Here is a 72,089-nt window from a genome sequence, read left to right on the forward strand (position 1 = left end):
TTTGCTCAGGCATTTGTTGACAAAGTGGTGACCCTCGCCCCGTCCTTCTTTGTGAATGACTGAGCATTTCATGGAAGCTGCTTTTATACCCAATCATGGCACCCACCTGTTCCCAATTAGCCTGTTCACCTGTGGGATGTTCCAAATAAGTGTTTGATGAGCATTCCTCAACTTTCTCAGTCTTTTTTGCCACTTGTGCCAGCTTTTTTGAAACATGTTGCAGGCATCAAATTCCAAATGAGCTAATATTTGCAAAAAATAACAAAGTTTTCCATTTCAAACATGAAATATCTTGTCTTTGCAGTCTATTCAGTTGAATATAAGTTGAAAAGGATTTGCAAATCATTGTATTCTCTTTTTATTTACCATTTACACAACGTGACAACTTCACTGCTTTTGGCTTTTGTGTACAGATGTCTTTAAATAACGACAACAAAGTCATTCTGACATTTTATTAAAATGATTTGAACACATTTTAATGCCATTAACTTGTTTGTTAATATTAACAATACTTTATTACATTATATTGAAGTGATTGGGATGATGTAATCTGTGTAGGTGAAAGTTAGATAGGAGATGGATTATAGGCTGACTACAAAGAACACATTTGATTTTGGTGTGGATAAAAGGTGCTCCACTGAATTTCTTACTTTATGATTTTAATAATTACATTTTTCTGTCTTCTAATACAGTGGGAGAAATACTTATCTGATCCCCGGCTGATTGTGTAAGTTTATCCCCTAACAAAGATGTAAACACTCCAGAATGTTGTCTATAATACTTCATCAGAGAGATTGGATATCAACAAAACATCCAAAAGAAGAAAAATAAAAGTACAGTAAGATTTATTGTCATTAAAATTGTATTGTGCATATATTTGTAATTAAATCAATTTACAAAATCAGGACAGAATCTAGTCTTAGACTTAGATTGGTCACATCTAGTCTTAGACTTAGATTGGTCACATCTAGTCTTAGACTTAGATTGGTCACATCTAGTCTTAGACTTAGATTGGTCACATCTAGTCTTAGACTTATATTGGTCACATCTGGTTTAGACTTATATTGGTCACATCTAGTCTTAGACTTAGATTGGTCACATCTGGTTTAGACTTATATTGGTCACATCTAGTCTTAGACTTAGATTGGTTCACGCTGGTTTAGACTTACGTTGGTCGGATCTAGTCTTAGACTTAGATTGGTCACATCTTGTTTAGACTTATATTGGTCATATCTAGTCTTAGAATTATATTGGTCACATCTAGTCTTAGACTTATATTGGTCACATCTAGTCTTAGACTTAGATTGGTCACATCTAGTCTTAGACTTAGATTGGTCACATCGAGTCTTTGACTTAGATTGGTCACAACTAGTCTTAGACTTAGATTTGTCACATCTGGTTTAGACTTATATTGGTCACATATAGTCTTAGACTTAGATTGGTCACATCTAGACTTAGACTTAGATTGGTCACATCGAGTCTTAGGCTTAGATTGGTCACATCCAGTCTTAGACTGAGATTGGTCACATCTAATCTTAGACTTAGATTGGTCACATCTAGTATTGGACTTAGATTGGTCACATACAGTCCTATACTTAGATTGGTCAGGTCTAGTCTTAGACTGAGATTGGTCACATTTAGTATTGGACTTAGATTGGACACATCTAGTCTTAGACTTAGATTGGTCACATCTAGTCTTGGACTTAGATTGGTCACATCTAGTGTTAGACTTAGATTGGTCACATCTAGTCTTAGACTTAGATTGGTCACATCTAGTCTTAGACTTAGATTGGTCACATCTAGTCTTAGACTTAGATTGGTCACATCTAGTCTTAGACTTAGATTGGTCACATCTAGTCTTAGACTTAGATTGGTCACATCTAGTCTTAGACTTAGATTGGTCACATCTAGTCTTAGACTTATATTGGTCACATCTGGTTTAGACTTATATTGGTCACATCTAGTCTTAGACTTAGATTGGTCACATCTGGTTTAGACTTATATTGGTCACATCTAGTCTTAGACTTAGATTGGTTCACGCTGGTTTAGACTTACGTTGGTCGGATCTAGTCTTAGACTTAGATTGGTCACATCTTGTTTAGACTTATATTGGTCATATCTAGTCTTAGACTTATATTGGTCACATCTAGTCTTAGACTTATATTGGTCACATCTAGTCTTAGACTTAGATTGGTTCACGCTGGTTTAGACTTACGTTGGTCGGATCTAGTCTTAGACTTAGATTGGTCACATCTTGTTTAGACTTATATTGGTCATATCTAGTCTTAGAATTATATTGGTCACATCTAGTCTTAGACTTATATTGGTCACATCTAGTCTTAGACTTAGATTGGTCACATCTAGTCTTAGACTTAGATTGGTCACATCGAGTCTTTGACTTAGATTGGTCACAACTAGTCTTAGACTTAGATTTGTCACATCTGGTTTAGACTTATATTGGTCACATATAGTCTTAGACTTAGATTGGTCACATCTAGACTTAGACTTAGATTGGTCACATCGAGTCTTAGGCTTAGATTGGTCACATCCAGTCTTAGACTGAGATTGGTCACATCTAATCTTAGACTTAGATTGGTCACATCTAGTATTGGACTTAGATTGGTCACATACAGTCCTATACTTAGATTGGTCAGGTCTAGTCTTAGACTGAGATTGGTCACATTTAGTATTGGACTTAGATTGGACACATCTAGTCTTAGACTTAGATTGGTCACATCTAGTCTTGGACTTAGATTGGTCACATCTAGTGTTAGACTTAGATTGGTCACATCTAGTCTTAGACTTAGATTGGTCACATCTAGTCTTAGACTTAGATTGGTCACATCTAGTCTTAGACTTAGATTGGTCACATCTTGTCTGAGACTTAGATTGGTCACATCTAGTGTTCGACTTAGATTGGACTCATCCAGTCTTAGATTTAGATTGGTCACATCTAGTATTAGACTTAGATTGGTCTCATCCAGTTTTAGACTTAGATTGGTCACATCTAGTGTTAGACTTAGATTGGTCTCATCCAGTCTTAGACTAAGATTGGTCACATCTAGTCTTAGACTAAGATTTGTCAGATGTAGTCTTAAAATTAGATTGGTGACATCTAGTCTTAGACTTAAATTGGTCAGGTCTAGTCTTAGACTGAGATTGGTCACATCTAGTCTTAGACTTAAGTTGGTCACATCTAGTCTTGGACTTACATTGGTCAGGTGTAGTCTTAGACTGCGATAGGTCACATTTAGTATTGGACTTAGTTTGGTCACATCCAGTCTTAGACTTAAGTTGGTCACATCTAGTCTTAAACTTAGATTGGTCACATCTAGTCTTGGACTTGAATTGGCCACATCCAGTTTTAGACTTAGATTGGTCACATCTAGTGTAAGACTTAGATTGATCACATCTAGTCTTAGACTTAGATTGGTCACATCTAGTCTTCGACTTAGATTGGTCACATCTAGTCTTAGACTTAGATTGGTCACATCTAGTCTTAGACTTAGATTGGTCACATCTTGTTTAGACTTATATTGGTCATATCTAGTCTTAGACTTATATTGGTCACATCTAGTCTTAGACTTATATTGGTCACATCTATTCTTAGACTTATATTGGTCACATCTAGTCTTAGACTTAGATTGGTCACATTTAGACTTAGACTTAGATTGGTCACATCTAGTCTTAGACTTAGATTGGTCACATCGAGTCTTTGACTTAGATTGGTCACAACTAGTCTTAGACTTAGATTGGTCACATCTGGTTTAGACTTATATTGGTCACATATAGTCTTAGACTTAGATTGGTCACATCTAGACTTAGACTTATATTGGTCACATCTAGTCTTAGACTTATATTGGTCACATCTAGTCTTAGACTTAGATTGGTCACATCTAGACTTAGACTTAGATAGGTCACATCGAGTCTTTGACTTAGATTGGTCACAACTAGTCTTAGACTTAGATTGGTCACATCTGGTTTAGACTTATATTGGTCACATATAGTCCTAGACTAAGATTGGTGACATCTAGTCTTAGGCTTAAATTGGTCACATCAAGTCTTAAACATTCATATTCTTACCGTATTATGGATTTCAGATGATCATACATGATAGCTAACATGTTGTATTACTAACAAGTTAACTCAGTATGGAAACTACTAACATTGCAGCAAACAAATAAAAGAAGAAGAAATAAGGTAGATTTCAACCAAAATAATTCATAGGATTAATTGTTAACAATCACCAAGACACTGCATGCAGATCTACAACCAGATCTTACCTTCTCTTCTAAGTAGCTCTCTTTCAAGTTCTGCAAGAGCAAAGGTCACATCTAGTATTAGACTTATATTGGTCACATCCAGTCTTGGACTTAGATTGGTCAACTCTAATTTTAGACTTAGATTGGTCACATCTGGTTTAGACTAAGATTGGTCAGATCTATCATTAGTCTTAGATTGGTCAGATTTAGTCTTAGACTAAGATTGGTCACATCAAGTGTTAGACTTAGCTTGGTCAGATCTAGTCTTAGACTAATATTGGTCACATCTAGTCTTAGACTTAGATTGGTCACATCTAGTCTTATACTTAGATTGGTCACATCTAGTCTTAGACTTAGATTGGTCACATCGAGTCTTAGACTTAGATTGGTCACATCCAGTCTTAGACTGAGATTGGTCACATCTAGTCTTAGACTTAGATTGGTTGCATCTAGTATTGGACTTAGATTGGTCACATACAGTCCTATACTTAGATTGGTCACATCTAGTCTTATGCTTAGATTGGTCAGGTCTAGTCTTAGACTGAGATTGGTCACATTTAGTTTTGGACTTAGATTGGACACATCTAGTCTTAGACTGAGATTGGTCACATTTAGTCTTGGACTTAGATTGGTCACATCTAGTCTTAGACTTAGATTGGTCACATCTTGTCTTTGACTTAGATTGGTCACATCTAGTGTTAGACTTAGATTGGTCAAATATAGTCTTAGACTTAGATTGGTCACATCGAGTCTTAGGCTTAGATTGGTCACATCCAGTCTTAGACTGAGATTGGTCACATCTAGTCTTAGACTTAGATTGGTTGCATCTAGTATTGGACTTAGATTGGTCACATACAGTCCTATACTTAGATTGGTCACATCTAGTCTTATGCTTAGATTGGTCAGGTCTAGTCTTAGACTGAGATTGGTCACATTTAGTTTTGGACTTAGATTGGACACATCTAGTCTTAGACTGAGATTGGTCACATTTAGTCTTGGACTTAGATTGGTCACATCTAGTCTTAGACTTAGATTGGTCACATCTTGTCTTTGACTTAGATTGGTCACATCTAGTGTTAGACTTAGATTGGTCAAATATAGTCTTAGACTTAGATTGGTCACATCTAGTCTTAGACTTAGATTGGTCACATCTAGTCTTAGACTTAGATTGGTCATATCTTGTCTGAGACTTAGATTGGTCACATCTAGTCTTAGACTTAGATTGGACTCATCCAGTCTTAGACTTAGATTGGTCACATCTAGTATTAGACTTAGATTGGTCTCATCCAGTTTTAGACTTAGATTGGTCACATCTAGTCTTAGACTTAGATTGGTCACATCCAGTCTTAAATATTAATTTTCTTACTGTATTATGGATTTCAGATGATCATACATGATAGCTAACATGTTGTATTACTAACAAGTTAACTCAGTATGGAAACTACTAACATTGCAGCAAACAAATAAAAGAAGAAGAAATAAGGTAGATTTCAACCAAAATAATTCATAGGATTAATTGTTAACAATCACCAAGACACTGCATGCAGATCTACAACCAGATCTTACCTTCTCTTCTAAGTAGCTCTCTTTCAAGTTCTGCAAGAGCAAAGGTCACATCTGGTTTAGACTTATATTGGTCACATCCAGTCTTGGACTTAGATTGGTCAACTCTAATTTTAGACTTAGATTGGTCACATCTGGTTTAGACTAAGATTGGTCAGATCTATCATTAGTCTTAGATTGGTCAGATTTAGTCTTAGACTAAGATTGGTCACATCAAGTGTTAGACTTAGCTTGGTCAGATCTAGTCTTAGACTAATATTGGTCACATCTAGTCTTAGACTTAGATTGGTCACATCTAGTCTTATACTTAGATTGGTCACATCTAGTCTTAGACTTAGATTGGTCACATCGAGTCTTAGGCTTAGATTGGTCACATCCAGTCTTAGACTGAGATTGGTCACATCTAGTCTTAGACTTAGATTGGTTGCATCTAGTATTGGACTTAGATTGGTCACATACAGTCCTATACTTAGATTGGTCACATCTAGTCTTATGCTTAGATTGGTCAGGTCTAGTCTTAGACTGAGATTGGTCACATTTAGTTTTGGACTTAGATTGGACACATCTAGTCTTAGACTGAGATTGGTCACATTTAGTCTTGGACTTAGATTGGTCACATCTAGTCTTAGACTTAGATTGGTCACATCTTGTCTTTGACTTAGATTGGTCACATCTAGTGTTAGACTTAGATTGGTCAAATATAGTCTTAGACTTAGATTGGTCACATCTAGTCTTAGACTTAGATTGGTCACATCTAGTCTTAGACTTAGATTGGTCATATCTTGTCTGAGACTTAGATTGGTCACATCTAGTGTTCGACTTAGATTGGACTCATCCAGTCTTAGACTTAGATTGGTCACATCTAGTATTAGACTTAGATTGGTCTCATCCAGTTTTAGACTTAGATTGGTCACATCTAGTGTTAGACTTAGATTGGTCTCATGCAGTCTTAGACTAAGATTGGTCACATCTAGTCTTAGACTAAGATTTGTCAGATGTAGTCTTAAAATTAGATTGGTGACATCTAGTCTTAGACTTAAATTGGTCAGGTCTAGTCTTAGACTGAGATTTGTCACATCTAGTCTTAGACTTAAGTTGGTCACATCTAGTCTTGGACTTACATTGGTCAGGTGTAGTCTTAGACTGAGATAGGTCACATTTAGTATTGGACTTAGTTTGGTCACATCCAGTCTTAGACTTAAGTTGGTCACATCTAGTCTTAAACTTAGATTGGTCACATCTAGTCTTGGACTTGAATTGGTCACATCCAGTTTTAGACTTAGATTGGTCACATCTAGTGTAAGACTTAGATTGGTCAGATCTAGTCTTAGACTTAGATTGGTCACATCAAGTCTTAAATATTTATTTTCTTACCGTATTATGGATTTCAGATTATCATACATGATAGCTAACATGTTGTATTACTAACAAGTTAACTCAGTATGGAAACTACTAACATTGCAGCAAACAAATAAAAGAAGAAAAAATAAGGTAGATTTCAACCAAAATAATTCATAGGATTAATTGTTAACAATCACCAAGACACTGCATGCAGATCTACAACCAGATCTTACCTTCTCTTCTAAGTTGGTCTCTTTTACAGCGTTCTGCAAGAGCAAAGACAGAATATTGTTTTTTTGTACAATTTTCATGAAAATGTTTGCACACAAACGAGGAGAGAAAAGTTTGATGTTGCAGTTGATGAATTAGCTTTGATTGCACCAAGAGATCAGTAGATCTTCATCACTTTAATCTTCCTCATGGGGACAAGAGTGTTGCACTTCACTAATCATTTTTGTGAATTTGTGTTTTTAGAGTGTGACTTTTTTTTTCTTCACTTACTTTGACGTTTTTTGTAGAATCCCAAAAAGATGCAGAGCCCAATAAACACAACGATGGAAATGATGATGACAACCATTTCAGCAACAGTTAATTTGCCTGCAAAGGAACACAAAAGTCATAGAAACATTTCTGTGTGCATTCATATCAAAATAACGTTCACATTGCAATACCTCACTTTCATTATTATTGATTATGTTTACCAGATAAGCAGTCCTTAGCAGTGAATTCAGCCATTTCAATGGTCAGAGGGTTGCTGACCTCACAAAGAAAAACTTGATGATTAAGAAACTTCCTGAGAGTTATTGTTAAATTTGGTCCAGTTTGCTCATTTCCACCTGATCTCCACTTAAACTTTAATAAAGGAGAATGTTTGGACTCTGTTGAGCACACAAGCGTCGCCTGGTATGTGTCAATCATCTCACAACTTATGTTGGGTTTGGATACTTTGTCTGAAAACACAAAGAAGAAAATGGATCAGAGTACAAAAAACAGATTTCTATCAAATATGCTGCCCCCTATTGATTTGGAGTGTAATAGACTTAGACTTAGACAAACTTTATTGATCCACCAGGGACATTTTTATACACAGTAGCTCAGTTGCAAAGGGTAAGGATGGAAAGGATAATACAGGTATAAAGTAGACTAAAAATGAACCATAGTAGCAATATAAAATATAACATATATGTAATATTTACATATTATATATACAGTATATGATGTATACTATCCATCCATCCATCCATCTTCTTCCGCTTATCCGAGGTCAGGTCGCGGGGGCAGCAGCCTAAGCAGAGAAACCCAGTCTTCCCTCTCCCCAGCCACTTTGTCCAGCTCCTTCCGGGGTATCCCGAGGCAATCCCAGGACAGCCGGGAGACATAGTCTTTCTTATATTATATATCCAATATATGACAATTCCCAATTACCATGTACAATATTATAGTGTATGTAACAGCTGCAGCAAAAAAAGGCCAACATAAAATAGAGAGTAGATCCAGCAGAAAATAGACATTATCAACAAAGATAGGTAGCTAACAAGTCAGGTGTCAGGTAATAGACAGATATCATCTATTGCTGTATGGCGAGTGATTATACAGCTGGATGGAGTGCGGAATGAAGGAGTTATTGAATGGAAGACTGTGGGAACGTAGATGAAGGAGCCTGTTGGAGTATGAACTCCGCTGTCCCTCAATTGTCTGGTGGAGTGGGTGGGCAGGATTGTCCGTGATGGCGAGCAGTTTGTTCTCCTGTCCCTCATTCACACAAACGCTTCCAACTGCGTGCTAATAGTTTGGCCGGTTTTCCGGATCAGGTTGTCCATCCGGTTTTAGTCCCTTTTGCTGGTGCTGCTCCCCCAACAAACCACTGCAAAGTACAGGGCACTGGCCACAACAGACTGAAAAAAGATCTCCAACAGCTTGTTGCACACATTAAAGGACCTAAGTTTCTTCAGAAAAAAAGAGTCTGCTAATGCCCTTCTTGTGTACAGCTTTCCTGTTGTCCTTCCAGTCCAGTCTGCTTTTCAAGTGGACTCCCAGGTACTTGTACTGCCCCACTGCTGCCACCTCCTGGCCTTGGATGTTGATGCGCTCCACTGGGGTAATTGTCTTCTTGAAGTCGATGACCAGCTCCTTAGTCTTGTCCACATTCAGGAGCATTTGGTTCGCCTGAGACCACTTCACAAAGTCAGCGATCCCTGTCCTGTACTCCAAATTATGTCCCACTCCGATACACCCGACCACAGCAATCATCAGAGTATTTCTGCAGGTGGCAGGACCTGGAACTGTACTAAAAGTCTGAGGTTTACAGGGTGAACAGGAAAGGAGACAGGACGGTCCCCTGCGGAGCACCTACACCACTGACCACAGTATCCGACAGGGAGCTCCCCAGTCGCACAAATTGGGGCCTATTAGACAAGTAATCAGTGATCCAGGAGACAATGGATGAACTGACACCCATCCTGAGCAACTTGTCACTCATCAGAATTGGTGTTAAAGGCACTGGAGAAATCAAAGAACATGATCCTCACAGTGCCCCTCCCACCATCCAGGTGAGAGTGAGCACGATGCAGCAGGTAGATGACAACATCATCCACTCCTACATGGAGCTGATACGCAAACTGTAGAGGGTCCAGAGAAGGAGCCACCAAGGGTCTCAGCTGAGCCAGCACAAGTCTCTCGAGGACCTTCATGACATGAGACGTCAGGGAAACCGGTCTGAAGTCATTCAAGCCCGATGGGATGGGCTTCATTGGCACCGGAACTATAGAGGATGTTTTCCATAGCACCCGCAGCCTTTGTAACTTCAGACTCAGGTTGAAGATTAAGTGCAGAATCTCAGTCAACTGAGCAGCACAAGCATACTTGCCAACCCTCCCGTTTTTAGCGGGAGACTCCCGGTATTCAGCGCCTCTCCCGATAATCTCCCGGCAGAAATTTTCTCCCGACAAACTCCCGGTATTCAGCCGGAGCTGGAGGCCACGCCCCCCCCCCCCCCCCCCCCCCAGCTCAATGCGGACCTGAGTGGGGACAGCGGCGACAGTCTGTTTTCACGTCCGCTTTCCCACAATTTTTACAGCGTGCCTGCCCAATCACGTTATAACTGTAGAATGATCGAGGGAGAGTTCTTGGTTGCTTATGTGGGTTTATTGTTAGGCAGTTTCATTAACGTCCTCCCTGCGCGGTAACAACACACAACAACAGCAGTCACGTTTAGTCTCGCATAAAGCAGTTTGTCTGCCGTAAACAGCAATGTTGTGACACTCTTAAACAGGACAATACTGCCATCTACTGGATAGCCTGCAGAACACTGAAATTCAAGTATTTATTTTATTTATATGTATAATAAAATAAAATAAAAATTAAAAATTAAAAAAAAAAAAAATATATATATATATAGCTAGAATTCACTGAAAGTCAAGTATTTCATACATATATATATATATATATATATATATATATATATATATATATATATATATATATATATATATATATATATATATATATATATATATATATATATGAAATACTTGAGTTGGTGAATTCTAGCTGTAAATATACTCTCCTCTTAACCAGGTCCTTAACCACGCCCCCAACCACGCCCCCACTCCCGACCACGCCCCCGCCCCCATCCCCCACCCCCCGCCTCCCGATATCGGAGGTCTCAAGGTTGGCAAGTATAAACACAAGTCTTCAGGACCCAGGGGTTGACTCGGTCAGGACCTGCTGACTTGGCTTGGTTGACTCTCTCCAGCTGTCGTCTCTCATGGCCAGGTGTCAGACACACCGTGCTGGCTTTCTCAGTAGGGGTAGAAGTGGGAATGAGAAACAGCAGCGGCAGGCAACAGTGAAGGAGTTTGTGGATTGATGGTCAGGGGAGGTGTGATGACCGGAGTAGTGGGGGGAGGGGGAGGGCCAGTAAGGGGTGCATTGCTAAATCTATTGAAAAACAAATTCCGCTCGTTGGCTTTTAACCTGCTGGTCCAGAGTTGTATTGTCCTGTGTTGCACAGTGTGCATATTGGTAGAAAGTGGGTAAAATTGAGTCCAAAGAAGCATGATTAAAGTCACCCAAAACGAGAGCAAGGGCATTGGGGTGTTTGGGCTGTTGCCTGAATGGTGTCGCATTCGCATTATTACAGAAGTAAATATGATCAAAAACACTCCTTTACAGTCATATGTCCAGGATTACACCACCTCTCGTTCACCAAGAGGGCAATCCCACCGGCTTTCTTCTTACCGCTCAGGAGTGTGTCTCTATCCGCCCGTGAGGTTGTGAAGCTGGGTAGAGATGCGTTTAGCCAAGTCTCCGTAAAGCACATGATACTGCACACGGCGTACTCCTTTTGAGTTCGGACAAGCCCGAACAACTCGTCCATTTTATTCGCCAAAGACCGCTTCTCCGCTCCTTCATCTTTGTGCCGGCGCGGCATCCCCTGCGCTTTTTTTCGTAGTTTCACTGGCAGCTGGCAAGGAAAGCGCTAACAACTCTTTGCATGTGTAAACAAAGGGCCGGCTGCTCAACTGATCAAAGCCAAACGCAAAACGGCCCGAAAAGAAAAAGAAAAGTAACAAAAACACACAAAAGCGCCTAGGAACCATTACTGGTTTATGGAAAAGATAAGTAATAAAACAAAGCAAGGAACGTTGAGAATAATGCCCCGGCGTCTCCTCCCAGTGGGACATGCAACGAGGACCTAGGGAGACATTCGTGAGGCATCCGCACGAGATGCCCGAACCACCAAAGCTGGCTCCTTTCCAAGCGCAGGAGCAGCGGCTCTACTCCGAGTATTTCTCGGGTGACTGAACGTCTCACCCAATCTCTAAGGGACATGCCAGCCACCCTCCTGAGGAAACTCATTTTGGTTGCTTGTATCCGCGATCTTATTCTTTCAGTCATGACCCACACTTCATGACCATAGGTGAGAGTAGGAGTGCTGATAGCTCGGTAGACCGAGAGCTTTGCCTTCTGGCTCAGCTCTCGTTTTGTCACAACAGTGCGGCAGAGAGACTGCAATACTGCCCCAGCTGCTCCGATTCTCCGGCTGATTTCCTTCTCCATCTTTCCCTCACTCTTGAACAAGACCCCGAGATACTTAAACTCCTCCACCTGGGACATAGTCTCGTTCTCCACCTGGACTGTACAAACCATCGGTTTCCTGCTGAGAACCATTGCCTCAGATTTGGAGATGCTGATCCTCATTCCAGCCGCTGAACACTTGGCTGCCAACCGATCCAGCATTATCTTGTTGTTTTTATTTAGTATTACATATTGATTTGTGCAAGCACAATATTTCTAGTTCATGGATGAAAAGATAAACTTACCTACAACCTCAATTTTATACGCATTGTGATAGCGCTTCTTGTTGATTGTGACTTCCTGGTCATAGTTCCCACTGTCTTCATAAGTGGCCTGTTTGATGGTCAGTACTGCAGAGTTCCTGTCCAGAAGGATTCTGTTCTCGTATGCAGGGGCCACAGTCTCCATGGTGCCATCAAAAACTACAATGTCGTAGACATGACGTGTCCAGTATATTTCAGTTGGCTGTCGATAACTTGAAGGTCCCAAGGTTATCTCCTGACCCTTCAGTACATATTTCACATCCCGTGCAGAAACTGGGAAAGATGCATAAATAAATGGATGAACATTTTTTCACACATTGAAACATGGACATTTGATCTCCATTTAAACAACATTTTTGGATCAAGGTATTATAAAACAATCATTTTGGAAAGTAATTTGTAAAATGCTTACAGTCATGGGGAAAATTACATTATTACTACTGTAGAATATTATCATTACTGTGGAATATTCTCAGGACATTTCATCGATAGCAACTGGACTGTTTGGTTTGTACACTTAGATTGGTCAGATTTAGTCTCTGACTTAGATTGGTCAAGTGTAGTATTAGACTTAGATTGGTCAGATTTAGTCTTAGATTTAGATTGGTCACATCTAGTCAGACTTAGATTCGTCACATGTAGTTTTAGACTTAGATTGGTTAGATCTAGTCTTAGACTTAGATTGGTCAGGTGTAGTCTTATACTCAGATTGGTGACATCTAGTCTTGGACTTAGATTGGTCACATCTAGTATTAGACTCAGATTGGTCACATAGTCTTAGATTTAATTTGGTCACATCTAGTTTTAGGCTTAGATTGGTCGCAAACATGATTTAGGTTTAGATTCAACATATTTAACATATAGATTTATAATTAAGATTTAAGTTTAGATTTAACATATATATTTATATTTAACATATAGGTTTATAATTAGGATTTAGGTTTAGATTCAACATATAAATGTATATTTAATATATAGATTCATAATTAAGAATTAGATATATATTTAACATATAGATTTATAATTAAGATTTAGGTTTAGATTCAACATATATATTTATATTTAACATATAGATTTATAATTAGGATTTAGGTTTAGATTCAACATTTATATTTATATTTAACATATATATTTATAATTAGGATTTAGGTTTAGATTCAACATTTATATTTATATTTAACATATAGATTTATAATTAAGATTTAAGTTTAGATTCAACATATAGATTTATAGTTAAGATTTAAGTTTAGATTCAACATATACATTTTATAGTTAACATGAAGATGTATCATTAAGATTTAAGTTTAGATTCAACATATAGATTTATATTTAAAATTAAAAGATTTAGATTTAACATTTAGATGTAATATTTAGAGTCAACATTTAATTTAAACTCTAATGTAATGAAAATGAGCTAAATTTGAGAAAAGTGATTTAAATCTGAGAAATATATCAGAAAGAGTGAAAAAGTTCAGGCAAAACAAGAGACAGCAGGTACAGGTCAGACCAGCCTAGCAAGTTCAGGCAAGAGAAGAATTTCACTGTCCCGCCTAACTTTTAGTAACAAGCTCTGGTTCCACCTGACTTCATGCCTCATCATAAATATCAAATATACTTTAGTGAAACGAGTGGATAAATACTGCACTGTATTTACAAATGTATACAAATGTATTGGGGACGGTGTGGACACGTTGGGAGAGTGGCCGTGCCAGCAACCCGAGGGTTCCTGGTTCGATCCCCAGCTTCTACCAACTTCGTCCCGTCCGTTGTGTCCTTGAGCAACAAACGTCACCCTTGCTCCTGATGGGTATTGGTTAGCGCCTTGCATGGCAGCTCCCGCCATCAATGTGTGAATGTGTGTGTGAATGGGTGAATGTGGAAATAGTGTCAAAGCGCTTTGAGTACCTTGAAGGTAGAAAAGCGCCTTACAAGTATAACTCATTTACCATTTAAGAGACAGCAGGTACAGGTCAGACCAGCCTAGCAAGTTCAGGCAAGAGAAGAATTTCACTGTCTCGCCTAACTTTTAGTAACTAGCTCTGGTTCCACCTGACTTTATGCCTCATCATAAATATCAAATATACTTTAGTGAAATGAGTGAATAAATACTGCACTGTATTTACAAATGTATACTGTAGTGTAAATGATGCAATAGTCTACCCAACAATTATGTACACATGCAACAAAACATGTTAACATGGCATCCTATTTAGTTCTAACCTGCAGTTTTCGACACCACATAAACAACAATATATATTTTTAAGTAAGAACAAAACTTACCTAAACTGCAAGTAAAAATGAAACAGATGTGTTGGTAGTCCATTGTAGTCCTTAAATATTCACTTTCAGCAATATTAATACACTATTTGATGATAACATGACATCACTGAAGACAAATGTAATGCCCTAACACCTGCTCACCTCTTCAAGCAAGACAATGAAAGTGAAAGCAAGGACATGTCCATTATAGTAGAGCAGAAGATTTTCACATTAAGAGCGCAAGCTGAGCATTCCCACTTCAACAAAAATAATAAAGTATACAAAAAGGGTGATCTAGTTATGTAGGGACTAGAGTTGTACGGTATACCGGTATTAGTATACTACTGCGATACTAATGAATCATATTCGATTCTGTCATGATCTGTGGTTTGGATTATGTTTTTGTTATTTTTTGTTAGATTTGGACTCTTTTAGTTCCTGTTTGCGCTCCCTTGTTTGTTTAGTTACCATGGCGATATATTAGTTTCACCTGCCTCTGGTGTTCGGGACACGCACCTGCTCTAATCAAGACGACCATTATTTAAGCCTGTCTTTGCCAGTCAGTCGTCCTGGCGTCATTGCTTAATTCATGCTGCTCGTTCCATGTCTGATTCCACAGTTATGCTAGTTGCTCCATGCCATAGTTTGGTTAGTTGTTTCATGTCTATAGTTTCATGTCCTCAGTTTTTGCCTTAGCTTCCGCGTGCGATAGACATGCTTGCCTTCGGGTTGTTTTCTGTTTGTTGTACATTTTTGAGTTTTGGGAAATAAATATGTTCCTACCTTCACATCTTGTCCGGAATAGTCCGATTGCTTCCCAAGACAATAGCTGACAAAAGCTGCGACATCCCCGTCATGACAGATACTATACCGCCTCTGAAAAGTCATGTCATTAAGCATCTGTCACGTTTTTTTTTTTTTTCTTTTTATATTTAAGATTTAGGTTTAGATTCAACATATAGATTTATAATTAAGATTTAGGTTTATATTTAACATATAGATCTACATTTAACATAAAGATTTATAATTAAAATTTTAATTTAGATTCAACATATAGATTTATATTTAACATATATATGTATAATTAAGATTTAGGTTTAGATTCAACATACAAATTTACATTCAACATATAGATTTATAATTAACATATAGATTTATAATTAACATTTAAGGTTATAGTTAACATATAGATTTATATTTAACATAGATTTATAATTATGATTTAGGTTTAGATTCAACATATATATGTATATTTAACATATAGATTTATAATTAGGATTTAGTTTTAGATTCAACATATATATGTATATTTAACATATATATTCATAATTAAGATTTAGGTTTAGATTCAACATATAGGTATATATTCAACATATAAATGTATAATCAAGATTAAGATTTACATTCAACATTTAGATTTATAATGAAGATTTAGGTTTAGATTCAACATATAGATTTATATTTAACATATAGATTTATAATTAAGATTTAAGTTTAGATTTAACATATAGATTTATATTTAACATATAGATTTATAATTAAGATTTAAGTTTAGATTTAACATATACATTTATACAAAGAAAGATCAAACAACTTCGGAAGAAGATTAAAACCCTGAAAAAGCATCTCAAATTGGCAAGCACGGAAGAAAAGGAAGGTATAAAAGAACTGACAGCTAGCCTCCTGAGCAGCTCATCAGGCTGAGAAGAGCGGAAGGGCAAAGACAAAGGTGGAAAAGGCAGGAAGCTGCACGAGCCCAGTTCATAAAAGACCCCTATCGCTTCACCAGGTCACTTTTGGGAGAGGCGAGGTCAGGGGCTCTAACATGTTCTAAGGAGGAGGTGGAGAAGTTTGTTGAAGAGATATTCAGTGACCTTTCAAGAAACGATGCCCGACCACAAAATCACGGGCTTAGTACCATCAGTCCACCAACATCCTCCCTCAGCACAGAATATCCATCATGGGGAGAGGTACAAGAGGTTGTCAAGCACGCAAGATCAGTTTCTGCCCCAGGTCCCAGCAGTATACCCTACAAAGTATACAATACATGTCCTAAGCTCCTACACAGGCTGTGGAAGTTTATGCGGGTAATATGGGCCAAAGGAACCGTACCAACAAGCTTGAGAAGGGCAGAAGGGTGCTTTGTGCCGAAAGAACGGGGATCCACACAGATCAGCCAGTTCCGAACCATTTCCTTGCTTAGTGTGGACGGGAAAATCTTCTTTCCAAAAGAATGAGCTCCTTCATGACCGGAATGGATATATTGACACCTCTATCCAGAAGGGCGGTATCAAAGGGTTCTCCGGGTGCCTGGAACATACAGGGGTCCTCAGCCAACTTATCCAAGAAGCAAAGGAGAAGAAAGGCAACCTAACAGTAGTCTGGCTTGATTTTGCTAATGCATATGAGTCAATTCCCCATAACCTGATCCAAGTGGCTATGGACCATTACCACATCCCACATCACATCCAGGGGATGATCACTGGGAGACATCAAGCTACGATTCCAAGCAGCCATGTTCACAACAAAATGGCAGCCAGTGGAGAAGGGAATAGTGACAGGGTGCACCATCTCCCCCATCTTGTTTGTCATGGGAATGAACCTGATCACCTCTGCAGCCATCATGAAGTCAAGAGGACCAAAGACTGCAGCAGGATGTCAACAACCAGCAAAAGGGCATTCATGGATGATCTTACCGTGATAACACCAACTCACGTGCAGGCAAGATGGGTCCTGGCGGAACTGGATCGTATGGCTACTTGGGCGAAGATGATCTTCAAGTCCAAGAAATCAAGGTGTCTGGTGATCTAAAAGGGGAAAACAACGGGAAAGTTCAAGCTGCTTGTTCAGGGGGAAGCAATCCCGAGCATCCACTTGGAAAGTGGTATGATGATTCCATGACGGATAAAAACAGCATCTCCAGCACCGAAAATCAAGTTGAAGAATGGTTGAAAAGGATGGACAAGTCTGGTCTGCCTGGGAAATACAAGTGCTGGATCTACCAGCATGGCCTACTCCAAAGACTTTTGTGGCTTCTCACCGTGTACGAAGTGGTTATAACAACAGTTGAAGGGTTGGAGAGGAAGTTCAACAAGCACCTTCGGAAATGGTTGGGAATACCCCCGAGCTTTACATCTACGGGGCTCTACCTTATGTAGAGCCCCGTTTCAAGTCACAAAATGCACTTTCCCTGATGTATAGGGACTCCCAAGATCAAGTTATCAGGGAAGCTGGATTAAGAACAAGATCCGGCAGGAAGTGGGCCGCCAGCACTGCTGTTATCCAGGCAGAATCATCTCTCAGGACCAAAGATACCATCGGAAGCCCCTGCACTGGAAGACAGGGTCTAGGAACATCACATTTCCAGCAGTGGTTTAAGTCTACTCCCAGGGAAAAGAGGACCATGATCCAGGATGAAGTTCGAAAACCTTGAGAAAGAAGTAAGAAAAGAGCTAAAGCCGTCGACCTCGCAACCCTAGGTGCCTGGACAAGGTGGAACCTTCCCAAGAGGAACGTGACGTGGAGTGAACTGTGGTGGCTGGAGCCGTTTCGTATCTTGTTTCTGCTCCGGGCAGTATACGACACCCTGCCGACCCCAGTCAACTTGCATAGGTGGGGAATGAGGGAGGGCCCACTGTGCAGGGTGTGTGGCGGTAAAATAACTATGGCGCACATTTTTCCTGGGTGCAAAACAGCATTGACCCAGGGAAGATACAGGTGGCGCCATGACAAGGTGTTGGCAATGCTCGCAGACATCTTGGAGCAAGAGAGGAGAAAGAAACACCCAGCCAAAACTAAGCCACTGCTGAGCACCATCACCTTCGTGAAAGATGGTTAAAGACCAGTTGTCCAAGGCCAAGCCAAGCAAAACCTCCTGCAGTTGGCTCAGGGTTGGGAGATGGAGGTCGACCTGGGGAGGAAGCTCCTCTTCCCAGAGGCGGTACTGTCCACCACTCTGAGACCAGACATAGTTATGTGGTCCCCAGAGGGAAAAAAAATCATCCTGGTGGAACTTACTGACCCGTGGGAGGAGGGATGTGAGGAAGCGGCAGAGAGGAAGAAAACAAAGTACCAACAACTTGTCCAGGACTGCCGGGACAAGGGGTGGACAGCATGGCTGATGACAGTGGAAGTTGAATGTCGAGGATTCCCTGCTCAATCTGTGTGGAATCTGATGACAAATGTCGGATTGAGAGGTCACTTGAGGAAAACAGCCGTTCGTAGGCTGGGAGAAGCGGCAGAGAGAGCCTCCTGTTGGCTCTGGCATAAAAGAGAGGACAATAGCTGGAAGCCTGGATGAGAGGGGCAGTGATCTGGCCAATCACTGCTGACCCACTAACCGGAGAGTGTTGTGGTTAAGGGTCGAAACACTCGGTGAATGTTGGGGACCACCTGATGACCTCTTGTCCAGGCCAACGCTATATCCATTAGAAATGGATTATAATAGCATCTTGATGTACTTGCAAACTATAATTAAGATTTAGGTTTCGATTCAACATATATAGTTATATTTAACATATAGATTTATAATTACGATTTAGTTTAAGATTCAACATATAGATTTCAATTTAACATATAGATTTATAATTAAGATTTAAGTTTAGATTCAACATCTAGATTTATATTTAAAATTAAGATTTAGATTGAACATTTAGATATAATATTTAGAGTCAACATTTAATTTAAACTCTAATGTAATAAAAATGAGCTAAATTTGAGAAAAGTGAGTTAAATCTGAGAAATAAATCATAAAGAGTGGATGTTCACAAAAGTTGCAGAAAATTAGGAGATGAGGCAAAACAAGAGGGACAGGGACGGCGTGGCGTGGTTGGGAGATTGGCTTCCTGTTCCACTCAGGCTTGAATTCAAGGTCTCTCTGCTAACCCACCAGTGCCTCCATGGAAATGCCCCCCTCTACCTCAAATAATTACTCACCCCCAAATCCTCCACACGACACCTCCGCTCCGGACAGGCTAACCTCCTCCAACCTCCGAGGACAAAGCTACGAACAATGGGAGACCGGGCTTTCTGCTCCACAGCTCCCAGTCTGTGGAACACTCTCCCTGACCACCTGAGGGCACCACAGACTGTGGATGCTTTTAAAAAAGGCTTAAAAGCCCTTCTTTTAAAAAAAAGCCTTTTTTTAGATTTGTGCATACTAGCTATAACTATTTGGCTGTTCTAGTTTTTATTTTTTATTTATTTCTTTATTATCTTTTTTTATTCATTTTAATTTTTTTGTTAATACACTGTAGCACTTTGAGATTGTTTACTCAATATAAAGTGCTTTTTACAAATAAAATATATTATTATTATTATTATTATTATTGGCTCTGCCAGCAAACTCAGGATTCCTGGTTCAATCCCCACCTTCTACCAACCTTGTCACATCAGTTGTGTCAAGACACTTCACCCTTGCTCCTGATGGGTCGTGGTTAGTGTCTTGCATGGCAGCTCCTGCCGTGAATGTGTGTGTGAATGTGTGTATGAATGTGTGTATGAATGAGTGAATGTGGAAATAGTGTCAAAGCGCTTTGAGTACCATGAAGGTAGAAAAGTGCTATACAAGTATAACCCATTTACCATTTAAGAGACAGCAGCTACAGGTCAGACCAGCCTAGCAAGTTCAATTAAGAGAAGAATTTCACTGTCCCGCCTAACTTTTAGTCAAAGGTAAAAACAGGTTTGGTTCCACCTGACTTCATGCCTCATCATGAATGTCAAATGTACTTTAGTGAAATGAGTGAATAAATACTGAATTGTATTTACAAATGTATATTGTACTGTAAATGATGCAATAGTCTACCCAACAATTAGGGACGGCGTGGCGCAGTTGGGAGAGTGGCCGTGCCAACCACCTGAGGGTTCCTGGTTCGATCCCCAGCTTCTACCAACCTAGTCACGTCCGTTGATATGATGGTATATATGATAGTATATCATAGTATATATGATAGTATATATCTGTATCATGAATCAATTTAAGTGGACCCCGACTTAAACAAGTTCAAAAACGTATTCGGGTGTTACCATTTAGTGGTCAATTGAACGGAATATGTACTTCACTGTGCAACCTACTAATAAAAGTCTCAATCAATCAATCAATCAATCCTTGAGCAAGACACGTCACCCTTGCTCCTGATTGGTGGTGGTTAGGGCCTTGCATGGCAGCTCCCGCCATCAGTGTGTGAATGTGTGTGTGAATGTGTGAATGTGGAAATGGTGTCAAAGCGCTTTGAGTACCTTGAAGGTAGAAAAGCGCTATACAAGTATAACCCCCTGTCGTCGTCACGTCATGACATTGCTGGTTTTACGAGCAGAGGAGCATGTTCGGCAGTGCACACACACAGAGTACTTACAAGCAGACACAGTGTGTGGACAGAAAAGGGAGAACAGACACATTTTGGTATAAAAAGTCAAGATAAAGGTGAAGTTATAACACTGAAACACCCTCAGGAAGAGCTGCTTTAACACATGGCTAGCTAGCTAGCGGCTAACATCCATCCGCAGTCTGCAGTGTTGTAGCTACTTCTAAATCACTAATCCTGACCTTCATGGCGACAAATAAAGTAAGTTTCTTACAAGTAGCATTATCACTGGAGGACGAGGATTAGCTAACCATGCTTCACTACACACCGTAGGAGGATACAATAGCTCACTGGTGTCACCGCTAATGACGCCGTTCCTGAATGTTAACAAATGCCATGGCTGGATCTACACCTAACATCCACTGTAATGATACCAAGTACAGGAGAGTATCTAGTCGATACAACTATGATTACATCAATGTTTTTTAGCATCGTTTTTTCAAAATTCATATTATGTTTATAAAGTCATGAAATATGTCCCTGGACACATGAGGACTTTGAATATGACCAATGTATGATCCTGTAACTACTTGGTATCGGATCGATACCTAAATGTGTGGTGTCATCCAAAACTAATGCAAAGTATCAAAGAAGAGAAGAATAAGTGATTATCACATTTTAACAGAAGTGTAGATAGAACATGTTAAAACAGAAGATAAGCAGATATTAACAGTAAAGGAACAAGTAGATAAATAATCAATTTTTACAGTTTGTCCTTTATAATGTTGACAAAGTAATAGGTGTATAAATGACACAATATGTCACTGCATAAGTCAGCAGACTAATTAGGAGTCTTTGTTTGTTTACTTACTACTAAAAGACAAGTTCACTATTTTATTTAAGGACTAAATTACAATAATAAACATATGTTTCATGTACACTAAGATTTTGTGTTCAAATGAAGCCAATAATGACATTTTTGTGGTCCTCTTTATTTAGAAAAGTACCGAAAAGTATTGAAATACATTTTGGTACCGGTACCAAAATATTGGTATCGGGACAATACTAGTAGGGACTCAAGTTGTGTACATGTGCCTTACTACCATTTTACATATTCTGTTTGTGGCCCCATGTTGGTCTTTAATATTACCTATATCAATAATAATAATTATTTTGAAAATACTTCGGGTTTGCGTTCGAGTGGCCATCCTGACCAGATACCCGAACCACCGCATCTGGCTCCTCTTGATGTGGAGGAGCAGTGGCTTTACTTTGGGCTCCTCCCGACTCCTAGGGTCCTCGAGAGTGGTGACCCGGTTTGGAAGGTGAAGGAGATTCTCAGGGTTCGTCGGCAGGTTAGGGGGTTTGTCTAGTTGGTCGACTGGGAGGGTTATGGACCTGAGGACCGATCTTGGGTACTGGCCTTGTACCTTGCTGACCCCTCCATGTTGGAAGATTTTTACCGGGCGAACCCTGACATGTAAGTACAGTATTTAAACATGTAAGTAAAGTATTTATTTTTGGTGCACTTAGTAAAAGGTGTGATCATCTGTCAAGTTACCAGACGCTACATAGTCATGTGGTCCACATCAATCACTATGAGCCAACACACCGAGTGAAGACCTTGGGCTGGAAGCATAACTGCCAAGACTATAAAAGGATGATTTTGAAGGTTAGATAAAAATGGTTTACAAATGAAGGAAGGTGTAAAGTACTTTTCTGTGTACTAAAGTGTCCAAAAGTAGAATTCAAGTTCCATGCGGTGTATAAAAGTACCTTATTGTGCTGGTGGGACAAAGCTTTGGAGGTCTACACACCTCTAGGACTAACGACTAAACGTGCATCATGGACATGTTGCATTTAGGAAGACTCCTGAGTTACAAAGAGACGTGTGATGTGCTGCAGAAGAAAGTAGACCTGAAGAAGATCTCCAAGAGCAGTAGGATTAGAAGGTCAAGTGCAGACTTTGTGTTGCATACAAGTATCCACCTGGGAGAAGAGCTCCATGCTCAGTGGCTGCTGTTGGAGCTCCAGTCGTACGGCAGGAAGCTGACCTTGGTCTTGCCGGCAGAGATGACCCCCTGCAAGCTGCTCTTCTTGGGGGAGTCGCTCATGTGGGCCAACACCCACTTCAGCAGCTGGAGATGATCTCGCTTGTGTCAATTTTGCAGGACCCGACAATTTATTGCTAATGTCATAATAATAATGCAAGTATTACTTTGAAATGCAATAAACCTATACTTCTTGTATTTGGAATTAAATATCCAAGTAAAACAACAAATATAGCAAAGTGTTTAAAATAGGTTGTGCCTCTGTTAGGGAGGGGGTGGGCACACTCAAATATACACAAGCAAAACAATAAATCAATACAGTTATTGTCACCAAAAATATAACCACTATCATTATTATTGTGGTATTTTTTTTTACCAAAAGTACTTCTACACAAAAAATGAAATATTTGAACCAAGTTGTATTTTTCTTCTTTAAATAAATAGACACACAATATGCTTTCTTGGCAGAGGAGTTCTGGCTTCATAGGAGACATATTATTTGTATTTGTGTGTTTAAATATGTTTATCTGCTTTCATTTGGAAACATTTGACTTCCCCCCCCCCCACACTTTTGATTAAATGATTGATTGAAACTTTTATTAGTAGGTTGCACAGTGAAGTACATATTCCGTACAATTGACCACTAAATGGTAACACCCAAATAAGTTTTTCAACTTGTTTAAGTCGGGGTCCATAAACTTCCTGTTTAAGTGACTTAACTCAAGTTCACTTCCTGTTGAAGACACGTCCGTCTGTTTCAACTTGACACTGTGGAGTTTACATCATCACTTTGTGGAAAGACAGCATATTCTTAATGTTTAATGTGAATACTGTATCTTAGTTGTTTATGTTTAATGTGAATACTGTATCTTAGTTGTTTATGTTTAATGTGAATACTGTATCTTAGTTGTTTATGTTTAATGTGAATACTGTATCTTAGTTGTTTATGTTTAATGTGAATACTGTATCTTAGTTGTTTATGTTTAATGTGAATACTGTATCTTAGTTGTTTATGTTTAATATGAATAGTGTATCTTAGTTGTTTATGTTTAATATGAATACTGTATCTTAGTTGTTTATGTTTAATTTGAATACTGTATCTTAGTTGTTTATGTTCAATGTGAATACTGTATCTTAATTGTTTATGTTTAATGTGAATACTGTATCTTAGTTGTTTATGTTTAATGTGAATACTGTATCTTAGTTGTTTATGTTTAATATGAATAGTGTATCTTAGTTGTTTATGTTTAATGTGAATACTGTATCTTAGTTGTTTATGTTTAATATGAATAGTGTATCTTAGTTGTTTATGTTTAATGTGAATACTGTATCGCAGTTGTTTATGTTTAATGTGAATACTGTATCTTAATAGTTTATGGTCAATGTGAATACTGTATCTTAGTTGTTTATGTTCAATGTGAATTATTTATCTTTTGTTTATTATCAGTATGAATATTGTATCTTAGTTGTTTGTTTAATGTGAATAATGTATCTTAGTTGTTTATGTTTAATATAAATACTGTATCTTAGTTGTTTATGTTTAATATAAATACTGTAGTACTGTATCTTAGTTGTTTATGTTCAATGCGAGGACTGTATCTTAGTTTATGTTCAATGTGAATACTGTATCTTAGTTGTTTGTTTAATGTGAATACTGTATCTTAGTTGTTTATGTTTAATATGCATAGTGTATCTTAGTTGTTTATGTTTAATGTGAATACTGTATCGCAGTTGTTTATGTTTAATATGAATAGTGTATCTTAGTTGTTTATGTTTAATGTGAATACTGTATCGCAGTTGTTTATGTTTAATGTGAATACTGTATCTTAATAGTTTATGGTCAATGTGAATACTGTATCTTAGTTGTTTATGTTCAATGTGAATTATTTATCTTTTGTTTATTGTCAATATGAATATTTTATCTTAGTTGTTTGTTTAATGTGAATACTGTATCTTAGTTGTTTATGTTTAATATAAATACTGTATCTTAGTTGTTTATGTTTAATATAAATACTGTAGTACTGTATCTTAGTTGTTTATGTTCAATGCGAGGACTGTATCTTAGTTTATGTTCAATGTGAATACTGTATCTTAGTTGTTTGTTTAATGTGAATACTGTATCTTAGTTGTTTATGTTGAATGTGAATACTTTGTCTTAGTTTGTTTTATACGAATACTGTATCGTAGTTTATATAATATCAAGAGTGTATCTTAGTTGTTTATGTTCAATATGAATTCTGCATGTTAATTTTTCTTGTTCAATGTGAATACTGTATCTTAGTTGTTTATGTTGAATACAAATACTTTGTCTTAGTTTGTTTAATATGAATACTGTATCGTAGTTGTCCAGACAGTAATGTGTTTATACAAGTTTAGATTGGTGTGTGACGTTTCTTAATGGGAAAATGTATGATTCCATGCTAGCATTTAAGCTAGCTGGCAAGCTAACCCTAGTCGGTCCATAATTTTATCAACGTGTGGTTATCAATCACGGTATTTCGATCAATTTAATTTCATACGAAAATGTTAACGGTTGGGAGTTTTATGGCAATTATCATTATTATTATTAATAATAATAAGGTGCATGTCGTACAAACACTTGCAGTTGCTGAATGCGATGCAATGACTGACAGAGTGACCGCTCTTGTAGGCGTAACATTGCACGCACATGGTGATTATCAAAGTTACCCACATCATTTTCATTTCTCCTTTAATGAATCCACTTATAGGATATCGGCCCAGGTCTAATATCTCAACTCAAGGTCCTCACCTTCTCGTCGGTGACTCCAAAGTCGGCCTTGTACCACTTGAAGATCTGACTCAGGTGGACTTCTTTCTTCCCAGAATCCACCATACAGGCGTCGTCATTCTCCAAGAAAGCTTCGGCTGCCGTGCGGAGCTCGCTGTCGATGTCCTGGCGACGACAACGACGGAAAGCTGTGAGGTTTTTGCAAGTGAGGAAACTAAACTCGTCTTGTTTGCTGAAAGACTTTCTTCTTTTGTTCAAAATAACCTAGAACCGCTTCTCTTCAAGGACCTGACATGGTGTGCATGCAAATGAGCGCCTGATACAAACACCTGAGACAACATCGGAGGTCTTGAGACACAAAACGGTTTACAAACAACAAAAGATTCCTTTGAGGAGAACAATGTCCGAGTTGTGGATTAACACGCGAAGTCCCAGAGAAGGGTCAATTGACATTTTTACCTAGAAAACACACAAGAGGGTCATTTGACCCCTAGTCCCCCCTGTGGACACTCCTTTTGTTATGAAAATGTGGCTGTTAGTGGCACACGGCAGGGGGCCACTTGAGCCTGTGTGGGGGAGGGGACCTTACAGCTCAAGCTTTAGTTCTGAGGTAGGTTGTGTGTGTTTTTGCAAGGATCAACAGAATGAAGGGATCAACACTCTGACATTTATTGTTAAAAAAAATACAAAACAAAACATATTTACAAAGAATGAAAAAGCAACTGTTTTCCCAGTTTTGGTGTGGAGGGTTGTTGCAGAAGCAATTGTTATTTTTGTGTGCCAAAAATAGTTTAAAAAAAAAAATTTACAAAGAAAAAAGCATATTTACAAAGAATGAAAAACCATGTCCATGTAAATGTGACTGACATACATTTGAGCAGTCACTCACAATCCTGGCACTGCCATTGCTCCTTTCGGCATTTCCCACATGTATAATTTTTCTGTCTACCTAGACAAACTGCCCCTAACAGCCTCATTACCATAACAAAATGAGTGATTAGTGTATTCGGGAAAAGCGTCGGGCCAAATGACCCCTCTCTGGGTCTTCTAGGTAGACAGAAAAATGCTGGGACTTCTAGTGTTTAAAGAAGACATCGTGGACGTCATCAGCTAGGACTCTGCATACCTGCCAACATTTGCTTTTCAAAACATGCCAAATCTTCCGGGAAAATGTGTAAAAAAGAAGTGATTTTCATCACAAATGGCCATTAAAGAAATACTAAAATAAACTAGATGAGGCAATTCCTGAAATAATTGTGTGTGAACGCTCCAATGCTGAAGTTGAACTGAAATGCTGACAGAATGTAGTATGAATGTTGGAATGTTGAAGTATTTGAATTTCCAGGAAAACTGGAATTTGGTTTGGAACTTGGGAAAGTGTTAGTGTGAATGATCAGGATGAGTGGAATGTGTTAATGTTGGAATGGTTTGAATTGGTAGAAAAATGTGGGAATGGTAGAAGTGTGAAAAATGGATAATTCATTTGGAAAAGGGAAAATATTTCTAAAAACTGAGACTTGTAGGAAATCCAGGAATTGTTTTTACAATTGTTGAAATGGAGCACACAATTCCTGAACAGGCTGAATATTTTGAAGCTGGAACGGTTTGAATTGGATACAAAATGTGGGAGTTGTGGAACTTTGAGAAATGTCTTATTCTTTTCAATGGGAATTTCATTGAAATTTGGGAATTTTGGGAAAAGACAAATTTTTTTTGAAAATGGAAAAAAATGTGAATGTTCGGAATGGTTGGTGTTGTGATTTTCCAAATCAGTCGAGAAATGTTGAAGTAGTAACATTTTTCATTGAGAAATGGTATTACGGAATTCCTGGAATTTCGGGAAAAAACGGGAATTTTTCCAGTTCAAAAGCAGACTTTGTTTTTTGTCCTGATTAAGAGGTATGATTAGATAGTGGAACGGTTGAAGTGGGTTGGAAAACGTGGTAGTCAACCGAAAAAAAGGTTTAAAAAACGGGAATTCTGGGAATTCTGGGAATTCCTGGAATGTTTTTGAACATGGAAAAAATATAGTTTGAATTTCCATGATGAGTGGAATATGTTGAAGGTGGAATGTTTTGAATTGGTAGAAAAATGTGGCAATGGTAGAAGTTTGAAAAATGGATCATTCATTTGGAAAGGGGAAAATGTCCCTAAAAACTGAGAATTGTAGGAAATCTGGGAATTTTTTTTACAATTGTTGAAAGGGAGCACACAATTCCTAAACAGGCTGAATATTTTGAAGCTGGAACGGTTTGAATTGAATACAAAATGTGGGAGTTGTGGAACTTTGAAAAATGTCTTATTAAGTTAAGTTAAGTTAAAGTACCAATGATTGTCACTATTTTCAATGGGAATTTCATGGAAATTTGGGAATTTATTTTGGAAAATGTAAAAATAAATTTGAATGTTCGAAATGGTTGGTGTTGGAATTTTCCAAATCGGTGGAGAAATGTTGAAGTAGTACCATTTTTAATTGAGAAATGGTAATACGGAATTCCTGGAATTTCGGGAAAACCGGGAATTTTTTCAGTTCAAAAAACAACTTTTGTTTTTTGTCCTGGTTAAGAGGAATGATTAGATAGTGGAACGGTTGAAGTGGGTTGGAAAATGTGGAAGGAGTAGTCGACAGAAAAAAGGGTGAAAAAAGGGTTTGAAATACCAGGAATTCTGGGAATTTTTTAACTTGAAAAAAATAATAGTTTGAATTTCCAGCATGAGTGGAATATGTTGAAGGTGGAATGGTTTGAATTGGTAGAAAAATGTGGAAATGGTAGAAGTTTGAAAAATGGATAATTCATTTGGAAAGGGGAAAATGTCCCTAAAAACTGAGAATTGTAAGAAATCCGGGAATTTTTTTTTTATAATTGTTGAAATGGAGCACACAATTCATGAACAGGCTGAATATTTTGAAGCTGGAACGGTTTGAATTGGATAAAAAAAATTGGGGGTTGTGGAACTTGAAACATTTCTTATTCTTTTCAATGGGAATTTCATGGAAATTTGGGAATTTAATTTTGAAAATGCAAAAACATTTGACTGTTTGGAATGGTTGGTGTTGGAATTTTCCAAATCGGTCGAGAAATGTTGAAGTAGTACCATTTTTCATTGAGAAATGGTATTACGGAATTCCTGGAATTTCGGGAAAAAAACGGGAATTTTTCAATTTCAAAAACCAACTTAGTTTTTTTCCTAATTAAGAGGAATGATTAGATAGTGGAACGGTTGAAATGGGTTGGAAAATGTGGAAGGAGTAGTCGACAGAAAAAAGGGTTAAAAAAGGGTTTGAAAAAACGGGAATTCTGGGAATTCCTGGAATTTTTTTGAACTTGGAAAAATTATAGTTTGAATTTCCAGGATGAGTGGAATATTTTGAAGGTGGAATGTTTTGAATTGGTAGAAAAATGTGGAAATTGTGGAAGTTTGAAAAATGGATCATTCATTTGGAAAGGGGAAAATGTCCCGAAAAACTGAGAATTGTAGGAAATCCGGGAATTTTTTTTACAATTGTTGAAAGGGAGCACACAATTCCTGAACAGGCTGAATATTTTGAAGCTGGAACGGTTTGAATTGGATAAAAAATTTGGGAGTTGTGGAACTTGAAACATTTCTTATTCTTTTCAATGGGAATGTCATGGAAATTTGGGAATACATTTTTGAAAATGCAAACAAATTTGAATATTCGGAATAGTTGGTGTTGGAATTTTCCAAATTGGTCGAGAAATGTTGAAGTAGTACCATTTTTCATTGAGAAATGGTATTACGGAATTCCTGGAATTTCGGGAAAAAACGGGAATTTTTCCATTACAAAAACCAACTTAGTTTTTTTCCTAATTAGGAGGAATGATTAGATAGTGGAACGGTTGAAATGGGTTGGAAAATGTGGAAAGAGTAGTCGACAGAAAAAAGGGTTAAAAAAGGGTTTGAAAAAAACGGGAATTCTGGGAATTCCTGGAATTTTTTTGAACTTGGAAAAATTATAGTTTGAATTTCCAGGATGAGTGGAATATTTTGAAGGTGGAATGTTTTGAATTGGTAGAAAAATGTGGAAATTGTGGAAGTTTGAAAAATGGATCATTCATTTGGAAAGGGGAAAATGTCCCGAAAAAACTGAGAATTGTAGGAAATCAGGGAATTTTTTTTACAATTGTTGAAAGGGAGCACACAATTCCTGAACAGGCTGAATATTTTGAAGCTGGAACGGTTTGAATTGGATAAAAAATTTGGGAGTTGTGGAACTTTGAAAAATGTCTTATTCTTTTCAATGGGAATGTCATGGAAATTTGGGAATACATTTTTGAAAATGCAAACAAATTTGAATGTTCGGAATGGTTGGTGTTGGAATTTTCCAAATTGGTCGAGAAATGTTGAAGTAGTAACATTTTTCATTGAGAAATTGTATTACGGAATTCCTGGAATTTCGGGGAAAAAACGGGAATTTTTCCAGTTCAAAAACCAACTTACTTTTTTTTCCAGATTAAGAGGAATGATTAGATAGTGGAACAGTTGAAGTGGGTTGGAAAATGTGGAAGAAATAGTCGACAGAAAAAAGGTTGAAAAAAGCGTTTGAAAAAAATGGGAATTCTGGGAATTCCTGGAATGTTTTTGAACTTGAAAAAATTATAGTTTGAATTTCCAGGATGAGTGGAATATGTTTAAGGTTGAATGTTTTGAATTGGTAGACAAATGTGGAAATGGTAGAAGTTTGAAAAATGGATAATTAATTTGGAAAGGGGCAAATGTCCCTAACAACTGAGAATTGTAGGAAATCCGGGAATTTTCTTTACAGTTTTTGAAAGGGAGCACACAATTCCTGAACAGGCTGAATATTTTGAAGCTGGAACGGTTTGAATTGGATACAAAATGTGGGAGTTGTGGAACTTTGAAAAATGTCTTATTCTTTTCAATGGGAATCTCATGGAAATTTGGGAAATTGTTTTTTCAGAAATGCAAAAAAATGTGAATGTTCGGAATGGTCGGTGTTGGAATTTTCCAAATCGGTCGAGAAATGTTGAAGTAGTACCATTTTGGAAATTTGGGAATTTTGGGAAAAGAGGGATTTTTTTTGAAAATGCAAAAAAAAGTGAATGTTCTGAATGGTGGAGAAATGTTGAAGTAGTAACATTTTTCATTGAGAAATGGTTAAGTTAAAGTTAAAGTAGCAATGATAGTCACACACACACTAGGTGTGGCAAAATTACTCTCTGCATTTGACCCATCACCCTTGATCACCCCTCGGGTAGGTGAGGGGAGCAGTGAGCAGCAACGGTGGCCGCGCCCGGGAATATTATGGAATTCCTGGAATTTCGAGAAAACTGAGAATTTTTCCAGTTCAAAAAATAAGAGGAATGCTAAGCTAGTGGAACGGTTAAAGTGGGTTGAAAATTGTGTCGACTGAAAAAAGGGTTTGAAAAAACGGGAATTCTGGGAATTCCTGGAATTTTTTATTATTAAATTATAGTTTGAATGGTTTGAATTGGTAGACAAATGTGGAAATGGTGGAAGTTTGAAAAATGGCCATTTCATTTTGAATGGGAAAAATGTCCCGGAAAACTGGGAATTCTTGGAAATCTGGGAATTTTTGGAACTTGTCAAGGGAAAGCCCGCCATTCCCAAACGTGTAAATGGTAAATAAAAACAGAATACAATGATTTGTATTCTTGTATTGTATTTCGTTTTTTTTTTTGCAAATATTAGCTCATTTGGAATTTGATGCCTGCAACATGTTTCAAAAAAGCTGGCACAAGTGGCAAAAAAGACTTATTTGGAACATCCCACAGGTGAACAGGCTAATTGGGAACAGGTGGGTGCCATGATTGGGTATAAAAGCAGCTTCCATGAAATGCTCAGTCATTCACAAACAAGGACGGGGCGAGGGTCACCACTTTGTCAACAAATGCCTGAGCAAATTGTTTAAGGACAACATTTCTCAACCAGCTATTGCAAGGAATTTAGGGATTTCACCATCTACGCTCCGTAATATCATCAAAAGGTTCAGAGAATCTGGAGAAATCACTGCACGCAACATTGATATTACAGACCTTGGATCCCTCAGGCGGTACTGCATCAAAAAGTGACATCAGTGTGTAAAGGATATCACCACATGGGCTCAGGAACACTTCAGAAAACCACTGTCAGTAACTACAGTTGGTTGCTACATCTATAAGTGCAAGTTAGAACTCTACTATGCAAAGCCAAAGCCATTTATCAACAACACCCGGAAATGTTTCGCTGGGCCCGAGCTCATCTAAGATGGACTGATGCAAAGTGGAAAAGTGTTCTGTGGTCTGACGAGTCCACATTTCAAATTGTTTTTGGAAACTGTAGACGTCGTGTCCTCCGGACCAAAGAGGAAATGAACCATCCGGACTGTTCTAGGCGCAAAGTGTAAAAGGCAGCATGTGTGATGGTATGGGGGTGTATTAGTGCCCAAGACATGGGTAACTTATATGCGATTAGGCTTCCTGTATGTCATATTGTCAAATATGATGTGTTATATTCCAGGGACAAGCGGTAGAAAATGGATGGATGGATGGATATTGCACACCTAAACATCCATCCATCCATTTTCTACCGCTTTCCCACATAAAGTTATAGTTATTAGTTAGTCAACATCTTCCGACAAGAAGTTGAGTGAACAAAGGTGTGACATACCTGAGGGGTGTAGGTCTTAATGGGAGGGCAACCTTTTGCCCCGCAGTTCAGAGCAAAGTGGATTAGTGGCTCAGCGTCTGGCAGTGCCACCTGGTGGACAGAGCAGGAAGTGCAACTCATTTATTACAGTACAACTTCAAGGCAAGAACTTTGGGCCCCATGTAAAAAAAATCTTATCAGGACCCGAAATCTGAGAGCAGAGAGGGGGCAAACCTGACACCGCTCCAAGCACCTTTTGTTGGAACTGTTTATGACCCAGTGCAGCAGCAGTTTATGACCCCCTCCCCTTAGAAGCAGCTGCAGCTATGTAATCAGGGAATGGCCAAATAAATGGGGAAGGCGTGGAACTTTTTCCTCAGAGCGTGGGGTGACATTGTACGAGAGTGCAGGTCCACGCGCTCTCCTTATGAGCTAAATTGAATCCTGTCTCTGTTTGATTCCTTGCTTCTTGTCCTGTTTAATAGATGGTTCTGAGTTTGAACCTGACACTAATGTTAGCATGATAACGTTTTTGCTACCTTCTTAGCTAATTTTGTACATTTACACCTGTAAATCATGATTTTTGATACTTGGCGCCATCTTGGAAGTATGTTAACGTCTCTTGTATTAGCATGCTAATGTTAGCATGCTAATATTTTATGTTAGCTTTTTTGCTAATTTTATATGATTACACCTATAAATCATGATTTTTGATACTTGGCGCCATCTTGGAAGTAAGTTAACGTCTCTTGTATTAGCATGCTAATGTTAGCATGCTAATATTTTATGTTAGCTTTTTGCTAATTTTTTATGTTTACACCTATAAATCATGATTTTTGATACTTGGCGCCATCTTGGAAGTAAGTTAACGTCTCTTGTATTAGCATGCTAATGTTAGCATGCTAATATTTTATGTTAGCTTTTTTGCTAATTTTTTATGTTTACACCTATAAATCATGATTTTTGATACTTGGTGCCATCTTGGAAGTATGCTAATGTCTCTTATATTAGCATGCTAATGTTAACATGCTAATATTTTATGTTTTCTTTTTTGATAATTTTATATGTTTACACTTATAAATCATGATTTTTGATACTTGGCGCTATCTTGGAAGTATGCTAACATCTCTTATATTAGCATGTTAATGTTAGAATGATAGAGGTTTTGCTACTTTCTTAGCTAATTTTGTATATTCACACCTATAAATCATGATTTTTTTATACTTGGTGCCATCTTGGAAGTATGCTAACGTCTCTTGTATTAGCATGCTAATCTTAGCATGCTAATAAAAGAGACGTTAACATACTTCCAAGATGGCACCAAGTTAGCTTTTTAGCTTATTGTATATGTTTACACCTACAAATGGTGCATTTTAATACTTGTAAATGTCATAGATGAATGTATTAAATAAAATACAGGTAATACATGTGATTGGTATCGGCCGATCTCACTCATGAATGATCAGTATCGGCATCATAAAACCCAAATGTTGTATATTCACACCTATAAAATCATGATTTTTGATACTTGGCGCCATCTTGGAAGTATGTTGACGTTTAAACCTAAAAATGGCGCATTTTAATACTTGCCGTTATCATAGAAGTATGCTAACATTTTATGCCAGCTTTTTTAGCTAAACTTGAGTGTTTAAACCTAAAAGCATTACAAGACTGCTTCGAAACCACAGACTGGGACATGTTCAAGGCAGCCGTCACCGATAATCACCACACATGTGTGAGGGAGTATGCAGAGTCTGTGTCCGCATACATTCAGAAGTGCATGGAGGATGTCAGTGTGATCAAGAACATCCCCACACGGGCCAACGAGAAACCCTAGATGAAAAGTGAGGTACGTGCAATGCTGAAGGCTCGGAACAAGGCTTTAAAGTCTGGCAACATGGTGGCATTAAAATCAGCCAGAGCTAACCTGAACCGTGCCATTAGGGTTGCAAAGCGTGCTCACAGTCAGAAAGTGCAGGACTTCTTCGAGAACCCCACAAACACTAGTCGAATGTGGCAGGGCATACAGGTCATCACGGACTATAAAGCTTCCCCCCGTCCCTGTGACAACAGTATCAGCTTCCTAGATGACCTTAACAACTACATTGCGAGGTTTGAGGCACTTAACACCACTCCGGCGAGAAAATCCATCCCTCGCCCTGATGAGCAGCCGCTCAACCTGGACATAGCGGATGTCCGGAAAACCCTGAAGAGAGTGAACCCCCGGAAAGCACCGGGACCTGATGACATCCCGGGGAAGGTGCTTAAGGGTTGTGCAGACCAGCTGGCTGGGGTTCTCACAGACATCTTCAACATCTCGCTGACCCAGGCTGTGGTACCATCATGTTTTAAGACGGCCACAATCATTCCAGTGCCTAAAAACCCCACAATCTCCTCCCTCAATGATTACCGCCCAGTTGCACTCACCCCCATCATAATGAAGTGCTTCGAGAGGCTGGTAAAGGAATATATTGTCTCCAGACTTCCCCCCACATTCGACCCATACCAGTTTGCTTATCGCCCTAACCGCTCCACAGAGGACGCCATCTCCTCTGCACTCCACCTGAGCTTAGAAAATCTGGAAGGAAAGGACACACACGTGCGGATGTTGTTTCCGGACTTCAGCTCAGCATTCAACACCATCATCCCGCAGCACTTGGTGAGCAAACTGGCCCCCCTTGGATTCAGAACCCCCCTATGCAACTGGCTGCTTGACTTCCTCACAGACAGACCCCAGTCCGTGAGAGTGGGCGACATCACCTCCAGTGCCATCTCCCTGAGCACCGGCTCCCCCCAGGGCTGCGTCCTGAGTCCGCTGCTGTTCACGTTGATGACCCATGACTGCTGCGCCAGGTCCACTACTAACCACATTGTGAAGTATGCGGACGACACAACAGTAGTGGGCCTCATCCGTGACAACAACGACATGGACTACAGGGAGAAGGTGAAACATCTGGTTGACTGGTGCAGAACCAACAACCTGGTCCTGAATGTCAACAAGACCAAGGAGATCATCGTTGACTTCACGAAGCACCAGTCCAGCCACGCTCCACTCTTCATCGACGGCACAGCGGTGGAGATAGTAAGCAGCACCAAGTTCCTGGGGGTGCAGATCACTGACAATATAGCCTGGTCCCTACACACCGGAGCTCTTGTAAAAAGAGTTCAGCAGCGAATGCACTTTTTGCGTGGGATGAAAAGAGCACAACTCCCTCCCCCCATTCTCAGCACATTCTACAGAGGCACTATAGAGAGTCTGCTGACCAATTGCATCTCTGTCTGGACTGGAGCCTGCAGTGCCTCAGACTGGAAGTCTCTCCAGAGAGTGGTGAGGACGGCGGAAAAGATCACCAGCACTCCTCTTCCTCCTATCCAGTAGATGGCAAAAAGCCGCTGCCTGACCAGGGCTCAGAAAATCTGCAAAGACTCCTCCCACCCCCACCAAGGACTGTTTTCACTGCTGGACTCTAGAAAGAGGTTCCGCAGCCTCCGAAGCAGAACCTCCAGGTTCTGTAACAGCTTCTTCCCTCAGGCCGTAAGACTCTTGAACGCATCATAATAATCCCCTCAACTCCCCCCAAAATAGATTAACTGGCTGCAATATAAAGACAAAACTTCCGGTTTGGAGTTTGCGCGCATCTGGCTGGCTGTTTTCGACGTGGAGCTGTCGAGTTTGGCAATCGCCTTGTGCAAAGCCTGCACATCTTTTTGTACTTTTTGTACTTTTTTGGCTGCGCTGTGTCACTGTGCCGTGACACTTTGCAGCTTGTGTCGATCGGTGCTGCGAGCTAACACACCGAAGCCGGCTAGCATTAGCAGCCTGAGATACGGAGGTGGATTTTTTTTCTTCTGTTGCTGGATTCGTCGACAGATAGACCATCGTGATGCCTGCACCGAGGAAAAGCCAGACATTGGAGGAGCTCGAAGAGATGAAGGTCACACTCCACTCCCTGTGCAGCGATGTGACTGCAGTCAGAACTCAACAGGAAAAGCTTTCGGGCCCGCTGGAGGAGGTAAAACAACTACGCCTCCAGAACGTGGAAAAAGATCAGCGCATTGTGGACCTGGAGCAGCGAGTGGACGAGCTGGAGCAATACTCCCGCATGAATGATGTGGTCATCACCGGGATCAAGATCAAGCCGCACAACTACGCGCGTGCGGTGGCCGCGAGCAGCGGGGAGCCCAACGTGCAGGAGACACAGTCGGTGGAGCGGCAGGTGGCTTCCTATCTCCAGAGCAGGGGAATAGAGATGGACCTGGAGCACATCGAGGCTTGTCACCCACTGCCCATGAGGAACCAGAGACCACCAGCTGTCATCATGAGATTCACAAACAGAAAAAAGAAAATCACACTATTACAGCAATGACGCAAACTGAAAGGCACAGATGTTTTCATGAATGAACACTTGACCAAGAAAAATGCTGACATCGCAAGGATCGCACGACAACTTAAAAGGCAAAGTAAGATTCAACAAACCTGGGTAACGAACTGTAATATCTTCATCAAACTAAATGGGACGCCGGAGGAAGCAAAAGTCTTGGTTATAAGGAAAATAGAAGATCTTGATAAGTATTGACATTGATGCAGTACTTGGTATCAATGTAGCTTTGTGACTTTTACATCATCTCAATGCTACTGTTGCGTTGACCAGCTCTTATTCCAATGGGGAATTCAAATTGCTAGTCTCTCCCAGATTCTTTTTATGGCAATAAGCAGAAGGTTATATTGAACACTAGGCAGTAATTGGTATTTTGTGGTTTATTCTCAAAACTTAGAGGACAAACGTGAGACCAATCCAGTACACAAGCGTTCCCTCGCCCCGTCTAGATCGGTCTCCCCTCCAACCCATGGAAGTGCTGTGATCTTCTCCTTCCTCCTCCCCACCTCCAGTCCCCCAGCCCAGCACACGCGCTGTGTCCTTATCTCAGGAATGTTATGGCAGTCTCAACAGAGAGAATATTCAACGCTCTGACTCTCTCATCAAGGACACTCGAATGCAAGCACTTTGTACCAGACGAGACATTAGCTGATGAAAATATGACTATAGGAGTTTAGAAAGAAGTAACACTTAAATATGGATATGGGTCTGATCTTGTTCCAACAAGTCCCCCTTTAAGATCTTCTAATAAGATCTTTATTACTTGTACAAAACTTATAAAGCACGCCCCACATTAAAGTAGGTGCTGTTTTTTCTTTTCTTTAAGCAAGCTAGCAATAAAACAACAGCATATATACATGGGAGATAGATGGAGGGAGTCCATGTCAATGTCGTCATGGTCAGGGAAGGAAACCAACAATTCTCGAAAGTCTTCAAGTTACCACTTTGCTAGACACCCTTTAGTGACACTTAGCACAAGGGGCGATAAAGGAACCGCATGAGGCTATGATGGCCAAAAAAGCTCCAATGGAGACCAAGACAGACTTAATTAGGTCAGTCCACCTGCCTAATGTGCTTTGAAGCCAATCTTTGAAGGGGTCAGAGACCCCCGAAACTTCAGTAGTTCCCTAGACAGGGCCAGAAGGCCCTCTAAGGCCCTCTAAGGCCCTCTAAGGCCCTCTGAACTGAATCATCGGGGGCAGTGTTGTTAGAAATGAAGGTACAGCATTGGTCACCAAACATTGCACACACTCCTTCTTCCTTGGCTAGGATGCGGTCAAGGACTATGTGGATCTGAACGGCCATTAGGGAGGTCGGGGCAAGTTGTTCAGCAAGTCCCTCAACGGCGTCACGAGTCAGGTTGGTCAGTCAACTTAAAAGGGGCGGGGTAAGTGTGGGGAAAGGGACGTCCAGCGGAAGAAGCAACACAGTCACCCAGGTTTTGGCATCCACCTGAGCCACAGGTTGTCTGCACCCGCTCCTAAGGTCAAAGTTACCAGGCCTTCGGTGGTGATGTCATTAGCACGCACAGATGTGAGAGCCTTTGAAACACCAACGAGGTGGGGTGGTACTTTACGTGCTACAGAGGGTGTAGAGGTAGTTAACGCCCTCTCAAGGACATTCATTTTAATAATTCCTTTAGAGTCTGTATCAGTCAGGTCAACGCCCAAAACACCATGAAAGGGACGATGGGCACCACTTACCATAGTATGTTGTCTGCATCCGACACCAATGGTTCAGGGTTGAGTCGTAAAAAATATAGAGGTTATTACCACGGTAATAGCTGTTGTGTCCCCCGTAATTAATCACACTGCACAGGTCAAAAAATAAGTCTTGCTATCCCCTTTGACCCAGTCTATTTAAAGTCCGCTGTATGTTCTAAGACACTTGTCAGTCACTGTCGTCAGGAAGGAAGAACTGAGACACAAAGACAGTAGAACACGCCCAAGCACCAGTGCGTCAGGGAATACTACCGGGTGTAACATCCTGCCTTTCGTCTATCAATATCAGAGTAATTTAGGTAACAAAACGGGGATAAACATCAAACTTTTCACTTAATGTAACGACACACATATAGTTATGCTGAAAACAAGCAAGAAAAACTAAGAAACATTTAGCATACTGGATTGGTCTCACACAAGGATATACAATATAGAAGTTGAAAAGAGTAATGTAGGTAGAAAATCTCTCTCGTCTCCTGGGCTGTGGGGCAGATGATGTGGCGATGTCAGTAATGACATCCACTGGTGATCTGTCAGGTTCTTCAGCAGTAGTGCAGAGGGAGGAGTGGTACCAGGTGTCCCCTTTACCAGCCAGTCGAAGGGCGTGGGACGTCCGTTCCACGACCTTGAAGGGACCAGTCCACCTGGGCTCCGTCCACAATGAAGGTATAAATAGCTTTTTGACATATTTATCAAATATTGGTTTCTGCTTTGTCTCTTTAGCTACAAGGTAAATTTTGTTTTGCTCATTACTTCAATTCAACCTTTTTTTTATTTTTTGACTAATTTTGAGTAATTTTCTGGGCTTATACATACAACACAATCAGTTTTTGTAGCCTTTTCCACTTGCTCCGCCATAAGGAACAAATTAATTACCAAAACAGGAACCGATTATTATCAAACTTTGACACACCATCAAATGGTATGTTTACAAACGTCACAGTGGAATTTGTAGTGTGCTAGTTAAACATGTCCCTTTGATAACACAAATAGAATCCCAAATACTTGTTTTCCCATTATATGACCTTTTTACAATGTAAATACAATCCCAAATACATTTTCCCATTTTATGACCTTTTTACCATGTGTTAAGTGGACTCAGCTTGGTCTTTCCACTATCTTTACTGATTTTTAAGTTATTTACAATTTCTCACCCCTTGGAGAATGCTCATGTTTCCTTTTCATTGATTTTTCAAAATGTTGGTAGCTGATAAGGTCTTTCAAATATTATTTCAAATGGTCTGAGTCTTGTTGTATTTGTAATGTTCATGTACTGTACATTTTTACTAACTCTATACATTGTTCATGGACGTTTTGTTTTTTCCATACATTTCTTTAATCTGTTTTTAATTTATTCCCGTTTGTCCTTTTCACTAATCCTGCGCTTTGTGGATGATAAGCACAGTGATTTTTGATATCAATGTGGAATAATAATTATATTTTCTTGATCAATTGATTTACAAAATAAGGTCCATTGTCACTGTATAGATTTAGTTATACCATATCTTGCTATTATATCTTTGCATAATGCTTTTGCTACTATTAGCGCATCTGCTTTTCCTGTAGGAAATATTTCTACCCACTTTGAAAATGCATCTACTATGACCAGACAATAATGTTCTCCTTCACTATTATTTAGTTTAATTAAAATCCATGCCAAGATGTTGTATACAAAATGTTATATCTTTTTTTTAAATTTTTTTATACGAATTAAACTATAGGAAGTATAGTACTTCTATAGTACTTCTGTATGACGATATTCATATCCCTCCTGTTGAGCCACGAGTTCAACCTTGGCTCAATATTGCTGCTCACTTATACCGATTTTTCCTTGTAAGATTGGTTTATTGTCTGGACATACATAGATGTCTTCTTTGTTCATCATCATCCTCATCATTTATTTGTATTACTTTCATGAAAATGCATATATACAAGCCATATACAATTGACACTTTCATTGTTTTGTTTTTTGTATACATTTCCATGATCAGAAAGGAATAGATGGAAGAATACTATTCGTATATTTATCTGACCCTTTTTTAACACAAATTGTTTTAGCTGACTTCATCATTGTTACCTCTACCAACACCCTAACTCCAAAATACTTTTTTTTTTCGTTTAAGCATTTTCAAAATGACACGTCCAATGAAAATCAAAATCAGTTTGATATAATTACAGTTGTCTCTCTGTGCAACTCTCCCTAAATTCAAAAATGTTCTTGCAGCGTATTAAGTCTTTCTTTAGAGAATTCCATACTTTCACACCAGCAACAGACTAGCACATTTGCTTCAAATGTGTCGGCACTCTTATTTAGTTTAAAATCATACGGCCTTCTGTGGTTCTCATCTTCAGATGTGAACACAAGTAACTTTTGTAAGTCCTTCGGAAGAACTTTATTTCTAGCTTTGAACATCACTTATAGAGTATGCAATTCTACCATGTCTTTTAGTTTTAAAAATCCTGACCTAATGAAGAGTGCATTTGTGTTGTCTCTATATGCTACTTTAAAAATTATACGAATTGCTCTTTTCTGCGAAAGAAATAAAGGCATTATGTTGCTGTGATATGTATTTCCCCATATTTCTGCACAATAATTGAAATAAGATAGAATAATTGAGCAATATTACATTCTCATTGTATTATTCAACCTTGTTCAAAATAAATAAGCTTTTAGATACCTTATTTTTCACATGCAATATATGAGCTTTCCATGTCAACTTTTCATCTAAAATGATCCCAAGAAATCTGATTTCAGACAACTTCTCAATTTTCACATTGTTTATGGATAAACTAACTTCTATCTTTCTTTTATTACTGAATACTATGAATTTAGTCTTTTCCAAGTTTAAAGATAATTTATTTACATCAAACCATAATTTTAGTTTAACCATTTTCTCTTCAATATTATCAGCTAAGATTTTCAAGTCATCTCACTAAGAAACATTGACTGCATAACCCTATTTTCCCTTTTCCAGACACCCCCTAATTTATCATTAGCTCTTGGTATTTCGTTTGCTAAGCTAGAGCCTACATTTACAAAGAATTGATTTAATTCATTGACAATTTCATCTTTGTTTTCAATTAACATATTATCTTTAAATATCTAGGTAATTCTGTTCGCCTTATCCTATTCTATATTGCTTTATTCAAAATATTCCATGTAGCCTTTATGTTATTTTTATTTTCTATGCCTATGTCATCAAGTTGTTCCTTAGTATAATATTGGCAAGAATCCTTGATATGCTTAAATATACGAGTCTTTGGATCCACTTCATTATCCATGTATCTTTCTCTTTTGGAGTACTTTGTTGTTGCATATCTTTTAGTACATCATTATTCATGTCACTAGTTTGTCCTTTTCTATTGCTTGTTTTGCTATTTTGTCAGCAAACACATTTCCTAGTGATGCTGTGTCTGTTCTTTTGGTGTGTGCTGCACATTTGCATACTGCTATTTTAGCTGGTAGCTGTACTGCTTCCATTCTTTTTCTTTTTTAATCAGTTTTCCAATGTGTTACAGATTTTTCCTGTTGACTCTATCATTCCTATATTTTGGCTATCTTCATATATATTGTGACCTTTTGATCTTTCATTACTTTACATGCTTCTATTAATGCTTCTAGTCCTGCCGTTTGCATTGAGCAATTTGATGGTCATTTGATAGCTTTCAAAATATTCGTTACTGTAACAATCGCACATTTTGTTCTATTTTTATTTCACAGAATGTTGCTTTAGCTTCTGAATTCCACTCTACAGATGATTAAATGTTTCATTAATTTACTTAAAGGAGCTACTATTCATCATAATTTGGTATTCAACTTCTACAATAATTTGTTAATCCTACAAATTACCTCATTTGCTTCTTTGTTTGTGGTTTTTGTACTTGTCGTACTTTGTTTTTCTACTTTCCACAATAGTGTGTCCATCTCTGTTTAGAGAACGTCCTAGATCCTTTACTTCTCTTTTGCATAATTGGACTTTTATTTTGCTTATTTTGTGTCTTTCACTATGTAGATTATTTAATAATGCTAATGTTATTTTTCTCCTAATTCAACTGTTATACATCTTACTTTATGTATTTTTTAAGTAACGTTTTAAACTCACTTAACTGTCTATACGCCACTTAATCTATACTTTTACACTCTAAATTTACATTCTTCCAATTGTTTATATTTCTTATTTGCAATTATTATTCACCAATATTCAAAGCAAACAGTTGTCTATCGCTAGCTGATAGTTTTCCTGATTGCCATACCTCCTTATTTATTCTGTTATGTCATTATCTTATCTTAGCTCAACACTCAGATGTATGGTGTACTACAAATGTCTCAAACATAATTAATACCTAAGAATGTTATACTACACTTCAAAGTTAAACCTACTTTAAACTCACATGTAATGAATTCATTTTCACACCTCCCCCAATTCGCCACGCACACACACACACACACACACACACACACACACACACCCACACACACACACACACACACACACACAAGGTGGTGTGTGGGTGCGTGAGTGCACTCTTAAGGGCAAAGGTCAGCAACACTTGAAGAGGTTTCTCTTCTTTTTTTTTTTCTTCTTCCCTCAGCTAATAAACATGTAACCCCCTTTATCATTTTATCATACTATATATCTCAACTCTTATTATAGTTATTCATGTAGGTTTTTATTTGTTCCATTATTTAATTATACACATATATATTTGTATACATAAAATCGCTCTTTATATATCCAAACATACATGCATATCTTCAGTCTACCTTTTCTTCATCTCTTATTTCAATACCCCCCATTATCTCTGTCGTAAGCATTAGTTTATTCCATTTAGCATTCATTCTTATTATTGACTTTTTTCCATTTCTTCATTTATTTTTACTTTTCTCCCACTTTAGCACTTTGAGTTTGTTCCCTATTTTATTGTTCTCTCTCTCTGTCTCTCTCCACACTCAATCTCAATTTTACCATCTATTTTTCTACTTTTCATTCCTCCTTCATAATCTGATACTATTGCTAAACCTAGCACAGTCATTTTATTCTCTACATGCTCTCCTCACCCCCAAGGTGTGATCATGGGTGATGGGTCAAATGCAGAGAATAATTTCGCCACACCTAGTGTGTGTGTGACAATCATTGGTACTTTAACTTCTTTAACTTTACATGCTACGGTGTCACACAAAAATGTTTATGTCTTTACCCTTTATTTATATTATTATCTCTGATTTACTCGCTGTTTGTTTACTTAAGTCCTCATAATTTAGTATGTCCTTATTATCCCTCTGATCAATTTATTTGTCTTTTCGTGTGGTCTTTGGAGATTTGGATTTCTCCTATTTTGGTTACAATAGATTCTAATAGACCATATCAGGTCTACATTTTTTGGGTACCTTTTTGACCTTACTGTTGGTTGCTCCAATACACTTCCATTGTATGGTTCTACTGCTTTCCAGTCTTTACATTTTCAGAATCAGAATCAGAATCAGAATAGTTTTATTGCCATTGTTTGAGAACGGGTTCACAAACTAGGAATTTTTCTTGGTGCAAACGTGCGACATAAAACACATATAACACATATTTGGTAATAAAAAGAGCTGTAACTGAGCTATCATATAGACTTAGAAGGAATTCAAGGAGCTGCTGTTAGGAGTTATTGTTCATTTTCCTGATGGCCGAGGGGAAAAAACTGTTCAGGTGGCGGGAGGTGTGGGTCTGGTTGGAGCGTAGTCTCCTGCCTGAGGGGAGAATAGTGTGTGTCCAGGGTGAGAAGAGTCAGCTGTGATCCGACCCACACGCCTCCTGGTCCTGGAGGAGAACAAGTCCTGGAGGGATGGGAGCTTGCAGCCAATCACCTTCTCAGCAGCACGTACGATGCGCTGCAGTCTATTCTTATCCTGGACTGTGGCGCCGGGGAACCACATTGTGATGGAGGAGGTCAGGATGGACTCTATGATGGCTGAGTAAAACTGCACCAGCATCTCGGTCGGCACCTTAAGTTTCCTCAGCTGCCGCAGGAAGTACATCCTCTGCTGGGCCTTCTTGATGAGGGAGCTGATGGTCAGCTCCCACTTGAGGTCCTGGGTGATGGTGGTGCCCAAGAAACGGAAGGAGTCCACAATGGGGACGGGGGTGGAAGAGTCAATCAGGGTGAGGGGGGATGGTGGGGCTGTAACTTTCCTGAAGTCCATGATCATCTCCACTGTTTTCTGGGCGTTCAGCTCCAGGTTGTTGAGGCTGCACCAGGACGTCAGCCGGTCCACCTCTCTCCTGTAGGCGGACTCATCGCCATTCGAGATGAGCCCAATGAGGGTGGTGTCATCCGCAAACTTGAGCAGTTTTACGGATTGGTGACTGGAGGTGCAGCAGTTTGTATACAGGGAGAAGAGCCAGGGGGAGAGTACACAGCCCTGAGGAGTACCAGTGTTTGTGGTTCGACTGTCCGAGACAATCTTCCCCAGCCGTACGTGCTGTCTTCGGTCTGTCAGGAAGTCCTTGATCCAACTGCAGAGGGAGTCGGGCACACTGAGCTGGTAGAGCTTGTCTCGTAGCAGTCCAGGGAGGATGGTGTTGAAGGCAGAGCTGAAGTCCACAAACAGGATCCTAGCGTAGGTTCCTGGGGAGTCCAGATGCTCCAGGATGAAGTGGAGGGCCAGGTTCACTGCATCATCCAAAGACCTGTTGGTTCTGTAGGCGAACTGCAGTGGGTCTAGGAGGGGGGCGGTGATGTCCTTGAGGTGGGGCAGGACCAAGCGCTCAAAGGACTTCATGACCACAGACGTCAGCGCGACCGGCCTGTAGTCATTTAGTCCTGTGATCCGTGCTTTCTTGGGGACAGGGACAATGGTAGAGGTCTTAAAGCAGGACAGCACGCGGCATAGCTCCAGAGAGGTGTTAAAAATGTCAGTGAAGACAGGAGCCAGCTGGTCCGCACAGTGTCTGAGAGTGGAGGGGGAGACACCATCCGGCCCGGGGGCCTTCCGCGTATTCAGCTTCAAGAACTGCCGGCGTACATCCTCTTCTTTAATGGAGAGGGTCTTTACAGTCTTATGATGTTTTTGGAGTCCTGTGATGTCATTGCAGTCCTTTGAGTCCTTTAATGAAGTGCTGGCATTGGTGGGGAGGGTGATGGTGGGGGGAGCTTGGTGGGGGGAGCATGGCTTTGATGAGCTGAAGGCCGTTCATGACGACAGTAATGTGTGTTGAGGCCCTGAGCGAGAGTCCGGTCATTCATCTCGCTCAGGGCCTGGGGGGTTTTGGGCTTATAGTTCGTAAGGGCCCTTAGACCTCTCCAAACTGCTGGAGAATCATTGGAGCGGAACTGTTCCTGTAGACGGTTAGAGTACACAGATTTAGCTTTCTCCACTTCCCTGGTGAAGTGGTACTTCGCTTCTCTGTATGTACTTCGGTCCCCGCTTCTCCACGCAGCCTCCTTCTTCTTGCGCAGCTGTCGGAGCTTGGGTGTGAACCAGGGCTTGTCGTTGTTACAACAAACCCTGGTGCGTGTTGGAATGATGCACGCCTCATTGAACTGTATGTATGAGGTCACAGTGTCCGTATACTCGTCCAGATTGTTCGTGGCCGCTCCAAATGCCTCCCAGTCTGTCGTTTCCCAACAAGCACGCAACTCGTCCACAGACTCGGCGGTGAAACACTTAATGTTCCTCATAACAGGTCTAGCCAGTTTCAGTCTATGTCTGTATGAAGGGATTAAGTGCACCATCACGTGATCTGATAGTCCAAGAGCAGCGCGCAGGACTGCATGAAAAGCCTTGCTCAATGTAGTGTAGCAGTGATCCAGCGTGTTCTCCTCTCTGGTCGGGCATTTAATAAACTGTCTATACCTTGGTAATTCCTGGCTAAAATTTCCCTTGTTAAAGTCACCAAGCACGATAACAAGGGAGTCAGGAAAAGACCGTTCCACATGTAAGATCTGTCCTGCGAGCGCGCGCTGAGCGTCACGCACGTCCGCGCCGGGCGGGATGTAAACAGCCACGAGAATGAATGAAACAATCTCACGCGGTGAGTAAAAGGGCTTACAGTGGATGAAGAAATATTCCAGAGAAGAAGAACAGTGTCTGGAAATCACTGTCACGTCTGTACACCAGCTGTTGTTGATAAAGAAGCAGAGTCCACCGCCTGATGAGGAGAAGTCCTTGTTCCTTCTCACCAGCAACGCTAGCTCGTCCATCTTGTTGGCAAGTGAGCGGACGTTGGAGAGAAAGATGCCTGGTAGAGGCGTGCGTAATCCCCGTCCGCGAAGACGGACAAGTGCGCCCGCTCTCTTTCCTCTTTGATGCGGTTTCCCTCTTTTGATCACAGAATGGACCAAATCCGCAGCTGACGCTAAAATGACTGGTAACAAGTCCATAGGGATGATGGATCTGATTTTCAGTAGCTCTTCACGGGTGTAAGAGCACCCGGAAACACAATTTATGTACAAAAACAAACAAAACAGAGCGCACGAGAGCACCGAGGCAGCCTTCATCGGCGCCATGATGATGACGTATCTTTTAGACTAACCTTTGGTTTACTTGTCCCTTTTCCCATTTTATAAATTTGGAGTAATCCGTCGTCCCTACAGAGCCGAACTTATAAGGATTACTTTTATCTTTGTTGTAAGATAGTGGTTTAAATTATTACAGTGGTACACGTCGCTTCTACTGGAGATGATTCCCCAGTGGAGGTGTCTTGCCTAAAGCTTCCACAGTAACCCACTATTTACTTCTGACAACTTTAATATGGAGTGATAGCCGAATGGCGATTACTCCCACACACTCTCACTTTCACCCCTTTCAGTGTTTTGATATTCGGAAAATTTTCAATGTTTCATGTAGGAGTCCAACCCCCTCCAGGTTATTGTTGTTTACGGACAAAATTCAGGTTTTTTCTGAATTGACCTTTTTAGGTCTGCGTTGGACGCCGTCGCCCTCAAGATAATGGCTTACGGATATTTCAAATTATTGTGGGCTCCGCCACCCTCCAGTATGTTTGTTTATGGCTTTCGGATAATTTCTGTCGTCGCGGGCTACGACGCCCTTCAGTATTTTTGCCTACTTGTTTTTTTCAATTCAGTTTTTATTTTAGATTTTACCCACGGACATTGGACTCCGATGTCCCTCTAATTCTTTGGGCTGTTTACCTGTTAGAGCCTAGGATTTACAGGGTTTGTAATAGTTCACGGATATTTCAAATTGTATTGTGGGACTCCGACACCCTAGACGTTTCTTTTTCTGTCAATTGAAACATACTCACTGCTCTCTGCGTTCCTTCCTCTTGTCCTCGGATTTCCGTCAGCTTTTCAAATTCCAGCCAAAATGAAGAAAACAGCTTCCTCAATCAGGACTTGGTGGCCATTCCTCTGGTTTCACTCACTCCAGCTGGAATCGTCAAAACGTATTGGATCCGGCTCGAAGGACCAATTAGATGTTAGGTTCTAACTCGGTTTGACATCTATTAAACAGACAAGAGACAAAGAATCAAACAGAGACAGAATCAAATTTGGACTCAGCTGAGGAGATCACGTGCCAACACTGCAACCTCTACAGTGTCACCCACACTCTGCCGAAGGAAGCTCTCGTCCCCTCTTTTATTTTAGACATTCAATGTTCACGCACCAAAACGTGTCACAGCAGGTATAGGAAGTATGCAAAACAGTCACTGTTCTTGGTCACATCGAAGACAAAAGAAAAGGATGTCTCGGCCTCGGCTCATCCTGGCTCCAGCTACATCAAGAGGACAGCGGGTCGTAAATAGCGTTGCCCTCGGTTACCAAATAGTTCAGAGACAGTTCCTCAGGAAGTTTGGGAAGATCTTGCCATCTGTCCGCTTTGAAGTTCTTGGTCCAGCTGTGCCGGCTAGCTGAGGACAATGGTTAACACCTCCCGTCTCCTTCCATCGTATACCTGTCGCATCCTCCAAAGCCCCCGCTTGGTACAACAAAGACATCTCTCATCGTGCCCACAGGAAAACCCATAGAGTGGAAAGTTTTTTTATATATTACATACAATTTTTATGACACTTGGGACTCAGGATGGTACCCCAAACCTGTGTTCTAGTCCGAAAGCCTTTTCGACCAAGGCTAAGTGAGTATTTTTTTAAATGGTTGCCGTTGTCTGACCTAATCTTTTTGGGGAAACCATGTCGGGGTACTAGGTCATTCACAAGTCATTTAATTACTGATATTGAATCCTCTTTTGAGGTTGTTGTTGCTTCCGGCCAACCACTGTGATTGTCAACACAAGGCAGTACGTACCTTTTCCCTTGTACCGTATTGATGATATCAGTGAAATCAAAGACTATACATGGTTCACCCTCACCTCCTCCATATTCTAAATTTGATCTATGTGTAAAATCGTTATTTTCAAATTAAAATTAGTTATAACTTCTTACCCACGGGAAAAATGTTAAAACTATGGAATGTGTCAGAGTCGGATGATTGTCGATTTAGTTCCAAGGAGTCTGTTTCCACTCTCACTCACCCCCTTCTGTTTCTGAAAAAGGACTGTGTTAGTAATACTATCACTTTCAGAAACATCTAAGAAAAAGGTCAGCTAATAGTCAAGTAGCGGAGGACTTGTTTAAGGTCAATGAAAGTCTCTTTAGCCTCTGTGGTCCACTGGGGGTGGTGTTAGGGTAGGGGACCCCTTAGCGATATCACAAATAACTCAAAGTCTTCTAAACCCTAACTTGTATGTAACTTATTCAATATGGTGAAAGTAACAAAATATGCTTATATTTATATTGTCACAAATACTAGAAAAATACTACCCTTATGGCGGATGCTTTAGCAATAGTATTTTGAAATTTTACCACACCTGCTGGCCCCAATAATTCATTAAGTCAAGCTCATGTTGTAGAAAGTTGAATGATGCGGACACGTTTGTTACTGAATACTTTCTATCAGACTTCTGTCTTGACGATTATATGTATGTAATGAGCAACTATAATTATTTGATATGCTTAAATGTGTAATGTGTCGTTTTAGCTCAGCTGTTGTGTAGCTGCTAGCTCCTCGTAGCCTACAGGTGTCTAAAGTGCAGCCCATAGTTATGTGTTTAACATAACTATGGGCTAAACCTAAACAATTGAAAATGTGGTATTTGGGTGTCGGTGTAATGTTTGGCAGCTACGCCGTGTCTTATCATTGGACCTAAGTTCTTTGGTTTTGTAGGCGAGACAGAGAGCAAGGGAACAATGTGGGACATCAATTGTGTCCATCTTATACCATGCTAGCTGTTGCAAAGATAGGTCAACATGAGCAGCCACACCTTGAGTTCCAACATAACATATGGCGAGTCGGGTGGCAGAACACACGGAAGCATCTCAGTCAGCCAGGGTTTTCACTGTTAGAGCAGTTGGATGTCAGACATTCCTGTTGTTTCAGGCTGTGGTATGAGCTCATGGAGGAGCCTTGGTAGTGGTGTCGCAGCTTGGTGGTTGAGCCGTCAGGTAACACCAGGAAGGTTCCTTCTGTGCGATTTGAATGTCAGGGTACAGTCTGTAAAGGAGGTCCAGCAATCTGAACCGGAAGTGGTTTGGTGACAGGTAACCTTCTTGTGACCCCAGCGAAGCCTTCGACCTTTAAAGAGGAAGCACACAGTTTTTTTGGTCCCTCTGCATTCAGAATCGAATGGGTGGCTGATAACATTGTCCGTTGACACTCATATCCAGCAGGGGTCCTGTCGGTACTTCCTGCTGGGGCTCCTGATGTGGGCGTCCTCTGCCTCGCCTTCGTGTTCGTTTGTTGGAACGACGGAACCTTTCCTGTTCTGAAATGTTCGGACAGTCATGACTCCAGTGACCAGGCTGGTCACAGCCGAAACAGTTTCTACCCCAGACTGGCTTTGAAGCATTGTGTTGTCCACCACCCGAATCCAACCGTCTGGTCGCTCGTCTGTTGAGGATTCTTTCCTCCACCTGTTGGAACTCAAAAGCAAGGTCACCCACTGCTGAATATACCCTAGCTGATCTTTGACCTTTTGGTTCTTTTAACTTTTTATCTTCATCGATCTGTAATTTAAGTAGTCGTTTCCTTGTTGCTCTGTCATTAGCCCAATTTTGCATGGGATGACTAAAATGTCCCTGCCATATGTTGTTTTTGGCACCGTGTATATCAGGGTTAACTTTTTCCAAAGTGTTTGGCCAAAGGTTCCCTCCCTGAGGTACAGGTGGGAAAACAAGGTCAACAATGGCTTGCATGTATGTATCGGCAAGAGACTTATATTGATGTAGGCCCCTATTGTTAATGTCATGTGTCAAAAATGTCTGGTGTGCACCACCCTCTGCTGGAGGAAAATGGTCAGACGTGCAAAATAAGTGGTTAATACTTTCTCTTTTAACGTTGATGTTCCAGGTAATTTAATGTTCAGTGAATGTATAGGATAGGCCAATATAAGCTTTGGCTTCCGCATATTCCTTTTTCGGTCATTCTTTTTCTTTCTGTGTGTAAATGTGTATGATTGTTAATTTGTCTAAACTGCTCACACAAAATGGTTTATGGTTGATTACATGACCAAAATAAACTTATTTCATGTATTCATTCATTATCTATCGCACTCATAGTTTTATTCCATTTTGCATCTAATTATTCCTATTGATTTCTTGCCATTTCACTCAAACAACTAAACTAACAAATAAACAAACTTGCAGCTAACCACAATCAACAGCATACCATTTACGAATACCTTCATGTGTCACTTTCTCAACTTTCCTTCACTTTCGTTTTCCTTTACAAACAACCTCCTGTACCCTAACTCTTCCTTACACTTCACACAATGTTTCTATTTTCTGTTCTCCGAGAAACCATTCACGTAACGTAAGGTTATAAACATCCTTTTCCCTACGCACACACACACACACACACGTAAGCACTCTCTCTGCGTTTCACTTTACCATAAAACTTCCAGTTAGTTTTTTATTTTATTTTTTATTTTAAACTCTACTTGCTAATTTCATTGTCGACAACAGTCTATTCAATTGATCATTAAACAGTAATGATTCATCACATTTTCCCCCCCGCTGCCATCACATTCCTTTTTGTCACACTCCCTGGCCATTGTGTCTATTTCTTTACGTTTTAGTGTCTTATCTCACTGGGATCTTTCAAACCGCTTCCTTACGTTTCAGTGTCTTATCTCACTGGGATCTTTCAACCCGCTTCCTCACGTTTCAGTGTCTTATCTCACTGGGATATTTCAACCCGCTTCCTTACGTTTCAGTGTCTTATCTCACTGGGATCTTTCAACACGTTACTCTTTTAGGCGGCGACCAACTACCCAGGGTGAGCCACACCCAACTATTAGTTCACTCGTCAAGGAAACTGCTCGTCACAGTAATCGAGACACAATAGCGTGAGTTGACCACTTATTTACAGTTTTAATGCAATGGCAGGCTCGGCAAAAATGCAATCAATCTATCAAAATCACCACTCTGTGCCTGGGATTACAAAACAGTGTTTGACTTACAGACTTCAGGACTGACTCCTAAAGCAGATTTTATTTAAAAAAAGGTTCTGCTTACCTTGAATTATGTTTTGGCCAAGTGAGTCTGTCCAGAAGATTGCAAGAAGTCATCAATCAACAGCGTGCCATCTCGACGAAGCCCTCAAATTGTTGCGTTGGCCAGCTCTTCCTCCAATGGGGAATTCAAATTGCTAGTCCCTCCCAGATTCTTTTTATGGCAATAGCTGAAGGTTATATTGAACACCAGGCAGTAGTTGGTATTTTGTGGTTTATTCTCAAAGCTTAGAGGACAAACGTGAGACCAATCCAGTACACACAGTTCCCCCTCCCCTCCAGAGCGGTCTCCCCTATAATCCACGGAAGTGCTGTGATCTTCTCCTTCCTCCTCCCCACCTCTAGTCCCCCAGCCCAGCACACGCGCTGTGCCCTTATCTCAGGAATGTTATGGCAGTCTCAACAGAGAGAATATTCAACGCTCTGACTCTCTCATCAAGGACACTCGAATGCAAGCACTTTGTACCAGACGAGACATTAGCTGATGAAAATATGACTATAGGAGTTTAGAAAGAAGTAACACTTAAATATGGATATGGTTCTGATCTGGTTCCAACACTACCCACACCAAGAACACAGACCACACCAAGTATTGATATGGACATGTTACAGATGATCCTCCAACATCAACAAAAAGAACTGGACATGTGTGAGTATTAAGAGCACACCGCAACAGAGACTGATATGGACATAGACCCTGATAATAATTTTTTCTCTGCGATTGTTAAAAACTGTAATTATTTTACCCGTGAACAATATGAAAACTGTGTAAAATCAGAAGATAGTTTGTCAATAATACATTTCAATCGTTGAAACATGTACATTAACTTTGAGGCTATCAAGGATTACTTGAAATAATTTACTCATCCATTTACCATTATTGCAATTACTGAAACCTGGTTCAACAATGATTAAGGTATTGATTTTAGTCTGAATGACTATGTATTAAGATACATAAACAGAATAAATAAAATAGGAGGAGGGGTCGCATTTTATCGCATTCATAAATCTGTTACATTTAAAGTTTTAACAAACATGACCATAGCAGTCGATGGATTATTTGAATGTTTAACAGTGGACATCCTAAATGACAAAAAGACAAATATCTTCATGAGTTGTGTATACCGGGCACCTGGTTCAAGCATAGAAACTTTCAATGAGTGGATGAGTAAACTATTTTCCTCTGTGAACCATAAAACCATATTTATCTGTGGTGATTTTAACATTGATTTGTTAAACTCAACCAAGCAAAAACATGTTGATGACTTAATTGACACAATGTACAGCTTGTCTCTATATCCAACCATAACCAAACCAAGCAGAATAACAACACATAGTGCCACAATCATTGACAACATTTTTACCAACATTATGGGAAATCAAGTCACCAGTGGCCTATTTATATGTGACATCACTGACCATTTACCTGTTTTTACTTTATATGACTGTCATCTCAAGAAAACCAAAGACACTATGGCAAACATTTCTAAACGAATAACAACTAAGGAAACAATCTGTGCCCTGAACAATAGTTTAGCAGTTCAGGATTGGACTTCAGTATACAGAGAACCAAATGTGGACAGTGCTTATTGTAATTTTTTAGACATATTTACTTCCCTCCATAATAAATATTGCCCTGTGAAATAATATTTTATAAAAGGAAAACATAAAAATAGCCCCTGGATCACAAAAGGGATAATTAATGCCTGTAAAAAGGAAAACAATCTCTACAAACTTTTCATCAAAATAAAAACAAAAGAAGTCGAACAACGATACAAGAAGTACAAAAATAAATTAACTGATATTATAAGAACAAGCAAACGGTTATATCATCAGAAAAAACTATATGAAAACAAAAACAATATAAAAGGAACTTGGGATGTTTTGAATAGTCTAATCAAACAAGGATATTCAAAGTTGACATATTCTGATTACTTTATTGATGAAAACGGTGAAGATTATAATATGAGTAATGTAGTGAATAAGTTCAATAGTTTTTTTGTAAATGTTGGTCCTAAATTGGCTGTTGATATCCCAGACAATGGAGTTACAAAATCAACTATTGAACATAATTCTTTGTCATTCTTCCTCTCAGCCACAAATGAGCAGGAAGTGACAAACATTGTCCGAAAGTGTAAAAGTAAGTGCTCCACTGACTGCCATGATATCAACATGATATTGGTTCAAAAAGTCACACTGATTATTGTAAAACCCTTAACTTATATATGTAACCTATCATTCCAGACTGGCTGCTTTCCAAGTCAAATGAAAATCGCAAAGGTAACTCCGCTCTTCAAAAGTGACAGCAAAGACGCTTTCACCAATTACAGACCAAGCTCTCTTTTGCCTCACTTCTCAAAAATCTTAGAGAAACTATCTAACTCTCGACTTTAATCCTTTCTTGAGAAGCATCATATAATCAATGACGGTCAGTATGGCTTTAGGTCCAAAAGAACAACCTCAATGGCGATAACTGAAGCTATTGAAGAAATGAATAATGCACTGGAGCATAAAAGATGTGCAGTTGGTGTTTGTATTGATCTAAAGAAAGCCTTTGATACCATTAATCATTCAATTCTACTAGATCAAATGGAAATATATGGAATTAGGGGGCTGGCTGGTGACTGGTTAAAAAGTTATTTAACAGGGAGGGTACAGTTTGTAAAAATGGGTCAATTTTTATCTGATACTCTTGGCTTTGCTTGTGGTGTCCCCCAAGGGTCCGTGTTGGGGCCAAAACTGTTTAATGTGTATATTAATGATATGTTTAATACATCCAAAGTACTGAAATGTATACTATTTGCAGACGACACAAATATATTCTACAGTAGTGATGACTATAATGAGATCATAAATACACTAAACACAGAACTAAACATAGTAAAAAAATGGATGGACACAAATAAATTATCTTTGAATATAAATAAAACTAAGATAGTGATGTTTGGAAATGGCAACATAACTTCTGAACAGAAAATAAGTATTGATGGTACCCAAATTGAAATCGTAAATGAGAATACATTTTTGGGAGTAATAATTGATAGTAAACTATCATGGAAACCTCATGTCAGACACATTAAAACAAAAATCTCCAAAAGCCTCTCAATTATAAACAAAGCAAAACTATACCTCAATGAAAATGCACTTCGTACTCTATACTGCACCTTGGTACTGCCATACCTTACATACCGTGTTGAAGTATGGGGGAATACTTACCACAACACAATTCATCCTCTGATCATATCACAGAAAAGAGCAGTGCGGATCATTCACAACGTTGGTTATTTAGAACTCACTCATAATCTGTTTATGCAATCAAAGTTGCTCAAATTTGATGACCTTGTTAAATATAATACATTAATAATCTTTTGTAAAGCATTTAACAAATTATTGCCGCCTAATCTACAACGTTTTTTTATAAGACGAGTGCAGGCTCATAACTTGAGAGGCTTTGGATATTTCTTATTGCCGAGAGCTCAAACCACTCGTGAACCTTTTTGTGTGTCTGTATGCGGAGTAAAACTATGGAACAAACTGGACTTACAACACAAGCAATGCCAAACTATTCATCCATTTAAACTATTATACAAACATGGGGTCTGGTTAAAATATAGAGATGAGGGTCTTTAATTTGACCTGCTGTTGTGCTCTGTCTCAAAGTGTTTACATGTGCTCAATGTTTCCTTAACATTGTTGCTATGTTGTATATTACCATTGTTGCTATGTTGTCTATTACCATTGTTGCTATGTTGTCTATAACCATTGTTGGTATGTTGTCTATTACCATTATTGCTATATTGTATATTACCATTGTTGGTATGTTGTCTATTACCATTATTGCTATGTTGTCTATTACCATTGTTGGTATGTTGTCTATTACCATTGTTGGTATGTTGTCTATTACCATTATTGCTATGTTGTCTATTACCATTGTTGGTATGTTGTCTATTACCATTATTGCTATGTTGTCTATTACCATTGTTGGTATGTTGTCTATTACCATTATTGCTATGTTGTCTATTACCATTATTGCTATGTTGTCTATTACCATTATTGCTATGTTGTCTATGACCATTATTACTATGTTGTATATTACCATTATTGCTATGTTGTCTATTACCATTATTGCAATGTTGTCTATTACCATTATTAAAGTTAAAGTTAAAGTTAAAGTACCCATGATTGTCACACACACACAAGGTGTGGCAAAGTTATTCTCTGCATTTGACCCATCACCCTTGATCACCACCTGATAGGTGAGGTGAGCAGTGAGCAGCAATCAATCATTTTTAGTGATTTAACCCCCAATTCCAACCCTTGATGCTGAGTGTCAAGCAGGGAGGTAATGGCTCCCATTTGTATAGTCTTTGGTATGACTCGGCCGCTATGTTGTCTATTACCATTGTTGGTATATTCATTCCTCCCACATTGTTGATACAAATGATTGTTACAGTGTAATAATTATTGTTACCTGTGGTAATGCCACTATGATACAACATTTGTATTATAATTGTCACTGCGCGGATTCGAACCCGCTTCCCTCCTGCAACTGAGTGTCACAGTTCCTCCTCTGGTTGCTCGCCTGGACACGCCCCCGCTCATGCTCAGCGCAGCTCGCCCACGCAGAGACAAGCCTGCACGCAATCTACAATCTGCACACCTGGGACTGATGAGGGCGAGCTGGATAAAGGACCAGTGGACCCAAGGATCCATGCGGGAACTTAGTTTACCCTTTGGATACCGTAAGGCTTATGCTCTCCCTCTCTGCATTTTCCTCTCGTGTCTGACATCCTTGTTTGTTCTCCCGTAGTTACCTCTTGGTGTACCTGCCTTCCCGAGTCTCCCGTTCGAGATCTCCCGTTGTTTCCCCCCCTGTGTTTTGGACTACCTTCCTCGATTCCCGACCCTCACCTGAACACGGATCTACACTGTAAGAAATGTCACCGTTTAATTACAGTAACCTACTGGCAGCTAATGGTTCCAGTATAAAACTGTTGTTCTACAGCACACATACTGTGATTTATCACTACAGTTTATTACTGTAAAAGGCATCACAGTACTGTGCTGTATCAAATATACGCTTCACAGCATAATACTGTCATCTGTTTAGCAGAATTACTCCTTTATTTTAGTGTATCTACTGTAATATACATGGACAGTTAATTACAGTAAAATAATTGTAAGCACTATAGACCGAGCTTTACAGTATAATGCCACTAGAAGTTAATGAGTTGAACTTTTAATTTTTCAAAATCAAAACCCCTGCAATCTGCTGGCATAAAAATGACTGGAGAAATGGCCTTGCAAGTTTATGGTTTTATTAACCAATTATTTTAAAGGCCTACTGAAATGAATTTTTTTTATTTAAACGGGGATAGCAGATCCATTCTATGTGTCATACTTGATCATTTCACGATATTGCCATATTTTTGCTGAAAGGATTTAGTATAGAACAATGACGATAAAGTTCGCAACTTTTGGTCTCTGATAAAAAAAAGTCCTTGCCCCTACCGGAAGTAGCGTGATGTCACCGGAGGAAGGGCTGCTCACATTTCCCCATTGTTTACACCAGCAGCGAGAGAGATTCGGACTGAGAAAGCGACGATTACCCCATTAATTTGAGCGAGGATGAACGATTCGTGGATGAGGAACGTGAAAGTGAAGGACTAGCGTGCAGTGCAGAACGGATCTTTTTTCGCTCTGACCGTAACTTAGGTACAAGGGTTCATTGGATTCCACACTTTCTCCATTTTCTATTGTGGATCACGGATTTGTATTTCAAACCACCTGGGATACTATATCCTCTTGAAACTGAGAGTCGAGAACGCGAAATGGACATTCACAGTGACTTTTATCTCCACGACAATACATCAGTGAAGCTCTTTAGCTACTGAGCTAACGTGATAGCATCGGGCTTTACTGCATATAGAAACAAAACAAATAAGTCCCTGACTGGAAGGATAGACAGAAGATCAACAATACGACCAAACTCTGGACATGTAAATAAACGGTTAATGCTTTCCAGCTTGGCGAAGCTTAATAATGCTGTTGCTAACGACGCCATTGAAGCTAACTTAGCTACGGAACCTCGACAGAGCTATGCTAAAAACATTAGCTCTGCACCTACGCCAGCTCTCATCTGCTCATCACGACCCGTGCTCACCTGCGTTCCAGCAATCGATGGTACGACGAAGGACTTCACCCGATCACCGATGCGGTTGGCGGCCCGGAGACGGAGGAAGTCAAGGTGAGGTCGTTCGGCTAGCGTGTCTGCTATCCTCAAAGTGCTCCTGGTTGTGTTGCTGTAGTCCGCCGCTAATACACCGATCGCACCTACAGCTTTCTTCTTTGCAGTCTCCATTGTTCATTAAACAAATTGCAAAAGATTCACCAACACAGATGTCCAGAATACTGTGGAATTTTGAAATGAAAACAGAGCTTTTTGTATTGGATTCAATGGGCTCCGAATACTTCCGCTTCCACTGTTGACGTCACGCGCAAACGTCATCATATAAAAACGTTTTCAGCCGGAAGTTTGCCGGGAAATTTAAAATGTCACTTTATAAGTTAACCCGGCCGTATTGGCATGTGTTGCAATGCTAAGATTTCATCATTGATATATAAACTATCAGACTGCGTGGTCGGTAGTAGTGGCTTTCAGTAGGCCTTTAAAGCGCAACAAATACATTCAATGTACATTTAGTGCATTTTTCTTATTTTCAGTGAAGCATTTTAACATTTAGAACAATGTTAAGCAACTATAGCATCAGAACAGTCCATAAAACTAGATAATCAAAATGAAAATGTCCATTTAGTTATCCCCCCACCAGGACACACCCACACCCCCAAACATAGTGCCTCTGTTGCACCATCCGAGAGAGCACACACACTTTAAATTAACATTTTAACATTTAAAACAATGTTAAGCAACTCCTGCAATCTGAACAAACGATGGCACCAGAGAACACGGTCCGTACATCCAGATAACAATCAAAACGATCAAAATGAAGATGTCCGTTTGGATATGATGTTAACATCCCCCCCACACACAGTCTCTTCTCTCCTGCCCTGGATCATCTGCCTGCCCCTCGGACTGCCTTGTTCTTTCACTCTCGACAACACTTGGTAACACAGACTTCAGTTAACCTTACACATAGCCTCACACATACACACTCCTGGGTTTTTGTCACACACTCCATTTCCTTAGTTTAGTTTATTAGTTAGTATAATATTCATTGTTTGTTTATTATATATAGTGACGATATATAAGTGTTCAACTTCAGCCTAAACCCTTTCGGTCTGTAACATTTTCATTTTCAATTTATGAATGTATAACTGTTTGTTTATTTTGTTGACGATTGACCGAAGAATAATAAACTATATATGTATATAATAAATACTTAGAACTATACCGCTCCCTGGTGTCTGTTGCCGTTACCTCCCCTTTAGTAAACATAACAATAATCCTTGAACAAAGTAACAGTAAAAACTCATGTGAATAATCACTGAATGAAGAACTGGGGGTGGGATTAAATAAATGATCTTCTTCCCACTCCCTTTCAGGCAAAACTGGATAATAATGCATTGCATACTATACATTACCTTTTGCACTATATTCATTTATATTATTATGTTTTTTTATGTTTTGTGTTTTTTATGTCATTACCTGAAATAAATAAATAAATGAAAAACATGAAATTAATGTATATGTTTACACCTAAAAATGGTGCATTTTAATACTTGTCGATATCATAGATAAATGTATTAAAACAATATATAGGTAATACATGTGATTGGTATTGGCTGATCTCACTCATGAATGATCGGTATCGGTATCATAAAACCCTAATTTTGTATATTTACACCTATAAATCATGATTTTTGATACTTGGCGCCATCTTGGAAGATTGTTAACGTCTCTTATATTAGCATGCTTTTGTTAGCATGCTAATATTTTATGTTAGCTTTTTTGCTAATTTTATATGTTTACACCTAAAAATAGCACATTTTAATAATCGCCGCTATCATGGAAGTGTGCTAACGTGTCTTACATTACCATGCTAATGTTTTATGCTAGTTTTTTTTAGCTAAACCTGCAGAGGTGTGGACTCGAGTCACATGACTTGGAATCGAGTCGGACTCGAGTCATGAGTTTGATGACTTTAGACTCGACTTGACAAAATGTAAAGAGACTTGCAACTCGACTTAGACTTTAACATCAATGACTTGTGACTTCACTTGGACTTGAGCCTGTTGACTTGACAAGACTTGCTACTTTCCCCAAAACCCAAAGATTATTCAGGAGCGCTCGGTATATTTCATTCTGTACATGTGTGTCTGTCAGCGTGTGCGCTGTCAGTACAACATCCAATCAAATTACATCCACGTTGTTTTCATCTGACAGCATTCATCCAATCAAATTCGTTCGGGTATAAAAACTACGACTTGGTCAACAAAAAACGAATTGCAGTATGCAAAACATGCGGTTCGAAGATTACAGACGGAGACGCAACAACTTCCAACTTCATTCGACATTTGAAGTTGCACAAAGAACGGCAAGTTTTGAATGTAAGCTAACGTTTATTGGCTAAGTCAGTGTTTTTCAACCTTTTTTGAGCCAAGGCACATTTTTTGCGTTGAAAAAATCCGGAGGCACACCACCATCAGAAATAATTAAAAAACAAAACTCAATTGACAGTAAAAAGTTGTTGTCGCAATTGTTGGATATGAATTTAAACCATAACCAAGCATGCATCAATATAGCTCTTGTCTCAAAGTAGGTGTACTGTGTACTTTTTTGCTGTTTTCCTGTGTGTAGTGTTTTAGTTCTTGTCTTGCGCTCCTATTTTGGTGGCTTTTTACTCTTTTTTGGGTATTTTCCTGTAACGGTTACCTGTTTTGCTTTGAGCGATATTTCCCGTATCTACTTTGTTTTAGAAATCAAGAATATTTCAGTTGTTTTTATCCTTCTTTGTGGGGACATTGTTGATTGTCACATCATGTTCGGAAGTACACTGTGGACGCCGTCTTTGCTCCACAGTAAGTCTTTGCTGTCGTCCAGCATTCTGTTTTTGTTTACTTTGTAGTCAGTTCAGTTTTAGTTTCGTTCTGCATAGCCTTCCCTAAGCTTCAATGCATTTTCTTAGGGGCACTCACCTTTTGTTTATTTTTGGTTAAAGCATTAGACACAATTTTACCTGCACATTGCCTCCCGCTGTTTCCGACATCTACAAAGCAGTTAGATACCAGCTGCCACTTACTTACTCTGCCGAGCTCTAGACAATACAGACACTCAACAACAACACAAAATTTGCAGACTACATTTACTGGTTTGCAAAAAATATTTTTAACCCAAATAGCTGAAATCAGATAATCTCCCACGGCACACCAGACTGTATCTCACGGCACAGTAGTGTGCCGCGGCACAGTGGTTGAAAAACACTGGGCTAAGTAACATAACTTTAATTTGCTGTGAAGTTAAATCAGTCAGGCTGTAAACTCACTGCTAACGTTATAACGTCATTGCAAACACGGCAATCTGTTCGCTACCTTATACATACTTTTTGTCAAGTGATTTTTTTTTAAGCAGAGTTGCATGAGGTACCTACACTTAACGTTACGTTAGTCAATGTATCACACACAGTAACGTAACGTTAGACGGCGGTCAGCAGCACTGCATATTTTAGCCACCTACAAAAAGACAAACATAGTCAAATAAAGGTCAGTTAAAATGTATACTATACTAAGAATATGTGTACATATTGCATAGGGCTCTGACATCTAAAAAGTACAACTCTGTTCATTGTAATGTTCATGTATTTGTTATGTTTTTCATGTGTACGCACACATCAACACACATTCAGTATGAGATGAGATCAATGAGATAAGGTAAGAACAGGATAGAAACTGCTGTGGAACTAGTTACAATGCAATATGCCATGGAAATACAATGTTAACACTTTTGTGCATATAAGTAGTTTGTTTTTTCAAATGTGTTTATTCTGTAAAGGAATGAGTTAAATGTTTAAAATGACTGGTTAATAGTGCTATTATGAAGTGCAATGTCAGCACTATTTTTTTTCTTGCAATTTCAAATGCACTTGTTTTAATAAATAAGTACAGCGTTTTAAAAGCATACAAAATATGTGTAAATATATTAGTCTGTGGTTAAAAGGACTTGAAAGGACTCAAAACTCAAAATGCAGGACTTGGGACTTGACTTGAGACTTTCCAGTCTTGACTTTGGACTTAAATCGGGACTTGCCTGTCTTGACTCGGGACTTGACTTGATACTTGAGGGCAAAGACTTGAGACTTACTTGTGACTTGCAAAGCAATGACTTGGTCCCACCTCTGATATATATATATATATATATATATATATATATATATATATATATATATATATATATATATATATATATATATATATATATATATATATATATATATATATATATATATATATATATATACAAATACAGTATATATCACACACAGAGTAAACACACTGCAGGACTGCGTGTATCGCACATGATATCTCGCACAAGTAAACATCCTGCAAGACTGTTTGTATCGCACATGATATACACACAAGTAAACATGCTGCAGGATTGTTTGTATCACACATTATATCACACAAGTATATGCGCTGCAGGACTGCTAGTATCGCACATGTTATCACACAAGTAAACACGCTGCAGGACTGCTTGTATCACACATGATATCATACATGCTATCACACAAGTAAACACACTGCAGGATGCTTGTATCGCACATGATATCAAACACAAGTAAACATGCTGCAAGACTGATTGTATCGCACATGATATCACACACAAGTAAACATGCTGCAGGACTGCTTGTATCGCACATTATAGCACACAAGTAAACACGATGCAGAACTGCGTGTATCGCACATAATATCACACAAGTAAACGCGCTGCAGGACTGCTAGTATCGCACATGATATCACACAAAAGTAAACACGCTGCAGGAATGCTTGTATCACACATGATATCACACATGATATCACACGAGTAAACACGCTGCAGGACTGCTTGTATCGCACATGATACCAAACACAAGTAAACATGCTGCAAGACTGATTGTATCGCACATGATATCACACACATATAAACACGATGCAAAACTGCGTGTATCGCACATGATATCAAACATGTAAACACGCTGCAGGACTGCGTGTATCGCACATGATATCAAAAAAGTAAACACGCTGCAGGACTGCTTGTATCGCACGTGATATCACACACAAGTTAACACGCTGCATGACTGCTTGTATCGCACATGGTATCACACAAGTAAACACGCTGCAGGACTGCTTGTATCGCACATGATTCCAAACACAAGTAAACATGCTGCAAGACTGCTTGTATCGCATATGATATCACACACAAGTAAACATGCTGCAGGACTGCTTGTATCGCATATGATATCACACACTAGTAAACACACTGCAGGACTGCTTGTATCACACATGATAACACACAAGTAAACACGCTGCAGGACTGCTTGTATCACACATGATATCACACATGATGTCACACGAGTAAACACGCTGCAAGACTGCTTGTATCACACATGATATCACACACAAATAAACACGATGCAGAACTGCGTGTATCGCACATGATATCAAACAAGTAAACACGCTGCAGGACTGCGTGTATCGCACATGATATCAAACAAGTAAACATGTTGCAGGACTGCTTGTATCGCACATGATATCACACACAAGTTAACACGCTGCATGACTGCTTGTATCACACATGATATCAAAGAAGTAAACACGCTGCAGGACTGCTCGTATTGCACACGATCTCTCACTCTAGTAAACACGCTGCAGGACTGCTTGTCTCACACATGATATCGCACACAAGTAAACACTGCATGACTGCTTGTATCACACAAGATATCACACGCAAGTAAACACTCTGCCGGACTGCTTGTATCGCACATGATATCACACACAAGTAAACAGTCTGCAGTACTGCTTATATTGCACATGATATCACAGAGTAAAAGCAGCATGTGTTTTGAAAAATGTTTCTGCTTCCATTTAGTGGTGATTGTTGGTCATTACACCTAAAACTCCTCTTGAATCAGAATCAGAATAGTTTTATTGCCATTGTTTGAGAACGGGTTCACAAACTAGGAATTTTTCTTGGTGCAATCGTGCAACATAAAACACATATAACACATATTTGGTAAAAAAAGAGAGCTGTAACTGAGCTATCAGATCTTGTTATAGACTTAGAAGGAATTCAAGGAATTCAAAGAGCTGCTGTTAGGAGTTATTGTTCATTTGCCTGATGGCCGAGGGGAAAAAACTGTTCAGGTGGCGGGAGGTGTGGGTCTGGATGGACCGTAGTCTCATGCCTGAGGGGTGAGGGGAGAATAGTTTGTGTCCACGGTGAGAAGAGTCAGCTGTGATTCGACCCACACGCCTCCTGGTTCTGGAGGAGAACAAGTCCTGGAGGGATGGGAGCTTGCAGCCAATCACCTTCTCAGCAGCACGTACGATGCGCTGCAGTCTATGCTTATCCTGGACTGTGGCACCAGGGAACCACACTGTGATGGAGGAGGTCAGGATGGACTCTATGATGTCTGAGTAAAACTGCACCAGCATCTCAGTCGGCACCTTAAGTTTCCTCAGCTGCCGCAGGAAGTACATCCTCTGCTGGGCCTTCTTGATGAGGGAGCTGATGGTCGGCTCCCACTTGAGGTCCTGGGTGATGGTGGTGCCCAAGAAACGGAAGGAGTCCACAATGGGGACGGGGGTGGAAGAGTCAATCAGGGTGAGGGGGGATGGTGGGGCTGTGACTTTCCTGAAGTCCATGATCATCTCCACTGTTTTCTGGGCGTTCAGCTTCAGGTTGTTGAGGCTGCACCAGGACGTCAGCCGGTCCACCTGTCTCCTGTAGGCGGACTCATCGCCATCCGAGATGAGCCCGATGAGGGTGGTGTCATCCGCAAACTTGAGCAGTTTTACGGATTGGTGACTGGAGGTGCAGCAGTTTGTATACAGGGAGAAGAGCCAGGGGGAGAGTACACAGCCCTGAGGAGTACCAGTGTTCGTGGTTCGACTGTCCGAGACAATCTTCCCCGACCACACGTGCTGTCTTCGGTCTGTCAGGAAGTCATTGATCCAACTGCAGAAGGAGTCGGGCACGCTGAGCTGGTAGAGCTTGTCTCGTAGCAGTCCAGGGAGGATGGTGTTGAAGGCAGAGCTGAAGTCCACAAACAGGATCCTAGCGTAGGTTCCTGGGGAGTCCAGATGCTCCAGGATGAAGTGGAGGGCCAGGTTCGCTGCATCATCCACAGACCTGTTGGCTCTATAGGCAAACTGCAGTGGGTCTAGGAGGGAGGCGGTGATGTCTTTGAGGTGGGGCAGGACCAAGCGCTCAAATGACTTCATGACCACAGACGTCAGCGCGACCGGCCTATAGTCATTTAGTCCTGTGATCCGTGCTTTCTTGGGGACAGGGACAATGGTGGAGGTTTTAAAGCAGGACGGCACGCGGCATAGCTCCAGAGAGGTGTTAAAAATGTCAATGAAGACAGGAGCCAGCTGGTCCGCACAGTGTCTGAGAGTGGAGGGGGAGACATCATCCGGCCCGGGGGCCTTCCGCGTATTCAGCTTCATGAACTGCCGGCGTACATCCTCTTCTCGGATGGAGAGGGTCTTTACAGTCCTATGATGTTTTTGGAGTCCTGTGATGTCCTTGGAGTCCTTTAACTCCTTTAATGAAGTGCTGGCATTTGTGGGGAGTGTGATGGTGGGGGGAGCAGGGCTTTGATGAGCTGAAGGCCGTTCATGACGACAGTAATGTGTGTTGAGGCCCTGAGCGAGAGTCCGGTCATTCAGGGTCATTCAGGGCCTGGGGGGTTTTGGGCTTATAGTTCGTAAGGACCCTTAGACCTCTCCAAACGGCCGCAGAATCATTGGAGCGGAACTGTTCCTGTAGATGGTTAGAGTACACAGATTAAGCTTTCTCCACTTCCCTGTTCAAGTGGTACTTCGCTTCTCTGTATGTACTCCGTTCTCCGCTCCTCCACGCAGCCTCCTTCTTCTTGCGCAGCTATCGGAGCTTGGGTGTGAACCAGGGCTTGTCGTTGTTATAACAAAGCCAGGTGCGCGTTGGAATGATGCGCGCCTCATTGAACTGTATGTATGAGGTCACAGTGTCCGTATACTCGTCCAGATTGTCCGTGGTCGCTCCAATTGCCTCCCAGTCTGTCGTCTCCCAACAAGCACGCAACTCATCCACAGACTCGGCGGTGAAACACTTAATGGTCCTCATAACAGGTCTAGCCAGTTTCAGTCTCTGTCTGTCTGAAGGGATTAAGTGCACCATCACGTGATCTGATAGTCCAAGAGCAGCGCGCGGTACTGCATGAAAAGCCTTGCTCAATGTAGTGCAACAGTGATCCAACGTGTTCTCCTCTCTGGTCGGGCATTTAATTAACTGTCTATACTTTGGTAATTCCTGGCTCAAATTTCCCTTGTTAAAGTCACCAAGCACGATAACAAGAGAGTCAGGAAAAGACCGTTTCACATGTAAGATCTGTCCTGCAAGCGCGCGCTGAGCGTCACGCACGCCTGTGTCGGGTGGGATGTAAACAGCCTTCAGAATAAATTAAACAATCTCACGCGGTGAGTAAAAGGGTTTACAGTGGATGAAAATATATTCCAGAGAAGGAGAACAGTGTCTGGAATTTACTGTCACGTCTGTACACCAGCAGGTGTTGACAAAGAAGCAGACTCCACCGCCTCTTTTTTTGCCAGAGAGCGCCGCGTGTCGGTCCGCGCGGAGGAGATGAAAGCCCTCCAGTTGAAGCGCGCTGTCCGGGACACTTGCGCTCAGCCATGTCTCCGTGAAGCACAACACACAGGATGAGGAGAAGTCCTTGTTCCTTCTCATCAGCAACGCTAGCTCGTCCATCTTGTTGGCAAGTGAGCGGAAGTCGGAGAGAAAGGTGCCTGGTAGAGGCGTGCGTAATCCCCGTCCGCGAAGACGGACAAGTGCGCCCGCTCGCTTTCCTCTTCGGTGCGGTTTCCCTCTTTTGATCACAGAATGGACCAAATCCACAGCTGACGCTAAGATGACTGGTAACAAGTCCATAGGGATGGTGGATCTGATGTAAATGTGATGCATACATTCATGCAGTATTAATAGTAAACATATCAGCACATATCATATCATCTGGTGATATGTGTCAATCCTTACTGAGGACATGAGGAGGAATAACATTTACTTATTTAATACATCGATTTCACTCTCATCTTGCATTTAGTTACTCTTCTTTTTGTAGTCTAATTAGACTACTGCATACAAGAGACCAGCAGGTGACAGCACTACATACAAGAGACCAGCAGGTGGCAGCACTATCAATCAATCAATCAATCAATCAATGTTTATTTATATAGCCCTAAATCACAAAAGTCTCAAATGGCTGCACAAGCCACAAAGACATCATCGGTACAGAGCCCACATACGGGACGTCTACACACAAGAGACCAGCAGGTGGCAGTACTACACACAAGAGACCAGCAGGTGGCAGTACTACCTACAAGAGACTAGCAGGTGGCAGCACTACATACAAGAGACCAGCAGGTGGCAGCACTACATTCAAAAGACCGGCAAGAGGCAGCACTACATACAAGAGACCAGCAGGTGGCAGCACTACATACAAGAGACCAGCAGGTGGCAGCACTACACACAAGCAGTGGTGTGCCATCAGGGCCAGCAAAAACTTCTCTGCTGGCCTAACATAACCAGAAATTACGATCATAATTAAAAATAAAATTATTTTTAAATTTACTTTCCCTAATTATCTAAAAGTATTCATATTCTCTTCATATCATATTATGCTCCTTCCAGTGCTGTTGTTTTTTTAGGTTCTACTTTTTATCTAATCAGAATTCAGCTAGCTTATGTTGCCATGCTGTACAGAATCTGCCTGGGTTCTTCAGAATCAACCATGTATGTGCACTGTAAGGGACCGGACACATACAGTTGATAGATAATTGCGACAGCCAATCAGATCACCAGTTGTTGTCAGTAAGGCCTTCTAGCTGACCTCACGGTGAACGTGACATTTACGCGTCCTGTGATTGGATACTCACTTGTCACCCCCAGGTAAGTATCCAATCAGAAGTTGCACTTTACGAAAGCAGGAAGTGTTCCCACTGGGGTGAGTTTTCCTTGCCCGTATGTGGGCTCTGTACCGGGGATGTCGTTGTGGCTTGTACAGCCCTTTGAGACACTTGTGATTTAGGGCTATATAAATAAACATTGATTGATTGATTGATTGCCCCACAAAGAAGGAGAGCAACATGTTGATTAGGTGGCATATATATCTTTGCAAGGCCATTTTCAAGAAGGATATTTAAAGAGAAACTACATCTTGTGAGACAAGGTCCGCCAGCCCAGGAAGCTAGCTGGGCTATCCCAGGGATGAAATGGGGAAATGCCTGCCACTTCCACTCGAATCAACCGACTTCGAGCGGTACCACTGGCTTGTATGGTATCGGGTGGGTGATACCAATTGTGAGTTTAAATATTTTCTCCAGCCATGGTCATAAATGATGGTATTTTGAGAGGTAATCATGAGAATCAGCCCCTCCAAGTCCGAGTCCATGGTTTTCGTCCGGAAAAGTGTGGAGTGCCATCTCCGGGATGGGGAGAAGTTCTTGCTCCAAGTGGAGGAGTTCAAGTACCTCGGGGTCTTGTTCACGAGTGAGGGAATAGTGGATCGGGAGATTGACAGGCGGATCGGTGCTGCGTCTTCAGTAATGCGGACGCTGTATCGATCCGTTGTGGTGAAGAAGGAGCTGAGCCGGAAAGCAAAACTCTCAATTTACTGGTCGATCTACGTTCTCATCCTCACCTATGGTCATGAGCTTTGGGTTATGACCGAAAGGACAAGATCATGGGTATAAGTGGCCAAAATGAGTTTCCTCCGCCGGGTGGCGGGGCTCTCCCTTAGAGATAGGGTGAGAAGATCTGTCATGCGGGAGGAGCTCAAAGTAAAGCCGCTGCTCCTCCACATCGAGAGGAGCCAGATGAGGTGGTTCGGGCATCTGGTCAGAATTCCACCCGAACACCTAAACAGGTGTTTAGGGCACGTCCAACCGGCAGGAGGCCACGGGGAAGACCCAGGACACGTTGGGAAGACTATGTCTCTCGGCTGGCCTGGGAACGCCTCGGGATCCCCCGGGAGGAGCTGGACCAAGTGGCTGGGGAGAGGGTTTTGATTGTTTTTTATGGCTAAAGGATTCAAGGAGGTTGCAGAATGAACATGTCCAAAACAACGTGACCTTGACACATGAGGAAAACAGATAAATGGCCAAGTAGACCAAGCCTGTGTGTGATTCGCATGATTCTCTATTCATCCAACTCCTCCGGAGGATGTTGTCTGTTTGCATGGGCAATTCAATCCAACCATTGTACCATTTAATTATGAGTAAATACAACTCTTGTGTTAAATCCACTTTTGTGCTTATTTAAGATCTGGACCTTCCACCACAATCTCCACTTCAATCTGGTTTTAGAAAACAGCATAGCACTATTACAGCTGCTCTTAAGGTCCTAAATCATTTAATCAAGGCTGTAGACGGCAAGAAATATTGTGTCACCCTATGTATTGATTTGTCAATAGCATTTGACACAGTAGACCACAGTCTGTTAATTTAAGCACTTCTGTTAGGAACTGATCAAGGGGGTGACTCCGGGAGGCAGAGACGGGAGGCAAGGTTGAATAACAAAAAGGGGAAAATGTAATAAGTCCAAAAAGGGTAACAAAAGGTGACGAGGCAGAAGTGCACACCATGAAATACCAGCAACAACAGGTTCCTCAGTGGTCGGCGGGGAAAAAGCCAGGGAGCACTAAGCACAGCATAAAGTCCTCTTAAACTCAAGGAGGCTAGGAAACAAACACAAAGAGGTTATAAATAACAGGACTAAGGAGAGGCAATTTACAAGGACTGATGAGGCGAAGCAGGCACATGCACGTGCGGAGTTCAGGAAACAATAACCAGCAAGGTCAAGCTGTAAGTGACGAGCCTAAATACTGGCGGGCTAATTGCGAGCAGGTGTGCCACAAGGTCCGCCCCTCGCCGAGGACAAATCACTAAAAACACAGCTGCAGAGAAAAGGAGAAGGCAGCAAAACACTAAAACACAACAACTTCATCACGTTGGATTATCTAAAAATGCAGCTGCTTGGTTCACAGACTATCTTTCCAGCAGAACACAACGTGTACAGGTGGCTGGGACCACCTCTTCATTACTGGACATTACCAAAGGAGTTCCACAAGGCTCAGTGCTGGGGCCCATTTTATTTTCTATCTACTTAAATAATCTTTGTAATAATTTGTCAAATGCAATGTACCATTTTTATGCGGACGGCACCATTATTTATTGCTGTTCAACCTCCATCACTCAGGCTTTTGAGTTTTTACAAGCTGCTTTTGATGTCATCCAGGCTCGCTTATTTGATCTTAAATTGGTTTTAAATACAGATAAAAGCAAGGGTGCTACAGGAAAATATTCCAAATATTGTAACATGAAATGGAAACCCTATAGAGCAGGTCTTAAATGACAAGTACTTGGGTTTTACTCTTGATGAGGAGCTTTCATTTAAAGCCCATATTAACAACTTGGTCTCTAAGCGTAGGGTAAAGCTTGGTTTCTTTTTTAGAAATAAAAACTGCTTCTCTCTTAAAGTCAGAAAGAAATTGGTGACAGCAACTATCTTGCCTGTAATTGATTATGGAGACATGCTTTATTTTAGTACTTCATCTAAATGCCTCCAGTCCTTGAACACTGTTTTTCACTCAGCACTAAGATTTGTTACTGGCTGTCGTAGTCTCACCCACCACTGTCACCTGTATATGAAGTCAGACTTATCTTCATTGTGTGCACACAGATAGTCTCACCCACCACGGTCACCTGTATATGAAATCAGACTTACCTTCATTGAGTGCACACAGATACACACATTGGCTGACTATCATTTAAAAGGCTCTTTTAGGTTTAATACCTCCATACTTGTGTACTTTTTTACAAAGAAAAAACAGCTCTTACGCATTACGTTCTAACAATTTGTATGTTTTAACTGTTCCTCATGTACGGACTGAATTTGGAAAAATAGCTTTTGGCATTGCTGCCCCCATGGCATTGAATGCATTGCAGACCAAACTGAAACTCACTGAACTACTTCCATTTGGAGCCTTCCGTTCTGTCCCTCAGGACAGAACGGAAGAGACTTTTGCACAGTGCCTGTGTTTTTAAAAGGTGTAAATCTTTATTGTTTTACACTTCTCTTTTATGTATTTTAAAATGTTTGTCTTAACGTATTGCTTTTTTGAAACTGCTCTGTGACATGTGCTGTTGACCTCTTGGCCAGGTCACCCTTGTGAAAGACATCTTGATCTCAATGGGTTTCTTATCTGGTTAAATACAGGTTCTTAAAAAGACCAGCAGGTGGCAGCACTACATACAAGAGACCAACAGGTGACAGCACTACATACAAGAGACCAGCAGGTGGCAGCACTACACACAAGAGACCAGCAGGTGGCAGCATTACATACAAAATACCAGCAGGTGGCAACACTTCATCCAAAAGACCAGCATGTGGCAGCACTACATACAAAAGACCAGCAGGGGGCAGCACTATATACAAATGACCAGCAGGTGGCAGCACTTCCTAAAAAAGACAAGCAGGTGGCAAAACTTCATAAAAAAGACCAACAGGTGGCAGCACTACACACAAGAGACCAGCAGGTGGCAGCACTACATACAAGAGACCAGCAGGTGGCAGCACTACACACTAGAGAGCAGCAGGTGGCAGCAATACATACAAGAGACCAGCAGGTGGCAGCACTACACACAAGAGACCAGCAGGTGGCAGCACTACATACAAATGACCAGCGGTAGCAGCACATCATA

At 40.2% G+C, this 72,089-nt stretch overlaps 1 protein-coding gene and 1 long non-coding RNA gene across 2 annotated transcripts; both read right to left on the reverse strand.

Moving 5' to 3' along the window:
- Nucleotides 1-4,266: 4,266 nt before the first annotated feature.
- LOC133665290 (CD48 antigen-like) lies at nucleotides 4,267-14,929 on the reverse strand. The gene is made up of 7 exons (XM_062070545.1): nucleotides 14,789-14,929; nucleotides 12,491-12,781; nucleotides 7,868-8,116; nucleotides 7,668-7,763; nucleotides 7,400-7,432; nucleotides 5,829-5,858; nucleotides 4,267-4,313 (listed from the first exon to the last, which is right to left on the reverse strand). Exons 1-7 carry the CDS (start codon nucleotides 14,829-14,831, stop codon nucleotides 4,267-4,269), a joined length of 789 nt encoding a protein of 262 aa, XP_061926529.1. The 5' UTR covers nucleotides 14,832-14,929.
- Nucleotides 14,930-22,597: 7,668 nt separating this feature from the next.
- Nucleotides 22,598-32,616, reverse strand: LOC133665236 (uncharacterized). Its single transcript, XR_009828723.1, has 3 exons — nucleotides 32,524-32,616; nucleotides 25,894-26,037; nucleotides 22,598-23,210 (listed from the first exon to the last, which is right to left on the reverse strand). It is a non-coding gene; the product is annotated as an uncharacterized LOC133665236 (long non-coding RNA).
- Nucleotides 32,617-72,089: the final 39,473 nt, after the last annotated feature.

This window comes from Entelurus aequoreus, linkage group LG14, assembly GCF_033978785.1.
Source record: "Entelurus aequoreus isolate RoL-2023_Sb linkage group LG14, RoL_Eaeq_v1.1, whole genome shotgun sequence".
NCBI classification, from domain to species: domain Eukaryota; kingdom Metazoa; phylum Chordata; class Actinopteri; order Syngnathiformes; family Syngnathidae; genus Entelurus; species Entelurus aequoreus.

Excerpts from the sequence above, each read along its gene's own strand:
- LOC133665290 (XM_062070545.1), bottom strand. The coding sequence starts at position 14,831 with ATGGACTACCAACACATCTGTTTCATTTTTACTTGCAGTTTAG. Across the intron at positions 12,782-14,788 it reads CATTTTTACTTGCAGTTTAG|TTTCTGCACGGGATGTGAAA; the intron begins GTAAGTTTTGTT and ends CATCTTTCCCAG. Across the intron at positions 7,764-7,867 it reads TGCTAAGGACTGCTTATCTG|GCAAATTAACTGTTGCTGAA; the intron begins GTAAACATAATC and ends GTTCCTTTGCAG.